Raw genomic sequence first — 72,089 nt, 5'->3', positions numbered from 1 at the left:
CCCGCACTGTGTTTCCCCCACTCTCTCTCTCCCCTCCCGCACTGTGTTTCCCCGCACTCTCTCTCCCCTCCCCCACTGTTTCCCCACAATCTCTCTCCCCTCCCTGTGTTTCCCCCGCACTCTCTCTCCCCTCTGTGTTTCCCCCACACTCTCTCTCCCCTCTGTGTTTCCCCCACTCTCTCTCTCCCCTCCTGCACTGTGTTTCCCCCACACTCTCTCTCCCCTCTGTGTTTCCCCCACACTCTCTCTCCCCTCCCGCACTGTGTTTCCCCCACTCTCTCTCTCCCCTCCCGCACTGTGTTTCCCCCACTCTCTCTCTCCCCTCCCCCACTGTTTCCCCACAATCTCTCTCCCCTCCCTGTGATTCCCCCACTCTCTCTCTCCCCTCCCGCACTGTGTTTCCCCCACACTCTCTCTCCCCTCCCGCACTGTGTTTCCCCACACTCTCTCTCCCCTCCCTGTGTTTCCCCCACACTCTCTCTCCCCTCCCGCACTGTGTTTCCCCCACACTCTCTCCCCTCCCTGTGTTTCCCCACACTCTCTCTCCCCTCTGTGATTCCCCCACACTCTCTCTCCCCTCCCTGTGATTCCCCCACACTCTCCCTCCCCTCCCTGTGATTCCCCCACACTCTCCCTCCCCTCCCGCACTGTGTTTCCCCACACTCTCTCTCCACTCCCGCACTGTGTTTCCCCCCACACTCTCTCCCCTCCCTGTGTTTCCCCACACTCTCTCTCCCCTCTGTGATTCCCCCACACTCTCTCTCCCCTCCCTGTGATTCCCCCACACTCTCCCTCCCCTCTGTGTTTCCCCACACTCTCTCTCCCCTCTGTGTTTCCCCACACTCTCTCTCCCCTCTGTGTTTCCCCACACTCTCTCTCCCCTCTGTGTTTCCCCACACTCTCTCTCCCCTCTGTGTTTCCCCACACTCTCTCTCCCCTCTGTGTTTCCCCACACTCTCTCTCCCCTCTGTGTTTCCCCACACTCTCTCTCCCCTCTGTGTTTCCCCACACTCTCTCTCCCCTCTGTGTTTCCCCACACTCTCTCTCCCCTCTGTGTTTCCCCACACTCTCTCTCCCCTCTGTGATTCCCCCACACTCTCTCTCCCCTCTGTGTTTCCCCCACACTCTCTCCCCTCCCGCACTGTGTTTCCCCCACACTCTCTCCCCTCCCTGTGTTTCCCCACACTCTCGCTCCCCTCTGTGATTCCCCACACACTCTCTCTCCCCTCCCGCACTGTGTTTCCCCCACACTCTCTCTCCCCTCCCTGTGTTTCCCCACACTCTCTCTTCCCTCTGTGTTTCCCCACACTCTCGCTCCCCTCTGTGTTTCCCCCACACTCTCTCTCCCCTCCCGCACTGTGTTTCCCCCACACTCTCTCTCCCCTCCCTGTGTTTCCCCACACTCTCGCTCCCCTCTGTGTTTCCCCCACACTCTCTCTCCCCTCTGTGTTTCCCCACACTCTCGCTCCCCTCTGTGTTTCCCCCACACTCTCTCTCCCCTCCCGCACTGTGTTTCCCCCACACTCTCTCTCCCCTCCCTGTGTTTCCCCACACTCTCGTTCCCCTCTGTGTTTCCCCCACACTCTCTCTCCCCTCCCGCACTGTGTTTCCCCCACACTCTCTCTCCCCTCCCTGTGTTTCCCCACACTCTCGCTCCCCTCTGTGTTTCCCCCACACTCTCTCTCCCCTCCCGCGTTGTATTTCCCCGCACTCTCTCTCCCCTCCCGCACTCTCCCCTCCCGCACTGTTTCCCCGCACTCTCTCTCCCCTCTGTGATTCCCCCACACTCTCTCTCCCCTCCCCCACTGTGTTTCCCCACACTCTCTCTCCCCTCCCGCACTGTTTCCCCCACACTCTCTCTCCCCTCCCGCACTGTTTCCCCCACACTCTCTCTCCCTCCCGCACTGTTTCCCCACACTCTCTCTCCCCTCCCGCTCTCTCCCCTCCCGCTCTCTCCCCTCCCGCACTGTTTCCCCGCACTCTCTCTCCCCTCTGTGATTCCCCCACACTCTCTCTCCCCTCTGTGTTCCCCCACACTCTCTCTCCCCTCCCGCACTGTTTCCCCACACTCTCTCTCCCCCACTGTGTTTCCCCACACTCTCTCTCCCTCCCGCACTGTTTCCCCCACACTCTCTCTCCCCTCTGTGATTCCCCCACACTCTCTCTCCCTCCCGCACTTTTTCTCCCACACTCTCTCTCCCCTCTGTGTTTCCCCCACACTCTCTCTCCCCTCCCGCACTGTTTCCCCCAGACTCTCTCTCCCCTCCCGCACTGTGTTTCCCCCACACTCTCTCTCCCCTCCCGCACTGTTTCCCCCACACTCTCTCTCCCCTCCCGCACTGTTTCCCCCACACTCTCTCTCCCCTCCCGCACTGTGTTTCCCCCACACTCTCTCTCCCCTCCTTGTGATTCCCCCAGACTCTCTCTCCCCTCCCGCACTGTTTCCCCCAGACTCTCTCTCCCCTCCCTGTGTTTCCCCCCCAGTCTCTCTCCGCTCCCGCACTGTGTTTCCCCCACACTCTCTCTCCCCTCCCGCGCTGTGTTTCCCCCACACTCTCTCTCCCCTCTATATTTCCCCCACACTCTCTCTCCCCTCTGTGTTTCTCCCACACTCTCTCTCCCCTCTGTGTTTCCCCCACACTCTCTCTCCCCTCTGTGTTTCCCCCACACTCTCTCTCCCCTCTGTGTTTCCCCCACACTCTCTCTCCCCTCCCGCACTGTTTCCCCCACACTCTCTCTCCCCTCTGTGTTTCCCCCACACTCTCTCTCCCCTCTGTGTTTCCCCCACACTCTCTCTCCCCTCCCGCACTGTTTCCCCCACACTCTCTCTCCCCTCCCGCACTGTTTCCCCCACACTCTCTCTCCCCTCCCGCACTGTGTTTCCCCCACACTCTCTCTCCCCTCCTTGTGATTCCCCCAGACTCTCTCTCCCCTCCCGCACTGTTTCCCCCAGACTCTCTCTCCCCTCCCTGTGTTTCCCCCCCAGTCTCTCTCCGCTCCCGCACTGTGTTTCCCCCACACTCTCTCTCCGCTCCCGCACTGTGTTTCCCCCACACTCTCTCTCCCCTCCCGCGCTGTGTTTCCCCCACACTCTCTCTCCCCTCTATATTTCCCCCACACTCTCTCTCCCCTCTGTGTTTCCCCCACACTCTCTCTCCCCTCTGTGTTTCCCCCACACTCTCTCTCCCTCTGTGTTTCCCCCACACTCTCTCTCCCCTCTGTGTTTCCCCCACACTCTCTCTCCCCTCTGTGTTTCCCCCACACTCTCTCTCCCCTCTGTGTTTCCCCCACACTCTCTCTCCCCTCTGTGTTTCCCCCACACTCTCTCTCCCCTCTGTGTTTCCCCCACACTCTCTCTCCCCTCTGTGTTTCCCCCACACTCTCTCTCCCCTCTGTGTTTCCCCCACACTCTCTCTCCCCTCTGTGTTTCCCCCACACTCTCTCTCCCCTCTGTGTTTCCCCCACACTCTCTCTCCCCTCTGTGTTTCCCCCACACTCTCTCTCCCCTCTGTGTTTCCCCCACACTCTCTCTCCCCTCTGTGTTTCCCCCACACTCTCTCTCCCCTCTGTGTTTCCCCCACACTCTCTCTCCCCTCTGTGTTTCCCCCACACTCTCTCTCCCCTCTGTGTTTCCCCCACACTCTCTCTCCCCTCTGTGTTTCCCCCACACTCTCTCTCCCCTCTGTGTTTCCCCCACACTCTCTCTCCCCTCTGTGTTTCCCCCACACTCTCTCTCCCCTCCCTGTGTTTCCCCACACTCTCTCTCCCCTCTGTGATTCCCCCACCCTCTCTCTCCCCTCCCGCACTGTGTTTCCCCCACACTCTCTCTCCCCTCCCGCACTGTGATTCCCCGACACTCTCTCTCCCCTCCCGCACTGTGTTTCCCCCACACTCTCTCTCCCCTCCCTGTGTTTCCCCACACTCTCTCTCCCCTCTGTGATTCCCCCACCCTCTCTCTCCCCTCCCGCACTGTGTTTCCCCCACTCTCTCTCTCCCCTCCCGCACTGTGTTTCCCCCACACTCTCTCCCCTCCCTGTGTTTCCCCACACTCTCTCTCCTCTCTGTGATTCCCCCACACTCTCTCTCCCCTCTGTGTTTCCCCCACACTCTCTCTCCCCTCTGTGTTTCCCCCACACTCTCTCTCCCCTCTGTGTTTCCCCCACACTCTCTCTCCTCTCTGTGATTCCCCCACACTCTCTCTCCCCTCTGTGTTTCCCCCACACTCTTTCTCCCCTCTGTGATTCCCCCACACTCTCTCTCCCCTCCCGCACTGTGTTTCCCCACACTCTCGCTCCCCTCTGTGTTTCCCCACACTCTCTCTCCCTCCCGCACTGTTTCCCCACACTCTCTCTCCCCTCCCGCACTGTGTTTCCCCACACTCTCGCTCCCCTCTGTGATTCCCCCACACTCTCTCTCCCTTCCCGCACTGTTTCCCCCAGACTCTCTCTCCCCTCCCGCACTGTGTTTCCCCCACACTCTCTCTCCCCTCCCGCACTGTGTTTCCCCCACACTCTCTCTCCCCTCCCTGTGTTTCCCCACACTCTCGCTCCCCTCTGTGATTCCCCCACACTCTCTCTCCCCTCCCGCACTGTGTTTCCCCACACTCTCTCTCCCCTCCCGCGTTGTGTTTCCCCACACTCTCTCTCCCCTCCCGCACTGTTTCCCCGCACTCTCTCTCCCCTCCCGCTCTCTCCCCTCCCGCACTGTTTCCCCGCACTCTCTCTCCCCTCTGTGATTCCCCCACACTCTCTCTCCCCTCCCCCACTGTGTTTCCCCACACTCTCTCTCCCCTCCCGCACTGTTTCCCCACACTCTCTCTCCCCTCTGTGTTCCCCCACACTCTCTCTCCCCTCCCGCACTGTGTTTCCCCCACACTCTCTCTCCCCTCCCGCACTGTGTTTCCCCCCACTCTCTCTCCCCTCCCTGTGTTTCCCCCCAAGTCTCTCTCCCCTCCCGCACTGTGTTTCCCCCACACTCTCTCTCCCCTCCCGCGCTGTGTTTCCCCCACACTCTCTCTCCCCTCTGTGTTTCCCCCACACTCTCTCTCCCCTCTGTGTTTCCCCCACACTCTCTCTCCCCTCTGTGTTTCCCCCACACTCTCTCTCCCCTCTGTGTTTACCCCACACTCTCTCTCCCCTCCCGCACTGTTTCCCCCACACTCTCTCTCCCCTCTGTGTTTCCCCCACACTCTCTCTCCCATCTGTGTTTCCCCCACACTCTCTCTCCCATCTGTGTTTCCCCCACACTCTCTCTCCCCTCCCGCACTGTTTCCCCCACACTCTCTCTCCCCTCCCGCACTGTTTCCCCCACACTCTCTCTCCCCTCCCGCACTGTTTCCCCCACACTCTCTCTCCCCTCCCGCACTGTTTCCCCCACACTCTCTCTCCCCTCCTTGTGTTTCCCCACACTCTCTCTCCACTCCCGCACTGTGTTTCCCCCACACTCTCTCTCCCCTCCCGCACTGTTTCCCCCACACTCTCTCTCCCCTCCCGCACTGTTTCCCCCACACTCTCTCTCCCCTCCCGCACTGTTTCCCCCACACTCTCTCTCCCCTCCCGCACTGTTTCCCCCACACTCTCTCTCCCCTCCTTGTGTTTCCCCACACTCTCTCTCCCCTCCCTGTATTTCCCCCACACTCTCTCTCCCCTCCTTGTGTTTCCTCACACTCTCACTCCCCTCCCACACTGTTTCCCCGCACTCTCTCTCCCCTCTGTGTTTCCCCACACTCTCTCTCCCTCCCGCACTGTTTCCCCACACTCTCTCTCCCCTCCCGCACTGTGTTTCCCCCACACTCTCTCTCCCCTCCCGCACTGTTTCCCCCACACTCTCTCTCCCCTCTGTGATTCCCCCACACTCTCTCTCCCCTCCCCCACTGTTTCCCCACAATCTCTCTCCCCTCTGTGATTCCCCCACACTCTCTCCCCTCCCTGTGTTTCCCCCACACTCTCTCTCCCCTCTGTGTTTCCCCCACACTCTCTCTCCCCTCTGTGATTCCCCCACACTCTCTCCCCTCCCTGTGTTTCCCCCCACTCTCTCTCTCCCCTCCCGCACTGTGTTTCCCCCACTCTCTCTCTCCCCTCCCGCACTGTGTTTCCCCGCACTCTCTCTCCCCTCCCGCACTGTTTCCCCCACACTCTCTCTCCCCTCCCCCACTGTTTCCCCACACTCTCTCTCCCCTCTGTGTTTCCCCCACACTCTCTCTCCCCTCCCGCACTGTGTTTCCCCCACACTCTCTCTCCACTCCCGCACTGTGTTTCCCCCACACTCTCTCCCCTCCCTGTGTTTCCCCCCACTCTCTCTCTCCCCTCCCGCACTGTGTTTCCCCCACTCTCTCTCTCCCCTCCCGCACTGTGTTTCCCCGCACTCTCTCTCCCCTCCCGCACTGTTTCCCCCACACTCTCTCTCCCCTCTGTGTTTCCCCCACACTCTCTCTCCCCTCCCGCACTGTGATTCCCCCACACTCTCTCTCCCCTCCCGCACTGTTTCCCCCACACTCTCTCTCCCCTCTGTGTTTCCCCCACACTCTCTCTCCCCTCCCGCACCGTGTTTCCCCCACACTCTCTCTCCCCTCCCGCACCGTGTTTCCCCCACACTCTCTCTCCCCTCCCGCACTGTGTTTCCCCCACACTCTCTCTCCCCTCCCTGTGTTTCCCCACACTCTCGCTCCCCTCTGTGATTCCCCCACACTCTCTCTCCCCTCCCGCACTGTGTTTCCCCACACTCTCTCTCCCCTCCCGCACTGTTTCCCCACACTCGCTCTCCCCTCTGTGATTCCCCCACACTCTCTCTCCCCTCCCTGTGTTTCCCCCACACTCTCTATCCCCTCTGTGATTCCCCCACACTCTCTCTCCCCTCCCGCACTGTTTCCCCCACACTCTCTCTCCCCTCCCGCTCTCTCCCCTCCCGCTCTCTCCCCTCCCGCACTGTTTCCCCGCACTCTCTCTCCCCTCTGTGATTCCCCCACACTCTCTCTCCCCTCCCCCACTGTGTTTCCCCACACTCTCTCTCCCCTCCCCCACTGTGTTTCCCCACACTCTCTCTCCCTCCCGCACTGTTTCCCCACACTCTCTCTCCCCTCCCGCTCTCTCCCCTCCCGCTCTCTCCCCTCCCGCACTGTTTCCCCGCACTCTCTCTTCCCTCTGTGATTCCCCCACACTCTCTCTCCCCTCTGTGTTCCCCCACACTCTCTCTCCCCTCCCGCACTGTTTCCCCCACACTCTCTCTCCCCTCCCGCACTGTTTCCCCCACACTCTCTCTCCCCTCCCGCACTGTGTTTCCCCACACTCTCTCTCCCCTCCCGCGCTGTGTTTCCCCCCACACTCCCTCTCCCCTCTGTGTTTCCCCCACTCTCTCTCTCCCCTCCCGCGCTGTGTTTCCCCCACTCTCTCTCTCTCCCCTCCCGCACTGTGTTTCCCCCACACTCTCTCTCCCCTCCCTGTGATTCCCCCACTCTCTCTCTCCCCTCCCGCACTGTTTCCCCCACACTCTCTCTCCCCTCCCGCACTGTGTTTCCCCCAAACTCTCTCTCCCCTCCCTGTGATTCCCCCACACTCTCTCTCCCCTCCCGCACTGTGTTTCCCCACACTCTCTCTCCCCTCCCGCACTGTTTCCCCCACACTCTCTCTCCCCTCCCGCACTGTTTCCCCCACACTCTCTCTCCCCTCCCGCACTGTTTCCCCCACACTCTCTCTCCCCTCCCGCACTGTTTCCCCCACACTCTCTCTCCCCTCCCGCACTGTTTCCCCCACACTCTCTCTCCCCTCCTTGTGTTTCCCCACACTCTCTCTCCCCTCCCGCACTGTGTTTCCCCCACACTCTCTCTCCCCTCCCGCGCTGTGTTTCCCCCACACTCTCTCTCCCCTCTGTGTTTCCCCCACACTCTCTCTCCCCTCTGTGTTTCCCCCACACTCTCTCTCCCCTCTGTGTTTCCCCCACACTCTCTCTCCCCTCTGTGTTTCCCCCACACTCTCTCTCCCCTCTGTGTTTCCCCCACACTCTCTCTCCCCTCTGTGTTTCCCCCACACTCTCTCTCCCCTCTGTGTTTCCCCCACACTCTCTCTCCCCTCTGTGTTTCCCCCACACTCTCTCTCCCCTCTGTGTTTCCCCCACACTCTCTCTCCCCTCTGTGTTCCCCCACACTCTCTCTCCCCTCTGTGTTTCCCCCACACTCTCTCTCCCCTCTGTGTTTCCCCCACACTCTCTCTCCCCTCTGTGTTTCCCCCACACTCTCTCTCCCCTCTGTGTTTCCCCACACTCTCTCTCCCCTCCCTGTGTTTCCCCACACTCTCTCTCCCCTCTGTGATTCCCCCACCCTCTCTCTCCCCTCCCGCACTGTGTTTCCCCCACACTCTCTCTCTCCCCTCCCGCACTGTGTTTCCCCCACTCTCTCTCTCCCCTCCCGCACTGTGTTTCCCCCACACTCTCTCTCCCCTCCCGCACTGTGTTTCCCCCACACTCTCTCTCCCCTCCCTGTGTTTCCCCCCCACTCTCTCTCCCCTCCCGCACTGTGTTTCCCCCCACTCTCTCTCCCCTCCCGCACTGTGTTTCCCCCACACTCTCTCTCCCCTCCCGCGCTGTGTTTCCCCCACACTCTCTCTCCCCTCTGTGTTTCCCCCACACTCTCTCTCCCCTCTGTGTTTCCCCCACACTCTCTCTCCCCTCCCGCACTGTGTTTCCCCCACACTCTCTCTCCCCTCCCGCACTGTGTTTCCCCCCACTCTCTCTCCCCTCCCTGTGTTTCCCCCCCAGTCTCTCTCCCCTCCCGCACTGTGTTTCCCCCACACTCTCTCTCCCCTCTGTGTTTCCCCCACACTCTCTCTCCCCTCTGTGTTTCCCCCACACTCTCTCTCCCCTCCCGCACTTTTTCCCCCACACTCTCTCTCCCCTCTGTGTTTCCCCCACACTCTCTCTCCCATCTGTGATTCCCCCACACTCTCTCTCCCCTCCCGCACTGTTTCCCCCACACTCTCTCTCCCGTCCCGCACTGTTTCCCCCACACTCTCTCTCCCCTCCCGCACTGTTTCCCCCACACTCTCTCTCCCCTCTGTGTTTCCCCCACACTCTCTCTCCACTCCCGCGCTGTGTTTCCCCCACACTCTCTCTCCCCTCCCTGTGTTTCCCCCACACTCTCTCTCCCCTCTGTGATTCCCCCACACTCTCTCTCCCCTCCCGCACTGTGTTTCCCCCACACTCTCTCTCCCCTCCCGCACTGTGTTTCCCCCACACTCTCTCTCCCCTCCCGCACTGTGTTTCCCCCACACTCTCTCTCCCCTCCCGCACTGTGTTTCCCCCAGACTCTCTCTCCCCTCCCGCACTGTGTTTCCCCCACACTCTCTCTCCCCTCCCGCACTGTGTTTCCCCCACACTCTCTCTCCCCTCTGTGTTTCCCCCACACTCTCTCTCCCCTCCCGCACTGTGTTTCCCCCACACTCTCTCTCCCCTCTGTGATTCCCCCACACTCTCTCTCCCCTCCCGCACTGTGTTTCCCCCGCACTCTCTCTCCCCTCCCTGTGTTTCCCCCACACTCTCTCTCCCCTCCCGCACTGTGTTTCCCCCACACTCTCTCTCCCCTCTGTGTTTCCCCCACACTCTCTCTCCCCTCCCTGTGTTTCCCCCACACTCTCTCTCCCCTCTGTGTTTCCCCCACACTCTCTCTCCCCTCTGTGTTTCCCCCACACTCTCTCTCCCCTCTGTGTTTCCCCCACACTCTCTCTCCCCTCTGTGTTTCCCCCACACTCTCTCTCCCCTCTGTGTTTCCCCCACACTCTCTCTCCCCTCTGTGTTTCCCCCACACTCTCTCTCCCCTCTGTGATTCCCCCACACTCTCTCTCCCCTCTGTGATTCCCCCACACTCTCTCTCCCCTCTGTGTTTCCCCCACACTCTCTCTCCCCTCTGTGTTTCCCCCACACTCTCTCTCCCCTCTGTGTTTCCCCCACACTCTCTCTCCCCTCTGTGTTTCCCCCACACTCTCTCTCCCCTCTGTGTTTCCCCCACACTCTCTCTCCCCTCTGTGTTTCCCCCACACTCTCTCTCCCCTCCCGCACTGTGTTTCCCCACACTCTCTCTCCCCTCTGTGATTCCCCCACACTCTCTCTCCCCTCCCGCACTGTGTTTCCCCACACTCTCTCTCCCCTCTGTGTTTCCCCACACTCTCTCTCCCCTCTGTGTTTCCCCACACTCTCTCTCCCCTCTGTGATTCCCCCACACTCTCTCTCCCCTCTGTGATTCCCCCACACTCTCTCTCCCCTCCCGCACTGTGGTTCCCCCACTCTCTCTCTCCCCTCCCGCACTGTGTTTCCCCCACTCTCTCTCTCCCCTCCCGCACTGTGTTTCCCCCACTCTCTCTCTCCCCTCCCGCACTGTGTTTCCCCCACTCTCTCTCTCCCCTCCCGCACTGTGTTTCCCCCACTCTCTCTCTCCCCTCCCGCACTGTGTATCCTCACACTCTCTCTCCCCTCCCGCACTGTGTTTCCCCCACACTCTCTCTCCCCTCCCTCACTGTGTTTCCCCACACTCTCTCTCCCCTCCCGCACTGTGTTTCCCCCACACTCTCTCCCCTCCCTGTGTTTACCCACACTCTCTCTCCCCTCTGTGTTTCCCCACACTCTCTCTCCCCTCCCGCACTGTGTTTCCCCACACTCTCTCTCCCCTCTGTGATTCCCCCACACTCTCTCTCCCCTCCCTGTGTTTCCCCACACTCTCTCTCCCCTCTGTGTTTCCCCACACTCTCTCTCCCCTCCCGCACTGTGTTTCCCCGCACTCTCTCTCCCCTCTGTGATTCCCCCACACTCTCTCTCCCCTCTGTGTTCCCCCACACTCTCTCTCCCCTGTGTGATTCCCCCGCACTCTCTCTCCCCTCCCTGTGTTTCCCCGCACTCTCTCTCCCCTCTGTGATTCCCCCACACTCTCTCTCCCCTCCCTGTGTTTCCCCACACTCTCTCTCCCCTCTGTGTTTCCCCACACTCTCTCTCCCCTCCCGCACTGTGTTTCCCCGCACTCTCTCTCCCCTCTGTGATTCCCCACACTCTCTCTCCCCTCTGTGTTTCCCCACACTCTCTCTCCCCTCCCGCACTGTGTTTCCCCACACTCTCTCTCCCCTCTGTGATTCCCCCACACTCTCTCTCCCCTCTGTGATTCCCCCACACTCTCTCTCCCCTCTGTGATTCCCCCACACTCTCTCTCCCCTCTGTGTTTCCCCACACTCTCTCTCCCCTCTGTGTTTCCCCACACTCTCTCTCCCCTCCCGCACTGTGTTTCCCCTCACTCTCTCTCCCCTCCCGCACTGTGTTTCCCCGCACTCTCTCTCCCCTCTGTGATTCCCCCACACTCTCTCTCCCCTCTGTGTTTCCCCACACTCTCTCTCCCCTCCCGCACTGTGTTTCCCCACACTCTCTCTCCCCTCCCGCACTGTGTTTCTCCGCACTCTCTCTCCCCTCCCGCACTGTGTTTCCCCCACACTCTCTCTCCCCTCCGTGTGTTTCCCCACACTCTCTCTCCCCTCTGTGTTTCCCCACACTCTCTCTCCCCTCCCGCACTGTTTCCCCGCACTCGCTCTCCCCTCTGTGATTCCCCCACACTCTCTCTCCCCTCTGTGATTCCCCCACACTCTCTCTCCCCTCCCTGTGTTTCCCCACACTCTCGCTCCCCTCTGTGATTCCCCCACACTCTCTCTCCCCTCCCGCTCTCTCCCCTCCCGCACTGTTTCCCCGCACTCTCTCTCCCCTCTGTGATTCCCCCACACTCTCTCTCCCCTCCCCCACTGTGTTTCCCCACACTCTCTCTCCCTCCCCCACTGTGTTTCCCCACACTCTCTCTCCCTCCCGCACTGTTTCCCCTCCCGCTCTCTCCCCTCCCGCTCTCTCCCCTCCCGCTCTCTCCCCTCCCGCACTGTTTCCCCGCACTCTCTCTCCCCTCTGTGATTCCCCCACACTCTCTCTCCCCTCTGTGTTCCCCCACACTCTCTCTCCCCTCCCGCACTGTTTCCCCACACTCTCTCTCCCCCACTGTGTTTCCCCACACTCTCTCTCCCTCCCGCAGTGTTTCCCCACACTCTCTCTCCCCCACTGTGTTTCCCCACACTCTCTCTCCCTCCCGCACTGTGTTTCCCCCACACTCTCTCTCCCCTCCCGCACTGTGTATCCTCACACTCTCTCTCCCCTCCCGCACTGTGTTTCCCCCCCAGTCTCTCTCCCCTCCCGCACTGTGTTTCCCCCACACTCTCTCTCCCCTCCCGCGCTGTGTTTCCCCCACATTCTCTCTCCCCTCTGTGTTTCCCCCACACTCTCTCTCCCCTCTGTGTTTCCCCCACACTCTCTCTCCCCTCTGTGTTTCCCCCACACTCTCTCTCCCCTCCCGCACTGTTTCCCCCACACTCTCTCTCCCCTCCCGCACTGTTTCCCCCACACTCTCTCTCCCCTCCCGCACTGTTTCCCCCACACTCTCTCTCCCCTCCCGCACTGTTTCCCCCACACTCTCTCTCCCCTCCCGCACTGTTTCCCCCACACTCTCTCTCCCCTCCCGCACTGTTTCCCCCACACTCTCTCTCCCCTCCCGCACTGTGTTTCCCCGCACTCGCTCTCCCCTCCCGCACTTTGTTTCCCCCACACTCTCTCTCTCCCCTCCCGCACTGTGTTTCCCCCACACTCTCTCTCCCCTCCCGCACTGTGTTTCCCCCACACTCTCTCTCCCCTCTGTGTTTCCCCCACACTCTCTCTCCCCTCCCTGTATTTCCCCCACACTCTCTCTCCCCTCTGTGTTTCCCCCACACTCTCTCTCCCCTCCCACACTGTTTCCCCCACACTCTCTCTCCCCTCTGTGTTTCCCCCACACTCTCTCTCCCCTCCCTGTATTTCCCCCACACTCTCTCTCCCCTCTGTGTTTCCCCCACACTCTCTCTCCCCTCCCCCACTGTGTTTCCCCACACTCGCTCTCCCCTCCCGCACTGTGTTTCCCCCACACTCTCTCTCCCCTCCCGCACTGTTTCCCCCACACTCTCTCTCCCCTCTGTGATTCCCCCACACTCTCTCTCCCCTCCCGCACTGTGTTGCCCCACACTCTCTCTCCCCTCTGTGTTTCCCCACACTCTCTCTCCCCTCCCGCACTGTGTTGCCCCACACTCTCTCTCCCCTCCCGCACTGTGTTGCCCCACACTCTCTCTCCCCTCTGTGTTTCCCCCACACTCTCTCTCCCCTCTGTGTTTCCCCACACTCTCTCCCCTCCCTGTGTTTCCCCACACTCACTCTCCCCTCTGTGATTCCCCCACACTCTCTCTCCCCTCCCTGTGTTTCCCCACACTCTCGCTCCCCTCTGTGATTCCCCCACACTCTCTCTCCCCTCCCGCACTGTGTTTCCCCACACTCTCTCTCCCCTCTGTGTTTCCCCACACTCTCTCTCCCCTCCCGCACTGTGTTTCCCCACACTCTCTCTCCCCTCTGTGTTTCCCCACACTCTCTCTCCCCTCTGTGATTCCCCCACACTCTCTCTCCCCTCCCGCACTGTGTTTCCCCACACTCTCTCTCCCCTCTGTGTTTCCCCACACTCTCTCTCCCCTCCCGCACTGTGTTTCCCCCACACTCTCTCTCCCCTCTGTGTTTCCCCACACTCTCTCTCCCCTCTGTGATTCCCCCACACTCTCTCTCCCCTCCCGCACTGTTTCCCCGCACTCTCTCTCCCCTCTGTGTTTCCCCCACACACTCTCTCCCCTCCCTGTGATTCCCCCACACTCTCTCTCCCCTCCCGCACTGTGTTTCCCCACACTCTCTCTCCCCTCCCGCACTGTGTTTCCCCCACACTCTCTCTCCCCTCCCGCACTGTGTTTCCCCCACACTCTCTCTCCCCTCCCGCACTGTTTCCCCACACTCTCTCTCCCCTCCCGCACTGTGTTTCCCCCACACTCTCTCTCCCCTCCCTGTGATTCCCCCACACTCTCTCTCCCCTCCCTGTGTTTCCCCACAATCTCTCTCCCCTCTGTGTTTCCCCCACACTCTCTCTCCCTCCCGCACTGTTTCCCCACAATCTCTCTCCCCTCTGTGTTTCCCCCACACTCTCTCTCCCCTCCCGCACTGTTTCCCCCACACTCTCTCTCCCCTCCCGCACTATTTCCCCACACTCTCTCTCCCCTCTGTGTTTCCCCCACACTCTCTCTCCCCTCTGTGTTTCCCCCACACTCTCTCTCCCCTCTGTGTTTCCCCCACCCTCTCTCTCCCCTCTGTGATTCCCCACACTCTCTCTCCCCTCTGTGATTCCCCCACCCTCTCTCTCCCCTCCCGCACTGTTTCCCCCACACTCTCTCTCCCCTCTGTGTTTCCCCCACACTCTCTCTCCCCTCTGTGATTCCCCCACCCTCTCTCTCCCCTCCCGCACTGTGTTTCCCCCACACTCTCTCTCCCCTCCCTGTGATTCCCCCACACTCTCTCTCCCCTCCCGCACTGTGTTTCCCCACAATCTCCCTCCCCTCTGTGATTCCCCTACACTCTCTCTCCCCTCCCGCACTGTTTCCCCGCACTCTCTCTCCCCTCTGTGTTTCCCCCGCACTCTCTCTCCCCTCCCGCACTGTTTCCCCCACACTCTCTCTCCCCCCTCTGTGATTCCCCACACTCTCTCTCCCCTCTGTGATTCCCCCACCCTCTCTCTCCCCTCCCGCACTGTTTCCCCCACACTCTCTCTCCCCTCTGTGTTTCCCCCACACTCTCTCTCCCCTCTGTGTTTCCCCCACACTCTCTCTCCCCTCTGTGAATCCCCCACCCTCTCTCTCCCCTCCCGCACTGTGTTTCCCCCACACTCTCTCTCCCCTCCCTGTGATTCCCCCACACTCTCTCTCCCCTCCCGCACTGTGTTTCCCCGCACTCTCTCTCCCCTCTGTGATTCCCCCACACTCTCTCTCCCCTCCCTGTGTTTCCCCACAATCTCCCTCCCCTCTGTGATTCCCCTACACTCTCTCTCCCCTCCCGCACTGTTTCCCCGCACCCTCTCTCCCCTCCCGCACTGTTTCCCCGCACTCTCTCTCCCCTCTGTGATTCCCCCACACTCTCTCTCCCCTCCCGCACTGTTTCCCCCACACTCTCTCTCCCCTCCCTGTGATTCCCCCACACTCTCTCTCCCCTCCCGCACTGTTTCCCCACACTCTCTCTCCCCTCTGTGATTCCCCCACACTCTCTCTCCCCTCTGTGTTTCCCCCACACTCTCTCTCCCCTCTGTGATTCCCCCACACTCTCTCTCCCCTCCCTGTGTTTCCCCACACTCTCTCTCCCCTCTGTGTTTCCCCCACACTCTCTCCCCTCCCGCACTGTGTTTCCCCCACACTCTCTCTCCCCTCCCGCACTGTGTTTCCCCCACACTCACTCTCCCCTCTGTGTTTCCCCACAATCTCTCTCCCCTCTGTGTTTCCCCACACTCTCTCTCCCCTCTGTGTTTCCCCCACACTCTCTCTCCCCTCCCGCACTGTGTTTCCCCACACTCTCTCTCCCCTCTGTGTTTCCCCCACACTCTCTCTCCCCTCTGTGATTCCCCCACACTCTCTCTCCCCTCTGTGTTTCCCCACACTCTCTCTCCCCTCTGTGTTTCCCCCACACTCTCTCTCCCCTCCCGCACTGTTTCCCCACACTCTCTCTCCTCTCTGTGTTTCCCCCACACTCTCTCTCCCCTCTGTGATTCCCCCACACTCTCTCTCCCCTCCCGCACTGTGTTTCCCCCACACTCTCTCTCCCCTCCCGCACTGTTTCCCCCACACTCTCTCTCCCCTCCCGCACTGTGTTTCCCCACACTCTCTCTCCCCTCTGTGATTCCCCCACACTCTCTCTCCCCTCCCTGTGTTTCCCCCCCACTCTCTCTCCCCTCCCGCACTGTGTTTCCCCACACTCTCTCTCCCCTCCCTGTGTTTCCCCCCCAGTCTCTCTCCCCTCCCGCACTGTGTTTCCCCCCACTCTCTCTCCCCTCCCGCACTGTGTTTCCCCCACACTCTCTCTCCCCTCCCGCACTGTGTTTCCCCCACACTCTCTCTCCCCTCCCGCACTGTTTCCCCCACACTCTCTCTCCCCTCCCTGTGTTTCCCCCCCAGTCTCTCTCCCCTCCCGCACTGTGTTTCCCCCACACTCTCTCTCCCCTCTGTGTTTCCCCCACACTCTCTCTCCCCTCTGTGTTTCCCCCACACTCTCTCTCCCCTCTGTGTTTCCCCCACACTCTCTCTCCCCTCTGTGTTTCCCCCACACTCTCTCTCCCATCTGTGATTCCCCCACACTCTCTCTCCCCTCCCGCACTGTTTCCCCCACACTCTCTCTCCCCTCCCGCACTGTTTCCCCCACACTCTCTCTCCCCTCTGTGTTTCCCCCACACTCTCTCTCCCATCTGTGATTCCCCCACACTCTCTCTCCCCTCCCGCACTGTTTCCCCCACACTCTCTCTCCCCTCCCGCACTGTTTCCCCCACACTCTCTCTCCCCTCCCTCACTGTTTCCCCCACACTCTCTCTCCCCTCCTTGTGTTTCCCCACACTCTCTCTCCACTCCCGCGCTGTGTTTCCCCCACACTCTCTCTCCCCTCCCGCACTGTGTTTCCCCCACACTCTCTCTCCCCTCTGTGATTCCCCCACACTCTCTCTCCCCTCCCCCACTGTTTTCCCACAATCTCTCTCCCCTCTGTGATTCCCCCACACTCTCTCTCCCCTCCCGCACTGTGTTTCCCCCACACTCTCTCTCCCCTCCCGCACTGTGTTTCCCCACACTCTCTCCCCTCCCTGTGTTTCCCCCACACTCTCTCTCCCCTCTGTGTTTCCCCCACACTCTCTCTCCCCTCTGTGTTTCCCCCACACTCTCTCTCCCCTCTGTGTTTCCCCCACACTCTCTCTCCCCTCTGTGTTTCCCCCACACTCTCTCTCCCCTCTGTGTTTCCCCCACACTCTCTCTCCCCTCTGTGTTTCCCCCACACTCTCTCTCCCCTCTGTGTTTCCCCCACACTCTCTCTCCCCTCTGTGTTTCCCCCACACTCTCTCTCCCCTCTGTGTTTCCCCCACACTCTCTCTCCCCTCTGTGTTTCCCCCACACTCTCTCTCCCCTCTGTGTTTCCCCCACACTCTCTCTCCCCTCCCGCACTGTGTTTCCCCACACTCTCTCTCCCCTCTGTGATTCCCCACAATCTCTCTCCCCTCTGTGTTTCCCCCACACTCTCTCTCCCCTCCCGCACTGTGTTTCCCCACACTCTCTCTCCCCTCCCGCACTGTTTCCCCCACACTCTCTCTCCCCTCTGTGTTTCCCCCACACTCTCTCTCCCCTCTGTGTTTCCCCCACCCTCTCTCTCCCCTCTGTGATTCCCCCACCCTCTCTCTCCCCTCCCGCACTGTTTCCCCCACACTCTCTCTCCCCTCTGTGTTTCCCCCACACTCTCTCTCCCCTCTGTGTTTCCCCCACACTCTCTCTCCCCTCTGTGTTTCCCCCACACTCTCTCTCCCCTCTGTGTTTCCCCCACACTCTCTCTCCCCTCTGTGATTCCCCCACCCTCTCTCTCCCCTCCCGCACTGTGTTTCCCCCACACTCTCTCTCCCCTCCCTGTGTTTCCCCCACACTCTCTCTCCCCTCTGTGATTCCCCCACCCTCTCTCTCCCCTCCCGCACTGTTTCCCCCACACTCTCTCTCCCCTCCCTGTGATTCCCCCACACTCTCTCTCCCCTCCCGCACTGTGTTTCCCCGCACTCTCTCTCCCCTCTGTGATTCCCCCACACTCTCTCTCCCCTCCCTGTGTTTCCCCACAATCTCCCTCCCCTCTGTGATTCCCCTACACTCTCTCTCCCCTCCCGCACTGTTTCCCCGCACCCTCTCTCCCCTCCCGCACTGTTTCCCCGCACTCTCTCTCCCCTCTGTGTTTCCCCCGCACTCTCTCTCCCCTCTGTGTTTCCCCCGCACTCTCTCTCCCCTCTGTGATTCCCCCACACTCTCTCTCCCCTCCCGCACTGTTTCCCCCACACTCTCTCTCCCCTCCCTGTGATTCCCCCACACTCTCTCTCCCCTCCCGCACTGTTTCCCCACACTCTCTCTCCCCTCTGTGATTCCCCCACACTCTCTCTCCCCTCTGTGTTTCCCCCACACTCTCTCTCCCCTCTGTGATTCCCCCACACTCTCTCTCCCCTCCCTGTGTTTCCCCACACTCTCTCTCCCCTCTGTGTTTCCCCCACACTCTCTCCCCTCCCGCACTGTGTTTCCCCCACACTCTCTCTCCCCTCCCGCACTGTGTTTCCCCCACACTCTCTCTCCCCTCTGTGTTTCCCCCACACTCTCTCTCCCCTCCCGCACTGTTTCCCCACACTCTCTCTCCTCTCTGTGTTTCCCCCACACTCACTCTCCCCTCTGTGTTTCCCCCACACTCTCTCTCCCCTCCCGCACTGTGTTTCCCCACACTCTCTCTCCCCTCCCGCACTGTGTTTCCCCGCACTCTCTCTCCCCTCTGTGTTTCCCCCACACTCTCTCTCCCCTCTGTGTTTCCCCGCACTCTCTCTCCCCTCCCTGTGATTCCCCCACACTCTGTCTCCCCTCCCGCACTGTTTCCCCACACTCTCTCTCCCCTCTGTGTTTCCCCACACTCTCTCTCCCCTCCCGCACTGTGTTTCCCCCGCACCCTCTCTCCCCTCCCGCACTGTTTCCCCGCACTCTCTCTCCCCTCTGTGTTTCCCCCACACTCTCTCTCCCCTCTGTGTTTCCCCCACACTCTCTCTCCCCTCCCGCACTGTGTTTCCCCCACACTCTCTCTCCCCTCCCGCACTGTTTCCCCACACTCTCTCTCCCCTGTGTGATTCCCCCACACTCTCTCTCCCCTCCCTGTGTTTCCCCACAATCTCTCTCCCCTCTGTGTTTCCCCCACACTCTCTCTCCCCTCCCGCACTGTTTCCCCACACTCTCTCTCCCCTCTGTGATTCCCCCACACTCTCTCTCCCCTCCCTGTGTTTCCCCACAATCTCTCTCCCCTCTGTGTTTCCCCCAGACTCTCTCTCCCCTCCCGCACTGTGTTTCCCCCAGACTCTCTCTCCCCTCCCGCACTGTTTCCCCGCACTCTCTCTCCCCTCCCGCACTGTTTCCCCGCACTCTCTCTCCCCTCCCGCACTGTTTCCCCGCACTCTGTCTCCCCTCTGTGATTCCCCCACACTCTCTCTCCCCTCTGTGTTTCCCCCACACTCTCTCTCCCCTCCCGCACTGTTTCCCCGCACTCTCTCTCCCCTCCCGCTCTCTCCCCTCCCGCACTGTTTCCCCGCACTCTGTCTCCCCTCTGTGATTCCCCCACACTCTCTCTCCCCTCTGTGTTTCCCCCACACTCTCTCTCCCCTCCCGCACTGTTTCCCCGCACTCTCTCTCCCCTCCCGCACTGTTTCCCCGCACTCTGTCTCCCCTCTGTGATTCCCCCACACTCTCTCTCCCCTCTGTGTTTCCCCCACACTCTCTCTCCCCTCCCGCACTGTTTCCCCGCACTCTCTCTCCCCTCCCGCACTGTTTCCCCGCACTCTGTCTCCCCTCTGTGATTCCCCCACACTCTCTCTCCCCTCTGTGTTTCCCCACACTCTCTCTCCCCTCCCGCACTGTGTTTCCCCACACTCTCTGTCCCCTCTGTGATTCCCCCACACTCTCTCTCCCCTCCCGCACTGTTTCCCCGCACTCTGTCTCCCCTCTGTGATTCCCCCACACTCTCTCTCCCCTCTGTGTTTCCCCCACACTCTCTCTCCCCTCCCGCGCTGTGTTTCCCCCACACTCTCTCTCCCCTCCCGCACTGTGTTTCCCCACACTCGCTCTCCCCTCTGTGATTCCCCCACACTCTCTCTCCCCTCTGTGTTTCCCCACACTCTCTCTCCCCTCCCGCACTGTTTCCCCCACACTCTCTCTCCCCTCTGTGTTTTCCCCACACTCTCTCTCCCCTCTGTGTTTTCCCCACACTCTCTCTCCCCTCTGTGATTCCCCCACACTCTCTCTCCCCTCTGTGTTTCCCCACACTCTCTCTCCCCTCTGTGATTCCCCCACACTCTCTCTCCCCTCTGTGTTTCCCCACACTCTCTCTCCCCTCTGTGATTCCCCCACACTCTCTCTCCCCTCTGTGTTTCCCCACACTCTCTCTCCCCTCTGTGTTTCCCCCACACTCTCTCTCCCCTCTGTGTTTTCCCCACACTCTCTCTCCCCTCTGTGTTTCCCCACACTCTCTCTCCCCTCCCGCACTGTGTTTCCCCCACACTCTCTCTCCCCTCCCGCACTGTGTTTCCCCCACACTCTCTCTCCCCTCCCGCACTGTGTTTCCCCCACACTCTCTCTCCCCTCCCGCACTGTGTTTCCCCCACTCTCTCTCTCCCCTCCCGCACTGTGTTTTCTCGTGTTCTTTCTGTGCTTTTTCTGTTTTCTCTCTCTCTCTCTCTCTCTCTCTCTCTCTCTCTCTCTCTCTCCATCTCTGTCTGTGTTCTCCCTCACTTTTTTTCTGTGTTTTCTCAGTGTTTTCCCACGCACTGTTTTCTCACACTCTGTGTGCTGTCTCATGCTCTCTGTTTTCTTGAATTTTCTTTCTTGTTTCCTCACATTTTAACTGTTTTCTCATGCTATTGTCTCGCACTCTCTCTTGTGTGCTCTATTTTCTCACGCATTCTGTTTTTTTTTCACATTGTTTTATTCTGCAGTCTCTCTGTTCTCTCACACTTGTGCTGTATTTTCTCTTGTTCTGGATTCTTGTGCTCTCTGCTTTCCCATGGAATATTTTCCGGTGTTTTTCTTTGTTCCATTGCTTCCCCTCTATTTCTCTCACTGTTTCCTCTCTCTCACTTGCTGTTTTCTCATTGTTTCTCTGTTTTCTCAAGCTTTCGTTCTTTTCTCACATTGTTTTCTCTTGGCAATCTTTTCTCTTTTTCTCATTCTCTTTGTTGTTTGTCACATTTCCTCTGTTTTTTTACACAGTGTTTTATCTCTGTCTCTCTCACTGTTTTCTCGTATTCTCTTTTTTTTGCACTCCCTGTCTTTTTCCTACATTTTATTTTCGAATTTTCTCTGTTTTATCATGCTCTCTTTGTGTTTCCTTGTGCAATATTATGGACCATACCTGACCCCAAAATATAGTAAGGACATATCCCAGACTCTAACTTTTATATTAATTTACAAGTAAGTGTAAGGTATCGTGTTCCAAAAGTGATTCAACTGGTCAGCAGCCAGCTAACAGAAACTAGCTCACCAACTCCAAATCAAACTGAAAACAAAATCCAAAGTCCCTTGGCTCTGTGAGTCTAACCCCACCCACTCTTACTTCTTCTGTCTCATTTACTATAAAACCAGCCAGGTATAACTCCGAGCTGTTTACCAACTGGGTCTTCTGTAACAGGCAACCCAGCGTGACTGTGACAATCCATCTGTGTGTGTGTGTGTGGATTTTGAAGGATTCTGGTTTTGATTCTCTGTGACAGAGCTAACCCGCGGGTAATGTGCTGCTCTGTTCCCTCTGTCTCTCTTTAATCTTTCTCTGAGTACTTTATTTTCTCTCTCTCTGACTGGCTGATTCTCTCTGTAATTTCTCTTTCTCTGTAACAGAGCTACCCCGTGGTATAATGTGCTGCTCTCGGTAATCTCTGTTACACACAGTATTTTGTTCGCTCTGTAACACACAGTATTTGTAATCTGTTACACACAGTATTTTATTCTCTGTATCTCTGTTACACACAGTTTTTTATTCTCTGTTACACACAGTACTTTATTCTGTAATCTCTGTTACACACAGGATTTTATTCTCTGTTACACACAGTACTTTATTCTGTAATCTCTGTTACACACAGGATTTTATTCCCTGTTACACACAGGATTTTATTCCCTGTTACACACAGGATTTTATTCCCTGTTACACACAGGATTTTATTCTCTGTTACACACGTATTTTATTCTCTGTAATCTCTGTTACACACAGTATTTTATTTTTCTCTGTAATCTCTGCTACACACAGTATTTTATTCTCTGTTACACACCGTATTTTATTCTCTGTTACACACTGTATTTTATTCTCTCTGTAATCTCTGTTACACACAGTATTTTATTCTCTCTGTAACACACACGTATTTTATTCTCTGTAATCTCTGTTACACACAGTATTTTATTCTCTCTGTAATATCTGCTACACACAGTATTTTATTCTCTGTTACACACAGTATTTTATTCTCTCTGTAATCTCTGTTACACACAGTATTTTATTCTCTGTAATCTGTTACACACAGTATTTTATTCTCTCTGTAACACACACTTATTTTATTCTCTGTAATCTGTGTTACACACAGTATTTTATTCTCTCTGTAACACACACGTATTTTATTCCCTGTTACACACAGTGTTTTATTCTGTAAACTCTGCTACACACAGTATTTTATTCTCTCTGTAATCTCTGCTACACACAGTATTTTATTCTCTGTATCTCTGTTACACACAGTATTTTATTCTCTCTGTAATCTCTGCTTCACACAGTATTTTATTCTCTGTTACACACAGTATTTTATTCTCTCTGTAATCTGTTACACACAGTATTTTATTCTCTCTGTAACACACGTATTTTATTCTCTGTAATCTGTGTTACACACAGTATTTTATTCTCTCTGTAACACACACGTATTTTATTCTCTGTAATCTGTGTTACACACAGTATTTTATTCTCTCTGTAATCTCTGATACACACCGTATTTTATTCTCTCTGTAATCTCTGTTGCACATAGTATTTTATTCCCTGTTGCACATAGTATTTTATTCCCTGTTACACATAGTATTTTATTCCCTGTTACACACAGTATTTTATTCTCTCTGTAATCTCTGTTACACACAGTATTTTATTCTCTGTTACAGACAGTATTTTATTCTCTCTGTAATCTCTGCTACACACAGTATTTTCTTCTCTGTTACACACAGTATTTTATTCTCTCTGTAATCTGTTACACACAGTATTTTATTCTCTCTGTAACACACAAGTATTTTATTTCCTGTTACACACAGTGTTTTATTCTGTAATCTCTGTTACACACAGTATTTTATTCTCTCTGTAATCTCTGCTACACACAGTATTTTATTCTCTGTTACACACAGTATTTTATTCTCTCTGTAATCTGTTACACACAGTATTTTGTTCTCTGTTACACACAGTATTTTGTTCTCTGTTACACACAGTATTTTATTCTCTGTTACACACAGTATTTTATTCTCTGTTACACACAGTATTTTATTCTCTGTTACACACAGTATTTTATTTCCTGTTACACACAGTATTTTATTCTGTAAACTCTGTTACACACAGTATTTTATTCTCTCTGTAACACACACGTATTTTATTCCCTGTTACACACAGTATTTTATTCTCTCTGTAACACACACGTATTTTATTCCCTGTTACACACAGTATTTTATTCTCTGTTACACATAGTATTTTATTCTCTCTGTAATCTCTGTTACACACAGTATTTTATTCTCTCTGTAACACACACGTATTTTATTCCCTGTTACACACTGTGTTTTATTCTGTAATCTCAGTTACACACAGTATTTTATTCTCTGTATCTCTGTTACACACAGTATTTTATTCTCTCTGTAATCTCTGCTACACACAGTATTTTATTCTCTGTTACACACAGTATTTTATTCTCTGTTACACACAGTATTTTATTTCCTGTTACACACAGTATTTTATTCTGTAAACTCTGTTACACACAGTATTTTATTCTCTGTATCTCTGTTACACATAGTATTTTATTCTCTGTTACACACAGTATTTTATTCTCTCTGTAATCTCTGATACACACAGTATTTTATTCTCTGTAATCTGTTACACACAGTATTTTATTCTCTGTTACACACAGTATTTTATTCTCTGTTACACACAGTGTTTTATTCTCTGTTACACACAGTATTTTATTTCCTGTTACACACAGTATTTTATTCTGTAAACTCTGTTACACACAGTATTTTATTCTCTGTATCTCTGTTACATACAGTATTTTATTCTCTGTTACACACAGTATTTTATTCTCTCTGTAATCTCTGATACACACAGTATTTTATTCTCTCTGTAATCTCTGTTGCACATAGTATTTTATTCTCTGTTACACATAGTATTTTATTCTCTCTGTAATCTCTGCTACACACAGTATTTTATTCTCTGTAATCTGTTACACACAGTATTTTATTCTCTGTTACACACAGTATTTTATTCTCTGTTACACACAGTATTTTATTCTGTAAACTCTGTTACACACAGTATTTTATTCTCTGTATCTCTGTTACATACAGTATTTTATTCTCTGTTACACACAGTATTTTATTCTGTAATCTCTGATACACACGGTATTTTATTCTCTCTGTAATCTCTGTTGCACACAGTATTTTATTCCCAGTTACACACAGTGTTTTATTCTGTAATCTCAGTTACACACAGTATTTTATTCTCTGTATCTCTGTTACATACAGTATTTTATTCTCTGTTACACACAGTATTTTATTCTGTAAACTCTGTTACACACAGTATTTTATTCTGTAATCTCTGATACACACAGTATTTTATTCTCTCTGTAATCTCTGCTACACACAGTATTTTATTCTCTGTTACACACAGTATTTTATTCTCTCTGTAATCTTTTACACACAGTATTTTATTCTCTGTTACACATAGTATTTTATTCTCTCTGTAATCTCTGTTACACACAGTATTTTATTCTCTCTGTAACACACACGTATTTTATTCCCTGTTACACACAGTGTTTTATTCTGTAATCTCAGTTACACACAGTATTTTATTCTCTGTATCTCTGTTCCACATAGTATTTTATTCTCTGTTACACACAGTATTTTATTCTCTCTGTAATCTCTGCTACACACAGTATTTTATTCTCTGTAATCTGTCACACACAGTATTTTATTCTCTGTCACACACAGTATTTTATTCTCTGTCACACACAGTATTTTATTCTCTGTCACACACAGTATTTTATTCTCTGTCACACACAGTATGTTATTCTCTGTTACACACAGTATGTTATTCTGTAAACTCTGTTACACACAGTATTTTATTCTCTGTATCTCTGTTACATACAGTATTTTATTCTCTGTTACACACAGTATTTTATTCTCTCTGTAATCTCTGTTACACACAGTATTTTATTCTCTGTTACACACAGTATTTTATTCTCTCTGTAATCTCTGCTACACACAGTATTTTATTCTCTGTATCTCTGTTACATACAGTATTTTATTCTCTGTTACACACAGTATTTTATTCTCTCTGTAATCTCTGTTACACACAGTGTTTTATTCTCTCTGTTACACACAGTATTTTATTCTGTAATCTCTGTTACAGTGTTTTATTCTGTTATACACAGTATTTTATTCTCTAATCTCTGTTACACCCAGTGTTTTGTTTTCTCTGTTACACCCAGTGTTTTGTTTTCTCTGTTACACCCAGTGTTTTGTTTTCTCTGTTACACCCAGTGTTTTGTTTTCTCTGTTACACCCAGTGTTTTGTTTTCTCTGTTACACACAGTGTTTTGTTTTCTCTGTTACACACAGTGTTTTGTTTTCTCTGTTACACACAGTGTTTTGTTTTCTCTGTTACACAGTGTTTTGTTTTCTCTGTTACACACAGTGTTTTATTCTCTCTGTAACACACAGTGCTTTATTCTCTCTGTAACACCCAGTGTTTTATTCTCTGTTACACCCAGTGTTTTATTCTCTGTTACACACAGTGTTTTATTCTGTAATCTCTGTTACAGTGTTTTATTCTGTTATACACAGTGTTTTATTCTCTAATCTCTGTTACCCCCAGTGTTTTAATCTCTGTTACACACAGTGTTTTGTTTTCTCTGTAATCTCTGACTTGGTCTCTCTCTGTGTGATAGAGTTACCCAGGCGGTAATGTGTTGCTGTGTTTCCCCCCGTGTTGGGACACGTCTCTGTTCCATGGATCTCGGTGTTGTTTCCCGGAGTTGAGCCCAGGAGGGTTCCGCACTTTCCCCCATCTCTATAAGACCGAGCTGTGCCGCCGCTTCACTGACTCTGGCCTCTGTAAATACGGTGAACGCTGTCAGTTTGCTCACGGTCTTCATGAACTGAGACTGTTACCCCGTCACCCCAAGTACAAGACGGAGTACTGCCGCACCTTCCACTCCCTCGGCTTCTGTCCCTATGAGAACCGCTGTCATTTCATTCACGATGAAGGAGAGCGCCGGATCCCAGGGGCCCGGTTCGATCCCAGCTCCGGGCAGCTTCCCTGGGACAGCCGAGCCTATTCCCCGGCATCGGATGGAGTCTGCTCCTCACCGGCCTCCGACAGCCCCGAGCACATCCCCGGGAGCCCAGGCCGCGCCAGCTCCGAGCCCGAGGCCTCCGCCAACAACAACAACAACACCCCTCCTGCTGGCGCCGATTCCGACAACAACAACAACCCTCCCGCTGCTGGCGCCGCCTCCGACAACAACAACAACAACAATAACCCTCCCGCTGCTGGCGCCGCCTCCTGCTGTCTCTACAACAACAACACCCCTCCCGCTGCTGACGCCGCCTCCACCAACAACAACACCCGTCCCGCTGCTGGCGCCACCTCCTGCTGTCTCTACAACAACAACACCTCTCCTGCAGGTAGCACCGCCACATCCTGCTGTGTCTACAACAACAACACCTCTCCTGCAGGTAGCACCGCCACATCCTGCTGTGTCTACAACAACAACACCTCTCCTGCAGGTAGTGCCGCCACGTCCTGCTGTGTCTACAACAACAACACCTCTCCTGCAGGTAGCGCCGCCACGTCCTGCTGTGTCTACAACAACAACACCTCTCCTGCAGGTAGCGTCGCCACGTCCTGCTGTGTCTACAACAACAACACCTCTCCTGCAGGTAGCACCGCCACGTCCTGCTGTGTCTACAACAACAACACCTCTCCTGCAGGTAGCACCGCTGAGTGTCATCACCACAACAACAACACCTCTCCTGCCGGTGGCACCAGTATTGCCAAGCTCCTGGTACCGCTCACACAGAAGCTGCGGGCTCTGGAGGGCTCTGGCCCAACCTTGCCTCCCAGATCTTCCAGCCTCCGGTCCCCCAGGGAAGTGGACTGTCCCCCCGGACACCGGAGTCCCAGCCTGGATGCTCGGGCCCATCCTGCTGGCGCCTCTGAGGCCCCCGCTGCCCTGGACTTGGCAAAGCGTCTCCCCGTCTTCAGCAGGATCTCGACCAGGAGCATTTGAGGCAACTCTCGGGAGATATCCCCTTCCCCCTTCACTGGGGGCCCGGACTCTGAACAGACTGTGGCTATAGTGCTAGATATTAATTATTTTAATTGGGTCTTTAGTTTCTTAACTTAAAAATGTAGTTAATTATTTGTAGCAAGGCTCCCTGTGTAATTAAAGTTGAGCACAATTGAGTTTGTTCACATTGGTGTCTCTTTGAAATCTCCCTGTGTATACTCCACGTCAGTAACCTGTACCTGAGGGAAGGAGGGAGGGATGGATTGACAGAGGGAGGGAGCAAGAGATGGAGGGACAGAGGGAAAGAAAGAGGGATGGATTGACAGAGGCAGAGGCAGAGGCAGAGGGAGAGGAGGAGGATTGGATTATAGAGTCATGGAGATGTACAGCATGGAAACAGACCCTTCGGTCCAATCTGTCCACACTGACCCAGATATCCCAACCCAATCTAGTCCCACCTGCCAGCACCCGGCCCATATCCCTCCAAACCCTTCCTATTCATATATCCATCCAAATACCTCTTAAATGTTGTAAATGTACCAGCCTCTGCCACATCCTCTGGCAGCTCATTCCATACACGTACCACCCTCTGTGTGAAAAAGTTGCCCCTTAGGTCTCTTTTATATCTTTCCCCTCTTACCTTGAACGTATACCCTCTAGTTCTGGACTCCCCGGCCCCAGGGAAAAGACTTTGTTTATTTACCCTATCCATGTCCCTCATGATTTTGTAAACCTCTGTAAGGTCACCCCTCAGCCTCCGACGCTCCAGGGAAAACAGCGCCAGCCTGTTCAGCCTCTCCCTGTAGCTCAGATCCTCCAACCCTGGCAACATCCTTGTAAATGAAGCAGGGAGGGAGAAAAGGGGAGGGAAGTGAGGGTTAGTGAGTGAGAGGAGTAGGGAGGGAAGGAGTGAGTGGGGAAGGGAGGAAACAATAAAGAACATGAGAAGGGGGGCATCCTTACAGTGCCTGTCCCAATCGCCTCTTCCCTCAAATTGAGCGATATCGTTAATGAGTTTGATTGAAGAAGATGATTCAACTGCTTCCCCCAGGGTTACAGGAAATTAGAATGGGGGCTGGGTAAAGGGAGACCAATGGTGGAGTGGGAGGGGGTTGGGTAGGGAAGAGGGCCGAGTCCCCCCAGCTCTGATTCGGGGGCTGGATCCCTGACGGAGATGAAATGTCTGGTCAGGTCCCACAGAGTGATTCAGGGAGACTAAAGGAAGGGTTTTTACTCCTTACAAAGGAGTAAAAGCCTGTGTTTTAAAACTGATACAGAGCTTTCATCTGAATGTAGATATGTTTGTATCTGTATATTTTTAAAATGAACCATGTCACAGAGCCTGTCCCCTTTGTTAATTATTTGCAGGGAGCCTGGTGGGTGGGGTGGAGGGGTGATGAGTTGGTTGTGGACCGGCGGGAGGGTGGGGGTGGTGTTTTTGGTGAATGTGTCTGGGGGAGGGGGTGAATGAGTGGGAGGATTGTCCCTGACAGTGACGCTGATCTATGCTGACAGTGAGCTGCGTTTGCCTGCGCTCACCCCCATCCCCCCACGGCCTTTCTCCCCTAGAGATTCACAGGCTTGGCCAAGACCGAATCTCCCACTGCGACACAATCTGCTGCAGATGTTTGGTGACCCACTGGGGATTGGGAAGCAAGAGATGGAGGGAGGGAAGTGAGTGTGGGGGGGGGGTGGAGGGAAACGAGGTGAGGTCAGACTGAGTGAGAAGGATGTGGAGAGAGAGAGAGAGAGGTACCTCATGTGTCCTGGGAATTGGGGGCAGTTCAACTGTCTCCGCCCAGCCTCCATCCCCCTGCCCCCCCCCAATCCTCCCCAACATGGAGTGGGGGCTGAGCTGTGCAGAGAGAAACGTCCTGAGCAGTTACAGGACCCTGGGGTATTTACCTTTCATCATTGTCAATGGAATTGTCTGAGTTCCAATCGTGCAGAGTCAGTTTACCCCCTCCCACCCCACCCTCTGCCACAATGATGGATTTTCATCTTCCAAAACCCCCACTCCCTCTCAGATGAATCCCCCCACTGTTACTGGAAGGCTCACTTGTGCCTCCTTCTGGTGAGTCAGTGGCTGTGTTGGGTGGTTCAGGTCATGATGTGATTAACTTGGGGATTGTGATTTTGGAGATTTGTGGATCAGGTTGTAAGTTTGCTCGCTGAGCTGGTAGGTTTGTTCTCAGATGTTTCATCACCGTGCTGGGTAACATCATCAGTGAGTCTCTGGTGAAGTGCTGGTGTTCTGTCCCACTTGCTATTTACCCTGCCTCGGTTGTTGTGGTGGTGATATAATTTCCGGTTCTGTTTCTGAGAGGTTGGTAAATAGGGTCCAAATCGATATGTTTATTGAGCGAGTTCTGGTCTGAATGTCAGGCCTCTAGGAATTCTATGAATGTGTGTTGTGTTGTTTAGCGTATCCCAGGATGGATGTATTGTCCCAGTCGAACTGGTGTCCCTCTTCGTCTGTTTGTATGGATACCAGTGATAGCTGCCCATCCGTCCAATGTAATGTTCATTGCAGTCCCTGCAAGATATTTGACATTCGTTCTGCTGGTTGTTGGTAACATATGAATAAATGTCATAAAAAAAATACCCTGCAAGGATTGTAGCAAACACTATATCAGACAGACAGGCAGGAAACTAGCCACCAGGATACACGAACACCAACTAGCCACCTAAAGACATGACCAACTATCACTGGTATCCATACAAACAGATGAAGAGGGATACCAGTTCGACTGGGATAGTACATCCATCCTGGGACAGGCTAAATAGAGACACACAGGGGAATTCCAAGCGGCCTGGCGTTCAAACCGGAACTCCATCAACAAATATATCAATTTGGACCCCATTTACCAACCTCTCAGAAACCGAACCGGAAATGATATTACCACCACAACAACCGAGGCAGGGTAAATAGCAAGTGGGACAGAACACCAGCACTTCACCAGAGACTCACTGATGATGTTACCCAGCACGGTGACGAAACATCTGAGAACAAATCTACCAGCTCAGCGAGCAAACTTACAACTTGAACTTGGGGATGTTTTTCAAGGTGACATGCTTCCCCTTGGTGTGTGAGGGGCTCCTCTCACTGTACATTGACCCCTCCTGCTATAACCCTGCCCTCTGGCTTTAACCAACACCCCCGTCCACACCCTCTTCAGTTCCCCCTCCCCACCCCCTTCAGCCTTCCCTCCCCACCCCCTTCAGCTCCCCGCTCCCACCCCCCCCACTCAGTCAGCTGGATTCAAATTCTCCCAGAGCCCTTGATAAAACCCTTGGGTGTGGGGCGAGGAGAGAGAGTGAAATGAGGACAATCCTATATTTGTGGCCTTGCTGTTGTTGAGTATGGGATCTTCCCTGTCCAAACCAGCTGCAGTTCTCTATCTTGCCTTTGGGCAGTGCTAAACCAGCAACCATGAACAAACTTTACAGTGTATGTGTGTGTGCTAAACTTTTAAATATTGAGACTAGTTGTTCAGCACAAAGTTTACTCCATATCTTTAATTATATATTATTTTAAAGAAAAAACTGCATTCATTCGTGCTCTGTCCTTTCCTGAGAGGTTGGAGGTTATTTCAAATGTTTTAGAATGTGTAATAAAAAGTAGGAAGAATAGACTTTTCTGATGCTTTGTCCTCTGCTGCAAGAGGATTGCAGAGAACACCTTGTGTCTGAGGGAAAGGGAGTGTGTGACTGAGGTGAGAACGTGTGTCTGTGTCTATGGGAAAGGGAGTGTGTGACTGAGGTGAGAACGTGTGTCTGTGTCTGAGGGAAAGGGAGTGTGTGACTGAGTGAGAACGTGTGTGTGTGTGACTGTGAGGGAGAAAGTGTGTGTGTCTCTGAGACAGTGAGTGTTTCTGTGTCCGTTTGTCTGTGTGCACGTGTGTGTCTATGAGACTGTGTCAATGTGACAGTATGTGTGAGTCTATTTGTGTGTGCGCGCCTCTGTGTGGAACCACCCAGTTTGTCCTCACTCCATGTTCTCCCTCAGACTGATTGATTATTGAACCAGTTCTGATTCAGTAATATTGATGTTGAAATAGCAGGTGGTTTAGTCCCATTCCTCACTGAAGCTGATGGAGCAGATTGTAGGAGCAGGAGGGGCGTTCACTCAGCTCTCTAGCTGCCATTCTGATATAAATCTGTACTTTAACTTCAGCTTCCCACCTCAGGTGATAAACATCCCTGAACCTTTCAGTCTTAATATGTGCATTTGACCCCCCCATCCCATGAGGAAGTGTTCCACCTCGGTCTCCTGTGTACAATTTAATAGCGAGTGTTATCTAATAGGGACATTTGACCTTCATTTGTGTCTGTGGGACCATCCTATAACCCAGAGAGTGTGGCAGGGGGAGGACGGCTATTGTGCTGTAGAAATTCAGAGGGCCAGATGCTGAACTATTCAATGCCCCCTATTCTTGACGACCACAACTCTAGCAAAGGCGGTATGTCTCCTGATTGCCTCCAGTGTAGCTGCACACAGCAATGACTTTGTTAACATATAACCTGAAGAGAGATTGGAAATGGGCGCTGCTTAAAGTTCTGTCAATGATGTGATTGTTTGTTTCAGTCTCCAGGTTAATCCACTTGCCTTCCTTTGGGTAGGAGTTCAAACCAAGATTAGAGTGGTGCTGGAAAAGCACAACAGCACAAAAGCATCCGAGGAGCAGGAAATTGACGCTCCAGGCAAAAGCCCTTCATCAGGCCTCATTCCTGATGAAGGGCTTTTTCCCAAAACGTTGATTCTCCTGCTCCTCGGATGCTGCCTGACCTGCTATGCTTTTCCAGCACCACTCTAATCTTGACAATACAGGAAGTGCAAGAGGGAACTTAAAAAGCCAAAAAAAAAGGCAACATGAGAAAGGATTCACCTGTTCGCAAATCCTAAGATATCTTGTAAATACTTTTAAAGGGAAGAGGTAAAACCAGGGAAAGAGTTGGGTCCATTAGGGAATAAGGGGACAACCTGTGTGTGAACCTGCAGAATATCGGAAGGGTTTTCTGGAAAGGAGGATGTGGGTTCAGAATTCAGGAAAAAGGGACAGTGAGGAACTTGCACATGGATTTTAGCAAATCGTTTGACAAGGTTTGACATGGGAGACGGATTGAGATTAAAGAACATAGAATTGAGGGAAACTTGGTGAGATGGATCAGAAACTGGCTTATAATGGGACACAAAGGGTGGTGGGAGAAGGATGTTTGAGTGACTGGAAGCCTATGTCCAGCAGTGTACCATAGGGATCAGTACTCGGACCCTTGATGAAGGAGCAGCGCTCCGACAGCTAGTGCTTCTAATTAAACCTATTGGACTATAACCTGGTGTTGTGTAATTTTTAACTGGGACCCTTATTGTTTGTTATATAAGTGAAAATGTTGGAGGAGGGGGGAGCATTCAGCAAAGTTAGAGATGACACCAAGATTGGTTGGATGGTTAATAGGGAAGAAGAGAGTTGTAAGTTACAGGAAGATATGGGTTGATCAGATAGGCAGAGCAGTGGCAGATGGTAGTTACCCCTGAGAAGTGCGAGATGATGCACTTTGGAAGAAGATACAAGGTGAGGGAAGACTTAATGAATGGCAGGACATTGGGTAGCTCGGAGGAACAGAGGGAATCTCTGGGTAATTATTCCCAGATCCCTGAGGTCAGCAGAGCATAGGAGTAGGATAGTTAAGAAGGCACATGGGAAACTTGTTTTTATCAGTCATGGCATAGAGTATAAGAGCTAGGAGGTAATATTGGCGTTGTATTGACTGTTAGGCTGCAATTTAAAGTACTGTATACAATTCTGGTCACCTCACTGCAGGAAGGATATGATAGCACTAGAGGGGGTTTACCAGGATGTTGCCTGGGATGGAGAAATTGAGCTAAAAATTGAGACTTAGATTGGGATGTGGGGGTGCGATTGGGATGAGAGGGAATGGGGATGTGGGGAGGAGGTGATGGGCTTGTGAGAGAAGGTGACAATTGGGATGGAGAAGATGATGGGGAGGCAGGGGGATGATGGGGGAGGGAGGGATCAATTGGGATGGGGGGGGGGGAGATGATGGTGGGCGTGGGCATTTGGGTTGAGGAGGGAGGGTGATGATTGAACCAGTTCTGCTGGTTGGTGGCTGGGACCCAATATATGTTAACTCTGCTTTCTCTCCACAGGTGCTGCCAGACCTGCTGAGTTTTTCCAGCAATTTCTGCTTTGTGTCTGATTTTCAGCATCCACAGTTCGTTCAGTTTTTTTTTTGTTTAACAAGCAAACTGAGGGAGCTGTGGTCCCCCAGGTCCTGATGGGATTTCACCCCCAGGATGTGAAAATAGCTGGTTTAATGACACAGTAAAGGTGTTGGTGGACATTTTCCAAAGTTTCCTGTATTCTGGGTAGGGAGAGGGAGGCAGACTATGAGCTTGACTGTGAGGGTGGTATTAGAATCGAATGTGGAACTCTGGTGTCTCAGACTTTGCTGGAGCCAGGGTCAGGGAGTATTTGCAAAGCCAGAGTGGAGAGACATTTTTTTTGTTGTTGAAGGGGAATGGAAAGCTACTGGCGACAGACGGGAATCTGAAACAAAGAACAGCCAGGATTTTATTGAATGGCGGAACAGGGGAACCTCCGACACAAGACCATCCAGATCCCTGTATCTTTTAAAGCTGGAGGTGGGGCCCACCTACCAGTGCGGGGGCCGCCGCCCCTTTTAAATCTTCGGTCACGTGGTGGCGACGGCGGCGCCCCGCCCACTCCGCGGAAAGATTCTGATTGGTCAGTGATGTGACCCCGGAAGTAGTTCTGTTGCTCTCACTGGAGATGCAGAGCTGGTTAATGAAGTGATGCCTAGTTAGTACCAGTTAGTGAGGTGTTATCACTGGTTAGGGAAGAGATAATTAGTTAGTGAGGTATCACTAGTTAGGGAAGTTAGTATTAGTTAGTGAGGTGTTATCATTGGTTATGGAAGTTAGTATTAGTTAATGAGGTGTTATCACTGGTTAAGGAAGTTAGCGTTAGTTAGTGAGGTGTTAACACTGGTTAATGAGAGATAATTAGTCAATGAGGTGTTATCACTGGTTAAGGAAGAGATAATTAGTGAGGTGTTATCATTGGTTATGGAAGTTAGTATTAGTTAATGAGGTGTTATCACTGGTTAAGGAAGAGATAATTAGTTAATGAGGTGTTATCACTGGTTAGGGAAGTTAGCATTAGTTATCACAAAGGGGATATCCAGCTAATGAGAGAATATGCAGTTAGTGATGGAGTAGGGGGACTGGTGACTAGTTAGAGCAATGTTGGTTATTACTAGTAGGCAACTAGCCAGTGAAGGATTATGTAGGTAGTTAGTGAGGAATCTACAACTTGTTATTGAAGGGTTGGTTGGTTGTTGATAATCACGTTATGAGGGATCCTGATTAGTCAGGGCCTGGTTACTGGGAAGTGAGAGACATTACCACAGGTTGTGCTGCTAGTTAGTGGAGGGAGAGAGTGTGGGCCGAGACCAAGCCGCTATGTCTGAGCGTGATGAGAGGCGGTACGTGGAGCTGAGTAAGGAGTCAGTTAAACTGATGGGTGAGAGTGTGGGGCTGGAGCTGGGTGATGAGGTCAGTGCTCTGCTGGCTGAGGACGTGTGTTACCGACTACGAGAGACTGCCCAGGTAAGAGAGAGAGTCACTGACTGAGAGGGGGGTTGGACCGAGAGACCACAAGGTCCTCAGGATACAGCTGGTGTTGTGAGGCGTCTGAACCAGCATCTTGTCAGCAGAACACTCTGTCATTGGCTCTTTCAGAACAGCACCCAGTTCATGAGGCATGCCAAGCGAAGGCGCCTGACCGTGGAGGACTTCAACCGGGCGCTGCGATGGGCCAATGTGGAGGTAGGTGTGGGGGGACCAGGGTGTTTCAGGGAACATGGGGAAGTTGGGGGTGCACAATGCAGAACTCCCTCAGCACTGACCCTCCGACAGTGCCCTCTCCCTCAGCGCTGACCCTCCGACAGTGTGGCACTCCCTCAGCGCTGACCCTCCGACAGTGCGGCACTCCCTCAGCGCTGACCCTCCGACAGTGCGGCGCTCCCTCAGCGCTGACCCTCCGACAGTGCGGCGCTCCCCTCAGCGCTGACACTCCGACAGTGCAGAACTCCCCTCAGCGCTGACCCTCCGACAGTGCAGAACTCCCCTCAGCGCTGACCCTCCGACAGTGCAGAACTCCCCTCAGCGCTGACCCTCCGACAGTGCAGAACTCCCCTCAGCGCTGATCCTCCGACAGTGCGGCGCTCCCTCAGCGCTGATCCTCCGACAGTGCGGCGCTCCCTCAGCGCTGATCCTCCGACAGTGCGGCGCTCCCTCAGCGCTGATCCTCCGACAGTGCGGCGCTCCCTCAGCGCTGACCCCCCGACAGTGCGGCGCTCCCTCAGCGCTGACCCCCCGACAGTGCGGCGCTCCCTCAGCGCTGACCCCCCGACAGTGCGGCGCTCCCTCAGCGCTGACCCCCCGACAGTGCGGCGCTCCCTCAGCGCTGACCCCCCGACAGTGCGGCGCTCCCTCAGCGCTGACCCCCCGACAGTGCGGCGCTCCCTCAGCGCTGACCCCCCGACAGTGCGGCGCTCCCTCAGCGCTGACCCCCCGACAGTGCGGCGCTCCCTCAGCGCTGACCCCCCGACAGTGCGGCGCTCCCTCAGCGCTGACCCCCCGACAGTGCGGCGCTCCCTCAGCGCTGACCCCCCGACAGTGCGGCGCTCCCTCAGCGCTGACCCCCCGACAGTGCGGCGCTCCCTCAGCGCTGACCCCCCGACAGTGCGGCGCTCCCTCAGCGCTGACCCCCCGACAGTGCGGCGCTCCCTCAGCGCTGACCCCCCGACAGTGCGGCGCTCCCTCAGCGCTGACCCTCCGACAGTGCGGCGCTCCCTCAGCGCCGACCCTGGTCGTGTCAGTCTGGGTTATGAATTCCAGTCCCTGGTGTGCGGATCAAATCCGAGTCTTTGTTCCCTTGTCAGTGAGATTGGGTGGAACTGCAATGATCGTGCTTAGGGATTGCAGTGATGCCTAAGGTGGTAGTTGTGACACTGTATGGTGGTGGATGGACTGTGAGCTGAGCCTTCTGGCTGTAAATTGGGAGACCTGCTGCAGCCTGGATCTCTGCTTGTGTGTTACAGCCTGTGTGTGGCTACGGAGCCCCAGACGTACTCCCGTTTCGCTCGGTGAAGGACGGAGAACTCTTTGTTATGGAGGATCGTGAGGTCAACCTGGTGGAGCTAGCCCTGGCAACCAACATCCCCAAGGGCTGTGGTCAAACTGTGGTGCGAGGTAGGAGGACCGAGGGAGAAGGATTGAGTTTGTGAGCAGTCGGTCTGTACTGGTTACTCCCTAACGCCTCTTCCTTTCTCTTTGCTTCTCTAGTTCAGGTCTCCTATTTAGAGAATAAAGCAAATGAAGAGTCTCAGGGAGCGGGTGAGTATTCCTCCCAATCACATCCCCACGGCTACAAACAGGTACCATTCAGCCCATCGACTGGCAGCATGGCTGGTCACCAGAGGGCTGCTCACAATAAGGAGGAGCACCTGAGGCTGGTGGGGAGAGGGGAGCGGGGAGCGGGGGTGTAGACGAGGGGAAAGTTTTATTGAAGGCAGTGAGTTGTTGTGGGGGCACAGCAACTAACTGGTGGGACCTTCACTGTTTGCAGATGGCACAAAGATAGATTGTATGGCAGGTCGTGTTGAGGAACCAGGGAGGCTGCTTGGACATGCAAGAAAAGTGGGCAAAGAAGTGGCAGATGGAATACAGTGGGGGAAAGTGTGAGGTTATGCACTTTGGTAGGAAGAATAGAGGTGTAGACTATATTCTAAATGGGGAAAGGCTTTGGAAATCCAAACCACAAATGGACTTGGGAGTCCTAGTTCAGGATTGTCTAAAGTTAACATACAGGTTCAGCTGGGGGGTTAGGAAGTCAAATGTGACATTAACATTCTTTTCAAGAGGGCTAGAATACAGAGCAAGGATGTACTGCTGATGGCTGTGTAAAGCTGTGGTCAGACTGTATTTGGAAATATTGAGAGCAGTTTCGGGCCACGTATCTGAGGAAGATGTGCTGGCATTGAAGGGTATAGCGAGAGGAGGCTTACAGGAGTGATCCTGGGTTGAAGAGTTTGTTCTGTGAGAAATAGTTAAGGACTCTGGGGCTGTACTTGGGGTAGAAGAAGGGGAGGGAATCCTGATTAAAACGTCCAGAATACTGAGAGAGTTGAGAAGATGTTTCCATCAGTAGGAGAGACTAGGACCTAGGGCACAGCCTCAGGGTGAAAGGACAACCCTTTCGAACTGAGCTGAAGGAGGGATTTCTTCAGCCAGAGGCTGGGGACTCTGTGCAGCTCATTATCACAGAGGGCTATGGAGGTCAAGTCATTGAGTGTACTTAAGACAGAGATAGATAGGGTCTTGATTGGTAAAGGGAGGGGGCGGTCAAAGGCGGGAGAATGGAGTTGAGAAACAGGACAGCCACCATCAAATGGTAGAGTAGACTGAATGGGCCGAATGGTCTAGCTCTGCTGCTATAGCTGCTGGGGTGGCTTTCAAAGAGCAGACAGGAATGAAGCTGTCTGCCTGGTGATACTGAAGCCTGTCTTTTCTTGGCCCCCAGTTCCTGTGGCCGTCTCCAGTCTCTCTGATGATCTCTTGAAATATTACCAACAGATTACCCGAGCAGTGCTGGGGGATGATCAGCAACTCATAAAGGTCAGAGGTTACAGTCACCATTTATACAATAGGCTTCGCTCCATACCTAACCCCGTGCTGTCCCTGTCCCTGGGAGTGTTGGATGGAGGGGGGGGAGTGTAGAGGGAGCTTTACTCTGTATCTAACCCCGTACTGTCCCTGTCCTGGGAGTGTTTGATGGGGGGGGAGTGTAGAGGGAGCTTTACTCTGTATCTAACCCCGTGCTGTCCCTGTCCCTGGGAGTGTTTGATGGGGGGGACAGTGTAGAGGGAGCTTTACTCTGTATCTACCCTCGTGCTGTCCCTGTCCTGGGAGTGTTTGATGGGGGGACAGTGTAGAGGGAGCTTTACTCTGTATCTAACCCCGTGCTGTCCCTGTTCTGGGAGTGTTTGATGGGGGGGGGGACAGTGTAGGGGGAGCTTTACTCTAATCCTGTACCCCTGCCTTGCTGCTGACTGGATTGGGATGGTGTTGATCAGTTTTTCTCACTGTCTCGTTCTGTCACAGGTCGCTCTCCAGGACCTTCAGTCCAATTCGAAGATTGCTGCTCTGCTTCCTTACTTTGTCCATGTGGTCAGTGGGGTAGGTACAGCTCTGGCCCACAATCCCTGCACTCCAGACAGGTACCTCATCTCTATCATACTGCATTACCCCACACCTTCCATTCAGTACAACACTGCTATCCGCCATGTTCCCTTAGCTCTGGCTGCCTGACAGCACCCACCCCCACTGACCCTCCGACAGTGCCCACTCCCCCAGCGCTGACCCTCCGTCAGTGCCCACTCCCTCAGCGCTGACCCTCCGTCAGTGCCCACTCCCTCAGTGCTGACCCTCCGACAGTGCCCACTCCCTCAGCACTGACCCTCCGACAGTGCCCACTCCCACAGCGCTGACCCTCCGACAGTGCGGCCCTCCTTCAGCGCTGACCCTCCGACAGTGCCCGCTTTCTCAGCACTGACCCTCAGACAGTGCCCGCTCCCTCAGCGCTGACCCTCATGTAGTGCCCGCTTTCTCAGCACTGACCCTCAGACAGTGCCCACTCCCTCGGCACTGACCCTCTGACGGTGCCCACTCCCTCAGGACTGACCCTCCGACAGTGCGGCCCTCCTTCAGCGCTGACCCCCATACAGTGCCTCCTCCCTCAGCACTGACCCTCCGACAGCGTCCCCTCCCTCTGCACTGACCCTCCCGCGACATCGCTGCGAATGAGGAAGGAGAGAAACTCATAGGCACTCGACTCCTTGGAAAACATGGAGAATTGAACTCCGCGCAAAACCAGGCCAATCCCCCAGTTGAGTCTTTCCTCCCTCTCTCTAAGATGATGATCTGTTTACAGCACCCTCCCAGCTTGACTCAGGTTTGTCGAGAAACACTCTCTCGACTATAATACCATAACCCATTGACCCCACCTTCTCTGCTTCTGCAGGACTGAGTTGCACACGTTCTCCTCTCCCAGAGAAACACGTTCTCTTTGGTGCTGCAAAAGCACAGCAGGTCAGGCAGCATCTGCGGAACAGGCAAATCAACTGTGCTTTTCCAGCCCCACTCTAACCTGGACTCTGATCTCCAGCATCTGCAGTCTTTACTTTTGCCAAGTTCTCTTTAGTATCCATCTAAAATGACAACTGCTCAGATACTGAAGCAGTTCACGTCCAAATGCAGCAAGACCTGGACGTGATCTGACAACTGGTGATTAATATTCACACCACACAAATGCCAGGTAATGACCATCCCCAATAAGAGACAATCTAACCATTGCCCCTTGACATACAATGGTGTTCCCATCCCCAAACCCCCCCCCCCCCCCCCCCAACAACTACATCCTGGGGGTTACCATTGGCCAGAAACTGAGCTGGGACTCACCACATAAATCCAGTGGCTACAAGAGCAGGTCAGAGGCTGGGAATCCTGCAGCGAGTAACTCCCCTCCTGACTCCCCCCAAAGCCCTGTCCCACCATATACAAGGCACAAGGCAGGAAGGTGAGGGAACACTCCCCACTTGCCCCTGGATGGGGGCAGCTCCAACAACACTCAAGAAGCTCGACACCATCCAGGGACAAAGCAGCCCCCGCTGGATTGGCCCCACACCCACACACACCCCCTCCCTCCCTCCCCCCCCTCCCTCCACCGACGCTCAGTAACAGCAGTGTGTACCAGCTACAAGATACACTGCAGAAACTCCCCAAAGATCCTCAGGCAGCACCTTCCAAACCCACGGCCACTTCCATCCAGAAGGACAAGGGGCAGCAGATACATGGGAACACCACCCTCTGCAAGTTCCCCTCCGAGCCCCTCACCATCCCGACTTGGAAATATCTCACCGTTCCCTCAGTCTGGCTGGGTCAGAATCCTGGGATTCCCTCCCTTAGGGACACTGTGGGTCTACCCACAGCACATGGACTGCAGGGGGTCAAGAAGGCAGCTCACCCCCACCTTCCCAAGGGGGGCAACTAGGGACGGGGGAGTAAATATTAGTCCAGCCAGTGACATCCACTCTTCTTGAACCAGTTACAATAAAGATTACATCTAAATTTTTCTAAAGCCTGGTGGACACAGTACAAAGTGTCCAACCGTTCCTCATAATTGTAACCCCCTGTCCCTCCCAGCAATCAGTCAAGTGGACCATCTCTGAACTATTTTCCAGTGCAATTACATCCTTAAACAGGGAGACAAATCTGTACACAGTGCTCCAGATGTGGTCTCACCAATGCTGTGTCCACCCTATTTTCATATTCCTATTCCCCTTGTTCCATTTACCTTCAGAATCACTTGCTGCATCTGTGTACTAACCTTCTGATTCACCAGATCCATCTGCAGCCCTTGGCCTGCAGTTTGTCTCCATTGACATCATCTGCTGCTTACAGTCAGACAGCACGGAAACACACCCTTCGGCCCAACCAGTCCATGCTGACCCTAACCCCAAACTAAACTAGTCCCAGCTGCCTGCTCCTGGCCCATATCCCTCCAATCCTTTCCTATCCAGGTCCTTATCCAAATGTACCCACACCCACCACTCCCTCAGGAAGTTCATTCCACACACGAACCACCCTCTGTGTTTAAAAAAAAAGTCCCTCATATCCTTTTTAAATCTCTCCCCTCTCACCTTAAAAATGTGCCCCCTAGCCTTGAAATCCCCCATCCAAGGGAACAGACTCCTACCATTCACCTTATCTATACCCCTCATGATTTTATAATCCTTTTTCTAAAGCCTGGTGGACACAGTACAAAGTGTCCAACCGTTTCTCATAATTGTAACCCCCTCAACCTCCTACGCTTTAGGGAAAAAAAATCCCAGTCTATCCACCCTCTCCATGTAGCCGGATATGGAGGGTTTCAGCTATATCCTGGGAAATCTCTTGTGAACCCTCTCCAGTTTAATAATATCCTTCCGATAACAGGGAGACCAGAACTGGGCACAGTATTCCATAAGAGGTCTTCCTAATGTCCTGTACAACCTCAACATGACTTCCCAACTCCTATACTCAAAGGTCTGAGCAATGAAGACAAGCTCATTAAACAGCTTCTTAACCCCCCTGTTCTATATGTGATTTAAACTTCAAAGAATTATGTCCCAGTGCCCCTAGGTCTCTCTGTTCTACAACACTACTCAAGGCCTTACCATTAATACCTCCCATTTATCCAAATTAAACTCCATCTGCCACTGCTCAGTCCATTGACTCAATTGATCAAAATCTCTTCGTAATTGTAGATAACCTTCTTCACTGTTCACTATACCACCAAAGTTGGTGTCATCTGCACAATTACTAACCATGCTTCTATGTTCTCATCTCAATCATTTACATAACTGACAAACAGTAGTGGACCCAGCACCAATCCCTGTGGAACATCGCTGGTCACAGGCCTCCAGTCTGAAGAACAACCCTCCACCATTACTCTCTGTCTCCTGCTGTCAGGCCAATTTTGTATCCAATTGGAAAGTTTGCCCTGAATCCCATGGGATCTAACTTTATTTATTGGTCTACCACACAGAACCTTGTCAAAGGTTTTACTAAAGTCCAAATAAACAACGTCTATTATTATGTCCTCATCTATCTTCTTGGTTCCTTCATTAAAAAAACCTCAGTCAGGTTTGTGAGACACCATTTCCCTTGCACAAAACCAGGATGATTATCCCTCATCACCCCTCGCTTCTCCATATGCATGTAAATCCTATTTTACAGAAACCCTTCCAACAATTTCAGGAGCTGCTATGGGATCCACGCTTCTCTCCATCCACCATTTCAGAATCGCCAGCATTTACTCTCTTCTTTCTGCTGAAAATGGACAAGTTCACTTTTCCACACATTTTCCACTTAGCCTCTCAACATCCTTTTGCAATGACTTTAATCTCCTTCGGGTGCCTCACTTACGTTGCTATCTCTGTGCCAGCAGCAGATGTACCATCCAAACCACTGAGCTCCTAACATTGCCCTCAGAGCGGGTTCCATCCAGAACCTGCCCACTTTATGCCCACTGTCTGCTTCCTATGATCCAGACAATCCTCTCTGCCTGTGATTTGCTTACCCCCCGGCAGCATGGGCTGCTATATTTAGTGGGGTAACCTTTGTAGCACCTTGTCAAATGGGAGTCTCCACACAGCACATCCACTAGATCCTTACACAGCACATGTTGCTCAGTCCAAAAAGATCTTACCTTTTACAAACACCAATGCTGACCCTGCCCTCGTGACAGACACCTGCTTAATTTCCGTCTCTCTCTCTGGACAGGTTAAGTCGGTCAGTCATGACCTGGACCAGCTGAACCGCCTTCTCCACATAGTGAAGAGTTTAATCGGTAATCCCTACCTCTACCTGGGGAACTACATCAGGAGCCTGGTCTCCAGTGTCATGTACTGTATTCTGGAGCCTCTTGCAGCCTCGATCAACCCACTGAACGATCACTGGACCCTAAGGGATTATGCAGCATTGCTCCTGACACACATCTTCAGGTCAGAAGCTGCTTTCCAATCTAATGTTTCTCTGACTTTCAGGCTGCGTATTAAAGACCCAGATCACAGTTTTATAAAATCACAAGACAGGAAGAGGCCACTGACTTGGTACTGTGCTTGGTAACTCCGAGTGTGGGACACGGGGACCGGGGACTGTGTGTACGGTAACTCCGAGTGTGGGACACGGGGACTGTGTGTACGGTAACTCCGAGTGTGGGACACGGGGACTGTGTGTACGGTAACTCCGAGTGTGGGACACGGAGACCGGGGACTGTGTGTACGGTAACTCCGAGTGTGGGACACAGGGACTGTGTGTACGGTGACTCCGAGTGTGGGACACGGGGACTGTGTGTACGGTAACTCCGAGTGTGGGACACGGGGACTGTGTGTACGGTAACTCCGAGTGTGGGACACGGGGACACGGGGACTGTGTGTACGGTAACTCCGAGTGTGGGACACGGGGACTGTGTGTACGGTAACTCCGAGTGTGGGACACGGGAACTGTGTGTACGGTAACTCCGAGTGTGGGACACGGAGACTGTGTGTACGGTAACTCCGAGTGTGGGACACGGGGACTGTGTGTACGGTAACTCCGAGTGTGGGACACGGGGACACGGGGACTGTGTGTACGGTAACTCCGAGTGTGGGACACGGGGACTGTGTGTACGGTAACTCCGACTGTGGGACACGGGGACCGGGGACTGTGTGTACGGTAACTCCGAGTGTGGGACACGGGGACTGTGTGTACGGTAACTCCGAGTGTGGGACACGGGGACAGTGTGTACGGTAACTCCGAGTGTGGGACACGGGGACCGGGGACTGTGTGTACGGTAACTCCGAGTGTGGGACACGGGGACACGGGGACTGTGTGTACGGTAACTCCGAGTGTGGGACACGGGGACTGTGTGTACGGTAACTCCGAGTGGGGGACACGGGGACTGTGTGTACGGTAACTCCGAGTGTGGGACACGGGGACCGGGGACTGTGTGTACGGTAACTCCGAGTGTGGGACACGGGGACTGTGTGTACGGTAACTCCGAGTGTGGGACACGGAGACTGTGTGTACGGTAACTCCGAGTGTGGGACACGGAGACTGTGTGTACGGTAACTCCGAGTGTGGGACACGGGGACTGTGTGTACGGTAACTCCGAGTGTGGGACACGGGGACTGTGTGTACGGTAACTCCGAGTGTGGGACCGGGGACAGTGTGTACGGTAACTCCGAGTGAGGGACACGGGGACTGTGTGTACGGTAACTCCGAGTGAGGGACACGGGGACTGTGTGTACGGTAACTCCGAGTGTGGGACACGGGGACTGTGTGTACGGTAACTCCGAGTGTGGGACACGGGGACACGGGGACTGTGTGTACGGTAACTCCGAGTGTGGGACACGGGGACCGGGGACTGTGTGTACGGTAACTCCGAGTGTGGGACACGGGGACAGTGTGTACGGTAACTCCGAGTGTGGGACACGGGGACTGTGTGTACGGTAACTCCGAGTGTGGGACACGGGGACACGGGGACTGTGTGTACGGTAACTCCGTGTGTGGGACATGGGGACTGTGTGTACGGTAACTCCGAGTGTGGGACACGGGGACACGGGGACTGTGTGTACGGTAACTCCGAGTGTGGGACACGGGGACTGTGTGTACGGTAACTCCGAGTGTGGGACACGGGGACAGTGTGTACGGTAACTCCGACTGTGGGACACGGGGACTGTGTGTACGGTAACTCCGAGTGTGGGACACGGGGACACGGGGACTGTGTGTACGGTAACACCGAGTGTGGGACACGGGGACCGGGGACTATGTGCACGGTAACACCGAGTGTGGGACACGGGGACCGGGGACTGTGTGTACAGTAACTCCGAGTGTGGGACACGGGGACAGTGTGTACGGTGACTCCGAGTGTGGGACACGGGGACAGTGTGTACGGTGACTCCGAGTGTGGGACACGGGGACAGTGTGTACGGTAACTCCGAGTGTGGGACACGGGGACTGTGTGTACGGTAACTCCGAGTGTGGGACACGGGGACTGTGTGTACGGTAACTCCGAGTGTGGGACACGGGGACTGTGTGTACGGTAACTCCGAGTGTGGGACACGGGGCCCGGGGACTATGTGCACGGTAACACCGAGTGTGGGACACGGGGACCGGGGACTGTGTGTACGGTAACTCCGAGTGTGGGACACGGGGACCGGGGACTGTGTGTACGGTAATTCCGAGTGTGGGACACGGGGACTGTGTGTACGGTAACTCCGAGTGGGGGACACGGGGACTGTGTGTACGGTAACTCCGAGTGTGGGACGCGGGGACTGTGTGTACGGTAACTCCGAGTGTGGGACACGGGGACCGGGGACTGTGTGTACGGTAACTCCGAGTGTGGGACACGGGGACCGGGGACTGTGTGTACGGTAACTCCGAGTGTGGGACACAGGGACTGTGTGTACGGTAACTCCGAGTGTGGGACACGGGGACTGTGTGTACGGTAACTCCGAGTGTGGGACATTTACACTGGCCTAGTGAATGCTGTCTGAGTTGCCGGGATTCTGTCGGTTTGATGTTGAGCTGTTGTTTTACCAATAGGTGTCATGGTGAGTAACCTGTACCACCAGATCCTGCTGACCCTGCAGAAGGTGCTGATTGATCCTGTCCGACCGCTCTGCTCCCACTATGGAGCCTTGGTGGGTTTACACGCTCTGGGCTGGAAGGTGAGGGGCTGCTAGTGAGGGTCCCACCCAACACCCAGTAAAACTCCCTCGACACTGTCCCCCACCCAACACCCAGTAAAACTCCCTCTACACTGTCCCCCACCCAACACCCAGTAAAACTCCCTGTACACTGCCCCCACCCAACACCCAGTAAAACTCACTGTACACTGTCCCCCACCCAACACCCAGTAAAACTCACTGTACACTGTCCCCCATCCAACACCCAGTAAAACTCACTGTACACTGTCCCCCATCCAACACCCAGTAAAACTCACTGTACACTGTCCCCCATCCAACACCCAGTAAAACTCACTGTACACTGTCCCCCACCCAACACCCAGTAAAACTCCCTCGACACTGTCCCCCACCCAACACCCAGTAAAACTCCCTCTACACTGTCCCCCACCCAACACCCAGTAAAACACACTGTACACTGTCCCCCACCCAACACCCAGTAAAACTCCCTCGACACTGTCCCCCACCCAACACCCAGTAAAACTCCCTCTACACTGTCCCCCACCCAACACCCAGTAAAACACACTGTACACTGTCCCCCACCCAACACCCAGTAAAACACACTGTACACTGTCCCCCACCCAACACCCAGTAAAACTCACTGTACACTGTCCCCCATCCAACACCCAGTAAAACTCACTGTACACTGTCCCCCATCCAACACCCAGTAAAACTCCCTCTACACTGTCCCCCACCCAACACCCAGTAAAGCTCACTGTACACTGTCCCCCATCCAACACCCAGTAAAACTCCCTCTACACTGTCCCCCACCCAACACCCAGTAAAACTCCCTCTACACTGTCCCCCACCCAACACCCAGTAAAACACACTGTACACTGTCCCCCACCCAACACCCAGTAAAACACACTGTACACTGTCCCCTATCCAACACCCAGTAAAACTCCCTCGACACTGTCCCCCACCCAACACCCAGTAAAACTCACTGTACACTGTCCCCCACCCAACACCCAGTAAAACTCCCTCGACACTGTCCCCCACCCAACACCCAGTAAAACACACTGTACACTGTCCCCCACCCAACACCCAGTAAAACTCCCTGTACACTGTCCCCCACCCAACACCCAGTAAAACTCCCTCTACACTGTCCCCCACCCAACACCCAGTAAAACACACTGTACACTGTCCCCCACCCAACACCCAGTAAAACTCACTGTACACTGTCCCCCACCCAACACCCAGTAAAACTCACTGTACACTGTCCCCCATCCATCACCCAGTAAAACTCACTGTACACTGTCCCCCACCCAACACCCAGTAAAACTCACTGTACACTGTCCCCCATCCAACACCCAGTAAAACTCACTGTACACTGTCCATCATCCAACACCCAGTAAAACTCACTGTACACTGTCCCCCATCCAACACCCAGTAAAACTCACTGTACACTGTCCCCCACCCAACACCCAGTAAAACTCACTGTACACTGTCCCCCATCCAACACCCAGTAAAACTCACTGTACACTGTCCCCCATCCAACACCCAGTAAAACTCACTGTACACTGTCCATCACCCAACACCCAGTAAAACTCACTGTACACTGTCCCCCATCCAACACCCAGTAAAACTCCCTGTACACTGTCCCCCATCCAACACCCAGTAAAACTCACTGTACACTGTCCCCCACCCAACACCCAGTAAAACTCACTGTACACTGTCCATCATCCAACACCCAGTAAAACTCACTGTACACTGTCCCCCACCCAACACCCAGTAAAACTCCCTGTACACTGTCCCCCACCCAACACCCAGTAAAACTCCCTGTACACTGTCCCCCACCCAACACCCAGTAAAACTCACTGTACACTGTCCCCCACCCAACACCCAGTAAAACTCACTGTACACTGTCCCCCATCCAACACCCAGTAAAACTCACTGTACACTGTCCCCCATCCCACACCCAGTAAAACTCCCTGTACACTGTCCCCCACCCAACACCCAGTAAAACTCCCTGTACACTGTGTCCCACCCAACACCCAGTAAAACTCCCTGTACACTGTCCCCCACCCAACACCCAGTAAAACTCCCTGTACACTGTCCCCATCCAATACCCAGTAAAACTCACTGTACACTGTCCCCCACCCAACACCCAGTAAAACTCACTGTACACTGTCCATCACCCAACACCCAGTAAAACTCCCTGTACACTGTCCCCCACCCAACAGCCAGTAAAACTCACTGTACACTGTCCCCCATCCAACACCCAGTAAAACTCCCTGTACACTGTCCATCACCCAACACCCAGTAAAACTCACTGTACACTGTCCCCCATCCAACACCCAGTAAAACTCACTGTACACTGTCCCCCATCCAACACCCAGTAAAACTCACTGTACACTGTCCATCACCCAACACCCAGTAAAACTCACTGTACACTGTCCCCCATCCAACACCCAGTAAAACTCCCTGTACACTGTCCCCCATCCAACACCCAGTAAAACTCACTGTACACTGTCCCCCACCCAACACCCAGTAAAACTCACTGTACACTGTCCATCATCCAACACCCAGTAAAACTCACTGTACACTGTCCCCCACCCAACACCCAGTAAAACTCCCTGTACACTGTCCCCCACCCAACACCCAGTAAAACTCCCTGTACACTGTCCCCCACCCAACACCCAGTAAAACTCACTGTACACTGTCCCCCATCCATCACCCAGTAAAACTCACTGTACACTGTCCCCCACCCAACACCCAGTAAAACTCACTGTACACTGTCCCCCATCCAACACCCAGTAAAACTCACTGTACACTGTCCCCCATCCCACACCCAGTAAAACTCACTGTACACTGTCCCCCACCCAACACCCAGTAAAACTCCCTGTACACTGTGTCCCACCCAACACCCAGTAAAACTCCCTGTACACTGTCCCCCACCCAACACCCAGTAAAACTCCCTGTACACTGTCCCCATCCAATACCCAGTAAAACTCACTGTACACTGTCCCCCACCCAACACCCAGTAAAACTCACTGTACACTGTCCATCACCCAACACCCAGTAAAACTCCCTGTACACTGTCCCCCACCCAACAGCCAGTAAAACTCACTGTACACTGTCCCCCATCCAACACCCAGTAAAACTCCCTGTACACTGTCCATCACCCAACACCCAGTAAAACTCACTGTACACTGTCCCCCATCCAACACCCAGTAAAACTCACTGTACACTGTCCCCCATCCAACACCCAGTAAAACTCACTGTACACTGTCCCCCATCCAACACCCAGTAAAACTCCCTGTACACTGTCCCCCATCCAACACCCAGTAAAACTCACTGTACACTGTCCCCCATCCAACACCCAGTAAAACTCACTGTACACTGTCCCCCACCCAACACCCAGTAAAACTCACTGTACAATGTCCATCATCCAACACCCAGTAAAACTCACTGTACACTGTCCCCCACCCAACACCCAGTAAAACTCACTGTACACTGTCCCCACCCAACACCCAGTAAAACTCACGGTACACTGTCCCCCACCCAACACCCAGTAAAACTCACTGTACACTGTCCATCATCCAACACCCAGTAAAACTCGCTGTACACTGTCCCCCACCCAACACCCAGTAAAACTCACTGTACACTGTCCCCCATCCAACACCCAGTAAAACTCACTGTACACTGTCCATCACCCAACACCCAGTAAAACTCACTGTACACTGTCCCCCACCCAACACCCAGTAAAACTCACTGGACACTGTCCCCCACCCAACACCCAGTAAAACTCACTGGACACTGTCCCCCACCCAACACCCAGTAAAACTCACTGTACACTGTCCCCCACCCAACACCCAGTAAAACTCACTGTACACTGTCCCCCACCCAACACCCAGTAAAACTCACTGTACACTGTCCCCCACCCAACACCCAGTAAAACTTCCTGTACACTGTCCCCCATCCAACACCCAGTAAAACTCACTGTACACTGTCCCCCACCCAACACCCAGTAAAACTCACTGTACACTGTCCCCCATCCAACACCCAGTAAAACTCACTGGACACTGTCCCCCAACCAACACCCCGTAAAACTCACTGTACACTGTCCCCCACCCAACACCCAGTAAAACTCACTGGACACTGTCCCCCATCCAACACCCAGTAAAACTCACTGGACACTGTCCCCCATCCAACACCCAGTAAAACTCACTGTACGCTGTCCCCCATCCAACACCCAGTAAAACTCCCTGTACGCTGTCCCCCATCCAACACCCAGTAAAACTCACTGGACACTGTCCCCCATCCATCACCCAGTACAACTCCCTGTACACTGTCCCCCATCCAACACCCAGTAAAACTCACTGTACACTGTCCCCCATCCAACACCCAGTAAAACTCACTGTACACTGTCCATGACCCAACACCCAGTAAAACTCACTGTACACTGTCCATGACCCAACACCCAGTAAAACTCACTGTACACTGTCCCCCATCCAACACCCAGTAAAACTCACTGTACACTGTCCCCCATCCAACACCCAGTAAAACTCACTGTACACTGTCCCCCACCCAACACCCAGTAAAACTCACTGTACACTGTCCCCCACCCAACACCCAGTAAAACTCACTGTACACTGTCCATCACCCAACACCCAGTAAAACTCACTGTACACTGTCCCCCATCCAACACCCAGTAAAACTCACTGTACACTGTCCCCCACCCAACACCCAGTAAAACTCACTGTACACTGTCCCCCATCCAACACCCAGTAAAACACACTGTACACTGTCCCCCATCCAACACCCAGTAAAACTCACTGTACACTGTCCCCCATCCAACACCCAGTAAAACTCACTGTACACTGTCCATCACCCAACACCCAGTAAAACTCACTGTACACTGTCCCCCATCCAACACCCAGTAAAACTCCCTGTACACTGTCCCCCATCCAACACCCAGTAAAACTCACTGTACACTGTCCATGACCCAACACCCAGTAAAACTCCCTGTACACTGTCCCCCATCCAACACCCAGTAAAACTCCCTGTACACTGTCCCCCATCCAACACCCAGTAAAACTCACTGTACACTGTCCCCCATCCAACACCCAGTAAAACTCACTGTACACTGTCCCCCATCCATCACCCAGTAAAACTCACTGTACACTGTCCACCACCCAACACCCAGTAAAACTCACTGTACACTGTCCCCCACCCAACACCCAGTAAAACTCACTGTACACTGTCCCCCATCCATCACCCAGTAAAACTCACTGTACACTGTCCCCCACCCAACACCCAGTAAAACTCCCTGTACACTGTCCCCCATCCAACACCCAGTAAAACTCACTGTACACTGTCCCCCATCCAACACCCAGTAAAACTCACTGTACACTGTCCATGACCCAACACCCAGTAAAACTCACTGTACACTGTCCATGACCCAACACCCAGTAAAACTCACTGTACACTGTCCCCCATCCAACACCCAGTAAAACTCACTGTACACTGTCCCCCATCCAACACCCAGTAAAACTCACTGTACACTGTCCCCCACCCAACACCCGGTAAAACACACTGTACACTGTCCCCCATCCAACACCCTGTAAAACTCCCTGTACACTGTCCCCCACCCAACACCCAGTAAAACTCACTGTACACTGTCCCCCATCCAACACCCAGTAAAACTCCCTGTACACTGTCCATGACCCAACACCCAGTAAAACTCACTGTACACTGTCCCCCATCCAACACCCAGTAAAACTCCCTGTACACTGTCCATGACCCAACACCCAGTAAAACTCACTGTACACTGTCCCCCATCCATCACCCAGTAAAACTCACTGTACACTGTCCCCCACCCAACAGCCAGTAAAACTCCCTCGACACTGTCCCCCACCCAACACCCAGTAAAACTCACTGTACACTGTCCCCCACCCAACACCCAGTAAAACTCCCTGTACACTGTCCCCCATCCAACACCCAGTAAAACTCACTGTACACTGTCCCCCATCCAACACCCAGTAAAACTCACTGTACACTGTCCCCCATCCAACACCCAGTAAAACTCACTGTACACTGTCCATGACCCAACACCCTGTAAAACTCACTGTACACTGTCCCCCATCCAACACCCAGTAAAACTCACTGTACACTGTCCCCCATCCAACACCCAGTAAAACTCACTGTACACTGTCCATGACCCAACACCCAGTAAAACTCACTGTACACTGTCCCCCACCCAAAACCCAGTAAAACTCACTGTACACTGTCCACCACCCAACACCCGGTAAAACTCACTGTACACTGTCCTCCATCCAACACCCGGTAAAACTCCCTGTACACTGTCCCCCATCCAACACCGGTAAAACTCACTGTACACTGTCCCCCACCCAACACCCAGTAAAACTCACTGTACACTGTCCCCCACCCAACACCCAGTAAAACTCACTGTACACTGTCCCCCACCCAACACCCGGTAAAACTCACTGTACACTGTCCCCCATCCAACACCCAGTAAAACTCACTGTACACTGTCCCCCATCCAACACCCAGTAAAACTCACTGTACACTGTCCCCCATCCAACACCCAGTAAAACTCACTGTACACTGTCCCCCACCCAACACCCAGTAAAACTCACTGTACACTGTCCCTCACCCAACACCCAGTAAAACTCACTGTAAGCTGTCCCCCATCCAACACCCAGTAAAACTCACTGTACACTGTCCCCCACCCAACACCCAGTAAAACTCCCTGTACACTGTCCCCCACCCAACACCCAGTAAAACTCACTGTACACTGTCCCCCACCCAACACCCAGTAAAACTCACTGTACACTGTCCCCCATCCAACACCCAGTAAATCTCACTGTACACTGTCCCCCACCCAACACCCAGTAAAACTCCCTGTACACTGTCCCCCATCCAACACCCAGTAAAACTCACTGTACACTGTCCCCCACCCAACACCCAGTAAAACTCCCTGTACACTGTCCATGACCCAACACCCAGTAAAACTCACTGTACACTGTCCATCACCCAACACCCAGTAAAACTCACTGTACACTGTCCATCATCCAACACCCAGTAAAACTCACTGTACACTGTCCCCCATCCAACACCCAGTAAAACTCACTGTACACTGTCCCCCATTCAACACCCAGTAAAACTCCCTGTACACTGTCCATGACCCAACACCCAGTAAAACTCCCTGTACACTGTCCCCATCAAACACCCAGTAAAACTCCCTGTACACTGTCCATGACCCAACACCCAGTAAAACTCTCTGTACTCTGTCCCCATCCAACACCCAGTAAATCTCACTGTACACTGTCCCCCATCCGACACCCAGTAAAACTCACTGTACACTGTCCCCCATCCAACACCCAGTAAAACTCACTGTACACTGTCCATCACCCAACACCCAGTAAAACTCCCTGTACACTGTCCCCCATCCAACACCCAGTAAAACTCACTGTACACTGTCCCCCACCCAACACCCTGTAAAACTCACTGTACACTGTCCCCCACCCAACACCCAGTAAAACTCACTGTACACTGTCCCCCATCCAACACCCAGTAAAACTCACTGTACAGTGTCCCCCATCCAACACCCAGTAAAACTCACTGTACACTGTCCCCCATCCAACACCCAGTAAAACTCACTGTACACTGTCCCCCACCCAACACCCAGTAAAACTCACTGTACACTGTCCCCCATCCAACACCCAGTAAAACTCCCTGTACACTGTCCTTGACCCAACACCCAGTAAAACTCCCTGTACTCTGTCCCCATCCAACACCCAGTAAATCTCACTGTACACTGTCCCCCATCCGACACCCAGTAAAACTCACTGTACACTGTCCCCCATCCAACACCCAGTAAAACTCACTGTACATTGTCCCCCATCCAACACCCAGTAAAACTCACTGTACGCTGTCCCCCACCCAACACCCAGTAAAAACCCACTGTACGCTGTCCCCCACCCAACACCCAGTAAAAACCCACTGTACGCTGTCCCCCACCCAACACCCAGTAAAACTCACTGTACACTGTCCCCCATCCAATACCCAGTAAAACTCACTGTACACTGTCCCCCATCCATCACCCAGTAAAACTCACTGTACACTGTCCCCCACCCAACACCCAGTAAAACTCCCTGTACACTGTCCCCCACCCAACACCCAGTAAAACTCACTGTACACTGTCCATCACCCAACACCCAGTAAAACTCCCTGTACACTGTCCCCCATCCAACACCCAGTAAAACTCCCTGTACACTGTCCCCCATCCAACACCCAGTAAAACTCACTGTACACTGTCCCCCATCCAACACCCAGTAAAACTCACTGTACACTGTCCCCCAACCAACACCCAGTAAAACGCACTGTACACTGTCCCCCATCCAACACCCAGTATAACTCACTGTACACTGTTCCCCATCCAACACCCAGTAAAACTCACTGTACACTGTCCATCACCCAACACCCAGTAAAACAACTCTACACTGTCCCCCATCCAACACCCAGTAAAACTCACTGTACACTGTCCCCCATCCAACACCCAGTAAAACTCACTGTACACTGTCCCCCATCCAACACCCAGTAAAACTCACTGTACACTGTCCCCCATCCAACACCCAGTAAAACTCACTGTACACTGTCCCCCATCCAACACCCAGTAAAACTCACTGTACACTGTCCCCCACCCAACACCCAGTAAAACTCACTGTACACTGTCCCCCACCCAACACCCAGTAAAACTCACTGTACACTGTCCCCCACCCAACACCCACTCTCCTGCCGAAACGATGCTCTTTGTGAGCTGCCCGCTTTCCTGCACAGAGCACTGTGTGCTGTTTCTCGCTCTCTCACTCACACCCGTTGTGGTATTTCCAGGCAGTGGAACGAGTTCTGTACCCCCATCTTCACATGTACTGGCCGAACCTGCAGGCTGTCCTGGATGATAACTCGGTGTCTAATGCTCAGGTCAAAGCTGATGGCCATAAGGTCTATGGAGCCATTCTGGTAGGTTTATCAACAACTACTGTCCACTCTCTCACTCTTTCTCTCTCTCTCTCTCTCACTCTCTCTCACTCTCTCCCTCTCCCTCTCTCTCTCTCACTCTCTCCCTCTCCCCCTCTCTCTCTCACTCTCTCTCACTCTCTCTCTCTCTCTCTCTCTCACTCTCTCCCTCTCCCTCTCTCTCTCTCTGTCTCTCTCTCTCTCTCTCTCTCTCTCTCTCTCTGACCTTCCTTTCTCTATCATTATCCTGTTCACTCTCTCTCTGGAAATCTCTCTCTCTCCCTCTCTTCATTTCTCTCCCTCACAGTTTTTCTCTTTACATCTCTCTGTCTTCCTCTCTCTCTCCCTCCCTCCTTCACTTACTCTCTCCCACTTTCTCCCTCCCATTCTTTCTCTGCCTCCTGCCCTCTCCCTCCCTCCCTGTGTCTCCCCGTCCCTCCCCCTCCCTCTCCCTCCCTCCCTGTGTCTCCCCGTCCCTCTCCCTCCCTCCCTCCCTGTGTCTCTCCTCCCTCTCCCTCCCTCTCCCTCCCTCTCCCTCCCTCTCCCTCCCTCTCCCTCCCTCCCTCTCCCTCCCTCTCCCTCCCTCTCCCTCCCTCTCCCTCCCTCTCCCTCCCTCTCCCTCCCTCTCCCTCCCTCTCCCTCCCTCTCCCTCCCTCTCCCTCCCTCTCCCTCCCTCTCCCTCCCTCTCCCTCCCTCTCCCTCCCTCTCCCTCCCTCTCCCTCCCTCCCTGTGTCTCCCCGTCCCTCTCCCTCCCCCTCCCTCCCTCCCTGTGTCTCCCCGTCCCTCTCCCTCCCCCTCCCTCCCTCCCTGTGTCTCCCCGTCCCTCCTCCCTCTCCCTCTCCCCCTCCCTCTCCCCCCGTCCCTCTGTCTCCCCCCGTCCCTCTGTCTCCCCCCGTCCCTCTGTCTCCCCCCGTCCCTCTGTCTCCCCCCGTCCCTCTGTCTCCCCCCGTCCCTCTGTCTCCCCCCGTCCCTCTGTCTCCCCCCGTCCCTCTGTCTCCCCCCGTCCCTCTGTCTCCCCCCGTCCCTCTGTCTCCCCCCGTCCCCCTCCCTCCCTGTGTCTCCCCGCAACCTTCCCCCGGTAACAGATTGTAATCTGTGTCCCCAGGTAGCGGTGGAGAATCTGTTGAAGACCAAGTTACTGATGGTAGTGTCCCTGGATGGAGGCAGCATTCCAGGTTCTCCAGCCGGGAGTCCTGTTCGGGAGCCCCACACTGAGTTTGGTTTTGGCATTACCAGCCACCTGCTGCAGACTGGCACGGGCCTGAGTTACGAGTTGGTGCAGCCAGCCCCTGGCCTGGCCCAGATGTACCGGGAGCTGTACTCCTTCTTTGGGGACAGCCTGGCCACTCGCTTCGGGACAGGCTCCATGATCCCAGCTGCTGCTCTCGGCTCGGCGGGGAAGGAGCCTGTCAGTCAGCCTGCCTCAGGGGGCACTGACCTGAAGGCCCATCGGCCAGGCCTCAACGGCACTGACCAGGGCCGTAAGATGCCGCAGTTGACCATGAGTTTGGTGGACAGCCCGGTGCAGGGGGGTAGCCCAGGACCCGATCAGTCCTCGCTGCAGAGAGCTGGCCTGACACCCCGAACCAAATCCACAGGCCGCACTACCACGGAGCAAGGCCTAGTCCACCAGCGAGGGAGCCTGGGCCTCCATGATGTCTTCCAGAGGGCACCGGTGTGCCCACAGGCCGGGCCATCCACCTTCCTGATTGCTGGCAGGCAGATGGGACGGAGAGGGAAAGGCCGCGTTTTCCAAACCAGCTTCCCGGTCTATCACCGAGCCAGTCTGGCCTCAAAATACAGTCAGAGGTTACCCATGATTGGCCGCGTTAATAAACCAATCAGGAGGTGGCTGAGGGCTGACTACCCCCTGTACCTGCCCCTTTAACTGGGGGCTGACTACCCCCTGTACCTGCCCCTTTAATGGGGGGGCTGACTACCCCCCCCACCCGTATCTGCCCCTTTAATGGGGGGCTGACTACCCCCCGTACCTGCCCCTTTAATGGAGGGCTGACTACCCCCTGTACCTGCCCCTTTAACTGGGGGCTGTGTACCCCCCTGTACCTGCCCCTTTAACTGGGGGCTGACTACCCCCCCGTACCTGCCCCTTTAACTGGGGGCTGACTACCCCCTGTACCTGCCCCTTTAATTGGGGGCTGACTACCCCCTGTACCTGCTCCTTTAACTGGGGGCTGACTACCCCCTGTACCTGCCCCTTTAATTGGGGGCTGACTCCGCCCTGTACCTGCCCCTTTAATTGGGGGCTGACTCCCCCCCTGTACCTGCCCCTTTAACTGGGGGCTGTGTACCCCCATGTACCTGCCCCTTTAACTGGGGGCTGTGTACCCCCATGTACCTGCCCCTTTAACTGGGGGCTGTGTACCCCCATGTACCTGCCCCTTTAACTGGGGGCTGTGTACCCCCATGTACCTGCCCCTTTAACTGGGGGCTGTGTACCCCCATGTACCTGCCCCTTTAACTGGGGGCTGTGTACCCCCATGTACCTGTCCCTTTAACCTGAATTCTCACTCTGGCTGAAGTGACAGCTCACCTGAGGTACAGAGACGCTGAGCTGAAACCAGCACCAGTCCCCTCCCCTCCCCGGTCCCCGGTCCCCACTCCCCGGTCCCCCTCCCCGGTCCCCGGTCCCGTAAGGAGAGAGCAGCCTGAGGAGAAGCCAGCACGATGGAGATTGTACTGTTCACCTCATTGTTCAGAATCTGAGTGGAAGTGTCTGAAACCAGGATCATTTCACAAACGATGCATATTCCTCACCCTCTCTCTCCTGTAGATAATTCCTGTTCTCACCATTCACACAATAGTTTTGTTGTGTATCTGAGATGTTTGATTTTTATAAACTTTGAACAGAATGACACGTGAACTACGATGAGTTTTCTTGGATAATTAAATCTCACTTTTGTCAATGTTCCTGTGGTGTTTATGGAAACAGAACTGTACACACGCACATTAAAACATCACTCTGTTTATAGTCAAGCTGCCTTTTGGGAATATCCGCTGTGTCCCAATCCACAGGCACGGTCAGAAATGTGTTCACTCCGACAGGATGAGATTGAGCCTGGTTCAGCCATCTTATCACACAGCACTCTCACTGGGACACTGACTGGCATCTTCAGTCAGTCAAACATTACCTTGTGGTCAGGCAACACCTTGATTTTAAACTTCACATCCTCCTGATCAAATCCATGCTCACCCCCTCCCTATCTCTAACCCCCTCCCTATCTCTGTAACCCCCTCCAGCCCCTACACCCCCTCCCTATCTCTGGAACCCCCTCCAGCCCCTACACCCCCTCCCTATCTCTGTAACCCCCTCCAGCCCCTACACCCCCTCCCTATCTCTGTCTGCCCCTACACCCCCTCCCTATCACTGTAACCCCCTCCAGCCCCTACACCCCCTCCACCCCCACCCTATCTCTAACCCCCTACACCCCCTACACCCCCTTCCTATCTCTGTAACCCCCCTCCAGCTCCTACACCCCCTCCCTATCTCTGCAACCCCCTCCACCCCCTCCCTATCACTGTAACCCCCTCCAGCCCCTACACCCCCTCCCTATCTCTGCAACCCCCTCCAGCCCCTACACCCCCTCCCTATCTCTGTAACCCCCCTCCAGCCCCTACACCCCCTCCCTATCTCTGTAACCCCCTCCAGCCCCTACACCCCCTCCCTATCTCTGTAACCGCCTCCAGCCCCTACTCCCCCTCCCTATCTCTGTAACCCCCTCCAGCCCCTACACCCCCTCCCTATCTCTCTAACCCCCTCCAGCCCCTACACCCCCTCCCTATCTCTGCAACCCCCTCCAGCCCCTACACTCCCTCCCTATCTCTGCAACCCCCTCCAGCCCCTACACCCCCTCCCTATCTCTGTAACCCCCTCCAGCCCCTACACCCCCTCCAGCCCCTACACCCCCTCCAGCCCCTACACCCCCTCCCTATCTCTGTAACCCCCTCCAGCCCCTACACCCCCTCCCTATCTCTGTAACCCCCCGCACCCCCTCCCTATCTCTGTAACCCCCTCCAGCCCCTACACTCCATCCAGCCCCTACACCCCCCTCCAGCCCCTACACCCCTCCAGCCCCTACACCCCCCTCCCTATCTCTGTCACCCCCTCCAGCCCCTACACCCCCTCCCTATCTCTGTAACCCCCTACACCCCCTCCCTATTTCTGTCACCACATCCAGCCCCTACACCCCCTCCCTGTCTCTGTAACCTCCTCCAGCCCCCTACACCCCCTCCCTATCTCTGTAAGCCCCTACATCCCCTCCCTATCTCTGTAAGCCCCTACACCCCCTCCCGCCCCTACACCCCTCCCCGCCCCTACACCCCCTCCCTATCTTTGTAACCCCCTCCCTATCTCTGTAACCCCCTCCCGCCCCTACACCCCCTCCCTATCTCTGTAACCCCCCTCCGCCCCTACACCCCCTCCCTATCTCTGTAACCCCCTCCAGCCCCTACACCCCCTCCCTATCTCCTGTAACCCCCTACACCCCCCCTCCCTATCTCTGTTACCCCCTCCCGCCCCTACACCCCCCTCCCTATCTCTGTAACCCCCTCCAGCCCCTACACCCCCTCCCTATCTCTGTAACCCCCTACACCCCCTTCCTATCTCTGTAACCCCCTACACCCCCCTCCCTATCACTGTCACCCCCCTCCAGCCCCTACACCCCCTCCCTATCTCTGTCACCCCCTCCCTATCTCTGTAACCCCCTCCAGCCCCTACACCCCCTCCCTATCTCTGTCACCCCCTCCAGCCCCCCTACACCCCCCTCCCTATCTCTGTCACCCCCCTCCAACCCCTACACCCCCTCCTTATCTCTGTCACCACCGCCAACCCCTATACCCCCTCCCTATCTCTGTAACCCCCTCCAGCCCATACACTCCCTCCCTATCTCTGTAAGCCCCTACATCCCCTCCCTATCTCTGTAAGCCCCTACAACCCCCTCCCTATCTCTGTAACCCCCTCCAGCCCCTACACCCCCCCTCCCTATCTCTGTAACCCCCTCCAGCCCCTACACCCCCTCCCTATCTCTGTAACCCCCTACACCCCCCTCCCTATCTCTGTAACCCCCTACACCCCCCCTTCCTATCTCTCTAACCCCCTACACCCCCCTCCCTATCTCTGTAACCCCCTCCAGCCCCTACACTCCCTCCCTATCTCTGTAACCCCCTCCACCCCCTCCCTATCTCTGTAACCCCCTCCAGCCCCTACACCCCCTCCCTATCTCTGTAACCCCCTCCACCCCCTCCCTATCTCTGTAACCCCCTCCAGCCCCTCCCTAATTCTGTAATTCCCACCAATCCCGGCCTGTTGAGCATCTGCTGACTCGTATCACTTTTTGGGGGCCGTGCCTTCAGCTGCCTGGGCTGCTGAGCTCAGGAACTCCTTTCCTGACCCCTTCTCTCTGTCTCTGTCCCTCCTGTTTAAAAACACAGCTTTATGAGCTTTCAGTTGCCTGTCCCTAATATCTCCTGATGGAGCTCAGGGTCAGACTCTGATTGATACTGCTCGGCAGGGTTTTGGGGAGGTTTTGCTGCAATTTACTTGGAGCTGAAGTAAAAAATGCAATCTGTTCACTGTATACGAGTGAGATCCGTCTCTCTCTCTGGTCTCTGGACCCTCTACACAGTGAGCTGGGCTCTGTCATTGTACAGTGAGCTGACAGTACAGTTTGATTCTAAAGTTGTCAGATTACCAGCAGAGAACCATTCCCTCCATAACACACAGCCATTGTAAAGGTAAGCTTGTTTTTCTGATCAAGTCAATTTTCCACAGTTTTAGGCATTATGTTTCCAGCTGAAACTTCAAACACTTGGAAAAATGTATAACTGTGGCTGAACACATTTTGGGAAATATTTGGAATGAAGACGATTGCCTGAGTGGTTAAAAGCAGCAAGTGCTGGAGGAACTCAGCAGGTTTGGCATTGTCTTGTGGAGAGAGGGAAGAAGAAAACAGAAGTTGAATTTTTCAAACCCAGTGAGCCTCCTTCAGAAAGAAGAGTCTGCACAGATCAGCTGGGGTTCTCCTGCACTTTCTGAGTTTGTTTCAGATCTCCAAAATCCACAGGCTTTTGAGTTAACCCTGAGGCCTAGTCCCACTCTGGGGGAAGGTGGGGGGGGGGGGGGGGGTCCCTGGGGGGCCTCGTCCCTCGTCCCTCGTCCCTCGTCCCTCTCTGGGGGAGGGGAGGGTCCTGAGGCCTGGTCCCTCTCTGGGGGAGGGGAGGTCCTGAGGCCCTGGTCCCCTCTCTGGGGGAGGGGGGGGGGGATCCTGGGGCCTGGTCCCTCTCTGGGGGAAGGGGAGGGTCCTGAGGCCTAGTCCCTCTTTGGGGGAGGGAGGGATCCTGAGGTCTCGTCCCTCTCTGGGGGGAGGGGAAGGACACCGACAGGGTTGACGGTGGGTGAGCATTCCCTTCCAAACTCCTTGGGAAGGGGGATAGTCCAGGGGTAAGAGAGGATTGAGAATGAAGAGACGTTTCTTCACTCAGAGGGTCAAGGGGTTTTCACTGTTGAATATTCTTAACACTCCAATGGACAAGGGTTTCGTCTAGGGATATGGGGAGCGGGCGGGAAGGTGGAGCTGAAGCCTAACATGAGCTGAATGGGCTGAATGGCCTCATTTCCAGAGGGGTGGAGGTATCTGCACTACCGGCTCCTCGCCACTGGAGGGCGCTGACTGCCCGCACCTGCGGCCACTCCGCTGGTCACCACTGTGTCCTACACTTCCGGGATCGGCCTAAACCTGAGACTGAGCCTGAGGAGGCGCCCAGAGGGACTAGGCCTCAGGACCCTCCCCTCCCCCAGAGAGGGACTAGGCCTCAGGACCCTCCCCTCCCCCCCCCCCCCCCCCCCCCAGAGAGGGACTAGGCCTCAGGACCCTCCCCTCCCCCAGAGAGGGACTAGGGCTCAGGACCCTCCCCTCCCCCAGAGAGGGACTAGGCCTCAGGACCCTCCCCTCCCCCCAGAGAGGGACTAGGCCTCAGGACCCTCCCCCCCCCCCCCCCCAGAGAGGGACTAGGGCTCAGGACCCTCCCCTCCTCCAGAGAGGGACTAGGCCTCAGGACCCTCCCCTCCCCCAGGAGAGGGACTAGGGCTCAGGGGGGGGGGGGGGGGGGGGGGGGGGGACCCTCCCCTCCCCCAGAGAGGGACTAGGCCTCAGGACCCCTCCCCTCCCCCAGAGAGGGACTAGGGGCTCAGGACCCTCCCCTCCCCCAGAGAGGGGACTAGGCCTCAGGACCCTCCCCCTCCCCCAGAGAGGGACTAGGGCTCAGGACCCTCCCCCTCCCCCAGAGAGGGGACTAGGCCTCAGGAACCCCCTCCGCACCCCCCCCCCCACCCCCCCATAGGGTCTAGGCCCAGAACCCCCCTCCCCAGACAAGGACAAGGCCTCAGTGCACGAGGTCCTCTGAGCCGAAGCAAGGCTTGGTGCTGGTTGGTTTGTGAAGTTGGAGGGTGCCTCAGTTACAAACAGGATTTTTTCTTTCTCCTTGGTACTTGGTGCTGTGGGCAGCTGATGGAGCGAGCTGAGAACCAGGAGCAGACTGGACGGGCAGTGGCCAGGCGCCGACCCCAAGGTCGGGCCAGCAAGGTGGGTCATGTCCGGGTTCACTAAGAACTGGCGATTGGCCAAAGGGCCTGTTCTGTACTATCAGAGGCTCCTTCCCTGTTAACATTCCCATTAAAACATTCACAGGATCCTGATATCCGATTGTCCAAAACCCTCTCCTACATCCTGCGGCACGGAGCGGCTGAACTGGGATGTGTGATGGGGAAAAGGTAACGAGTGGCCTCCAGATTGTGGCAGATAATGGGGAGGGGGGGGGGAGCAGGGAGAGGAGGGAGAACTCTTTGGGATGGAGAGGCTGGAGACAATGGGATTCCGAGTGTTGGGAATATGTCACATATAAACGTGAGTAATATAAGATATGGGGTATTGGGAATATGATGGGGGTTGGGGGGATATGAGGGTTGGAGATGGGGATGGGGGTTGGGGGGATATGAGGGTTGGAGATGGGGATGGGCGGGTTTGGGGGGATATGAGGGTTGGAGATGGGGATGGGCGGGTTGGGGGGATATGAGGGTTGGAGATGGGGATGGGGGTTGGGGGGGATATGAGGGTTGGAGTTGGGGATGGGGGGTTTGGGGGGATATGAGGGTTGGAGATGGGGATGGGGGGTGGAGATGGGGATGGGGGTTTGGGGGGGATATGAGGGATGGGGATGGGGATGGGGGTTTGGGGGGATATGAGGGATGGAGATGGGGATGGGGGGGTTGGAGATGGGGATGGGGGGTTTGGGGGGATATGAGGGATGGAGATGGGGGATGGGGGGTTTGGGGGGATATGAGGGTTGGAGATGGGGGATGGGGGGTGGAGATGGGGATGGGGGTTTGGGGGGATATGAGGGATGGGGATGGGGATGGGGGGTTTGGGGGGATATGAGGGATGGAGATGGGGATGGGGGGGTTGGAGATGGGGATGGGGGGTATGGGGGGTTTGGGGGATATGAGGGATGGAGATGGGGATGGGGGGTTTGGGGGGATATGAGGGTTGGAGATGGGGATGGGGGGGTGGAGATGGGATGGGGGTTTGGGGGGATATGAGGGATGGGGATGGGGGTTTGGGGGGGGGGGGGGGGGGGATATGAGGGATGGGGATGGGGATGGGGGGTTTGGGGGATATGAGGGATGGAGATGGGGATGGGGGGGTTGGAGATGGGGATGGGGGGTATGGGGGGATATGAGGGATGGGGATGGGGGGTTGGAGATGGGGATGGGGGTTTGGGGGGATATGAGGGATGGGGATGGGGGTTTGGGGGGATATGAGGGTTGGAGATGGGGATGGGGGTTGGGGGGATATGAGGGTTGGAGATGGGGATGGGCGGGTTGGGGGGTATGAGGGTTGGAGATGGGGATGGGGGTTGGGGGGATATGAGGGTTGGAGATGGGGATGGGGGGGTTGGGGGGATATGAGGGACGGAGATGGGGATGGGATTGGGGGGATATGAGGGTTGGAGATGGGGATGGGCGGGTTGGGGGGATATGAGGGTTGGAGATGGGGATGGGGGGTTTGGGGGGATATGAGGGTTGGAAATGGGGATGGGCGGGTTGGGGGGATATGAGGGTTGGAGATGGGGATGGGGGGGTTGGGGGGATATGAGGGTTGGAGATGGGGATGGGGGGTTTGGGGGGATATGGCTTGGTCTGTGGAGCTGGTGTTTGAGGTGGGGAATGAGGGAGAGAGACCGAGACAGTGACCGAGAGTGAGTTACCGAGGCCCGGTCCTTTGAACTGGTTGTTCCTGTTGTGGTTTTGTTGTGAAGATGGTTTTGTGGACGTGGAGGAGATTCTGCGAAGCCCCAGTGTCAATGTTACACACAGCAGGACGTTCAGAGAGTGGTCGAAAACAACTCCAAACAACGTTTCACAGTTCGACACAACCCCCACACAGGAACACTACAGATCCGTGCCAACCAGGGACACAGTGTGCAGGTACGTACCCCAATAACACCCCCACCCCCAAACCAGGGGCACAGTGTGCAGGTACGTACCCCAATAACACCCCAAACCAGGGACACAGTGTACAGGTACGTACCCCAATAACACCCCCAAACCAGGGGCACAGTGTACAGGTACGTACCCCAATAACACCCCCACCCCAAACCAGGGGCACAGTGTGCAGGTACGTACCCCAATAATACCCCCAAACCAGGGACACAGTGTGCAGGTACATTACCCCAATAATACCCCCAAACCAGGGACACAGTGTACAGGTACGTACCCCAATAATACCCCCAAACCAGGGTCACAGTGTGCAGGTACGTACCCCAATAATACCCCCACCCCCAAACCAGGGACACAGTGTGCAGGTACGTACCCCAATAATAACCCCCACCCCAAACCAGGGACACAGTGTACAGGTACGTACCCAATAACACCCCCACCCCCAAACCAGGGGCACAGTGTGCAGGTACGTACCCCAATAACACCCCCACCCCCAAACCAGGGGACACAGTGTGCAGGTACGTACCCCAATAACACCCCCAAACCAGGGACACAGTGTACAGGTACGTACCCCAATAATACCCCCACCCCCAAACCAGGGACACAGTGTACAGGTACGTACCCCAATAATACCCCCAAACCAGGGACACAGTGTGCAGGTACGTACCCCAATAATACCCCCACCCCCAAACCAGGGACACAGTGTACAGGTACGTACCCCAATAATACCCCCAAACCAGGGACACAGTGTGCAGGTACGTACCCCAATAATACCCCCAAACCAGGGACACAGTGTACAGGTACGTACCCCAATAACACCCCCACCCCAAACCAGGGACACAGTGTGCAGGTACGTACCCCAATAATACCCCCAAACCAGGGACACAGTGTGCAGGTACGTACCCCAATAATACCCCCAAACCAGGGTCACAGTGTGCAGGTACGTACCCCAATAATACCCCCAAACCAGGGACACAGTGTGCAGGTACGTACCCCAATAATACCCCCAAACCAGGGTCACAGTGTGCAGGTACGTACCCCAATAATACCCCCAAACCAGGGGCACAGTGTGCAGGTACGTACCCCAATAACACCCCCACCCCCACAAACCAGGGACACAGTGTGCAGGTACGTACCCCAATAATACCCCCACCCCCCAAACCAGGGTCACAGTGTACAGGTACGTACCCCAATAATACCCCCACCCCCAAACCAGGGACACAGTGTACAGGTACGTACCCCAATAATACCCCCAAACCAGGGACACAGTGTACAGGTACGTACCCCAATAACACCCCCACGCCCCAAACCAGGGACACAGTGTACAGGTACGTACCCAATAATACCCCCCACCTCCAAACCAGGGTCACAGTGTGCAGGTACGTACCCCAATAACACCCCCAAACCAGGGACACAGTGTGCAGGTACGTACCCAAATAATACCCCCAAACCAGGGACACAGTGTGCAGGTACGTACCCCAATAATACCCCCACCCCCAAACCAGGGACACAGTGTGCAGGTACGTACCCCAATAATACCCCCAAACCAGGGACACAGTGTGCAGGTACGTACCCCAATAATACCCCCACCCCCAAACCAGGGGCACAGTGTGCAGGTACGTACCCCAATAATACCCCCAAACCAGGGACACAGTGTGCAGGTACATACCCCAATAATACCCCCTCCCCAAACCAGGGTCACAGTGTGCAGGTACGTACCCAATAATACCCCCAAACCAGGGACACAGTGTACAGGTACGTACCCCAATAACACCCCCAAACCAGGGACACAGTGTGCAGGTACGTACCCCAATAATACCCCCTCCCCCAAACCAGGGGACACAGTGTGCAGGTACGTACCCCAATAATACCCCAAACCAGGGACACAGTGTACAGGTACGTACCCCAATAATACCCCCCAACCCCCAAACCAGGGTCACAGTGTGCAGGTACGTACCCCAATAATACCCCCAAACCAGGGACACAGTGTACAGGTACGTACCCCAATAATACCGCCAAACCAGGGTCACAGTGTGCAGGTACGTACCCCAATAATACCCCCAAACCAGGGACACAGTGTGCAGGTACGTACCCAATAATACCCCCACCCCCAAACCAGGGACACAGTGTGCAGGTACGTGCCCCAATAATACCCCCAAACCAGGGACACAGTGTACAGGTACGTACCCCCAATAACACCCCCCACCCCCAAACCAGGGACACAGTGTGCAGGTACGTACCCCAATAATACCCCCAAACCAGGACACAGTGTACAGGTTACGTACCCCAATAATACCCCCAAACCAGGGACACAGTGTGCAGGTACGTACCCCAATAACACCCCCACCCCCAAACCATGGTCACAGTGTGCAGGTACGTACCCCAATAATACCCCCCACCCCCAAACCAGGGACACAGTGTACAGGTACGTACCCCAATAATACCCCCAAACCAGGGACACAGTGTACAGGTACGTACCCCAATAATACCCCCAAACCAGGGACACAGTGTGCAGGTACGTACCCCAATAATACCCCCACCCCCAAACCAGGGACACAGTGTACAGGTTACGTACCCCAATAATACCTCCCCAAACCAGGGACACAGTGTGCAGGTACGTACCCCAATAATACCCCCCACCCCCCAAACCAGGGACACAGTGTACAGGTACGTACCCCAATAATACCCCCCACCCCCAAAACCGGGGACACAGTGTACAGGTACGTACCCCAATAATACCCCCAAACCAGGGACACAGTGTATTGGTACGTACCCCAATAACACCCCCAAACCAGGGTCACAGTGTACAGGTACGTACCCCAATAATACCCCCACCCCCAAACCAGGGACACAGTGTACAGGTACGTACCCCAATAATACCCCAAACCAGGGACACAGTGTACAGTACGTGCCCCAATAATACCCCCACCCCAAACCAGGGACACAGTGTGCAGGTACGTACCCCAATAACACCCCCCACCCCCCAAACCAGGGACACAGTGTGCAGGTACGTACCCCAATAACACCCCCACCCCCAAACCAGGGACACAGTGTGCAGGTACGTGCCCCAATAACACCCCCAAACCAGGGTCACAGTGTACAGGTACGTACCCCAATAATACCCCCAAACCAGGGGCACAGTGTGCAGGTACGTACCCCAATAATACCCCCACCCCCCAAACCAGGGACACAGTGTACAGGTAGCTACCCCAATAATACCCCCACCCCCAAACCAGGACACAGTGTGCAGGTACGTACCCCAATAATACCCCCAAACCAGGGTCACAGTGTACAGGTACGTACCCCAATAATACCCCCCACCCCCAAACCAGGGACACAGTGTGCAGGTACGTACCCCAATAATACCCCCAAACCAGGGACACAGTGTACAGGTACGTGCCCCAATAATACCCCCAAACCAGGGACACAGTGTACAGGTACGTGCCCCAATAATACCCCCACCCCCAAACCAGGGGACACAGTGTGCAGGTACGTACCCCAATAATACCCCCAAACCAGGGACACAGTGTGCAGGTACGTACCCCAATAATACCCCCAAACCAGGGACACAGTGTGCAGGTACGTACCCCAATAATACCCCCAAACCAGGGACACAGTGTACAGGTACGTGCCCCAATAATACCCCCAAACCAGGGACACAGTGTACAGGTACGTACCCCAATAATACCCCCAAACCAGGGACACAGTGTGCAGGTACGTACCCCAATAATACCCCCACCCCCAAACCAGGGACACAGTGTACAGGTACGTACCCCAATAATACCCCCAAACCAGGGACACAGTGTGCAGGTACGTACCCCAATAACACCCCCACCCCCAAACCAGGGACACAGTGTACAGGTACGTACCCCAATAATACCCCCAAACCAGGGACACAGTGTACAGGTACGTACCCCAATAATACCCCCAAACCAGGGACACAGTGTGCAGGTACGTACCCCAATAACACCCCCAAACCAGGGACACAGTGTACAGGTACGTACCCCAATAATACCCCCAAACCAGGGACACAGTGTGGCAGGTACGTACCCCAATAACACCCCCAAACCAGGGACACAGTGTATTGGTACGTACCCCAATAACACCCCCAAACCAGGGTCACAGTGTACAGGTACGTACCCCAATAATACCCCACCCCCAAACAGGGACACAGTGTACAGGAACGTACCCCAATAATACCCCAAACCAGGGACACAGTGTACAGGTACGTGCCCCAATAATACCCCCACCCCCAAACCAGGGACACAGTGTGCAGGTACGTACCCCAATAACACCCCCCCACCCCAAACCAGGGACACAGTGTGCAGGTACGTACCCCAATAACACCCCCACCCCCAAACCAGGGACACAGTGTGCAGGTACGTGCCCCAATAACACCCCCAAACCAGGGTCACAGTGTACAGGTACGTACCCCAATAATACCCCCAAACCAGGGGGCACAGTGTGCAGGTACGTACCCCAATAATACCCCCACCCCCAAACCAGGGGACACAGTGTACAGGTACGTACCCCAATAATACCCCCACCCCCAAACCAGGGACACAGTGTGCAGGTACGTACCCCAATAATACCCCCAAACCAGGGTCACAGTGTACAGGTACGTACCCAATAATACCCCCCACCCCCAAACCAGGGACACAGTGTGCAGGTACGTACCCCAATAATACCCCCAAACCAGGGACACAGTGTACAGGTACGTGCCCCAATAATACCCCCAAACCAGGGACACAGTGTACAGGTACGTGCCCCAATAATACCCCCAAACCAGGGACACAGTGTGCAGGTACGTACCCCAATAATACCCCCACCCCCAAACCAGGGACACAGTGTGCAGGTACGTACCCCAATAATACCCCCAAACCAGGGACACAGTGTACAGGTACGTGCCCCCAATAATACCCCCCAAACCAGGGACACAGTGTACAGGTACGTGCCCCAATAATACCCCAAACCAGGGACACAGTGTGCAGGTACGTTACCCCAATAATACCCCCAAACCAGGGACACAGTGTACAGGTACGTGCCCCAATAATACCCCCAAACCAGGGTCACAGTGTACAGGTACGTGCCCCAATAACACCCCCACCCCCAAACCAGGGTCACAGTGTGCAGGTACGTACCCCAAATAATACCCCCAAACCAGGGTCACAGTGTACAGGTACGTACCCCAATAATACCCCCCACCCCAAACCAGGGACACAGTGTGCAGGTACGTACCCCAATAATACCCCCAAACCAGGGACACAGTGTGCAGGTACGTACCCCAATAATACCCCCAAACCAGGGTCACAGTGTACAGGTACGTACCCCAATAATACCCCCCTCCCCCAAACCAGGGACACAGTGTGCAGGTACGTACCCCAATAACACCCCCAAACCAGGGTCACAGTGTACAGGTACGTAACCCCAATAATACCCCCCACCCCCAAACCAGGGACCACAGTGTGCAGGTACGTACCCCAATAATACCCCCAAACCAGGGGCACAGTGTGCAGGTACGTACCCCAATAATACCCCCACCCCCAAACCAGGGACACAGTGTACAGGTACGTACCCCAATAATACCCCCACCCCCAAACCAGGGTCACAGTGTGCAGGTACGTACCCCAATAACACCCCCAAACCAGGGTCACAGTGTACAGGTACGTACCCCAATAATACCCCCAAACCAGGGTCACAGTGTACAGGTACGTACCCCAATAACACCCCCAAACCAGGGTCACAGTGTGCAGGTACGTACCCCAATAATACCCCCAAACCAGGGACACAGTGTGCAGGTACGTACCCCAATAATACCCCCTCCCCCAAACCAGGGACACAGTGTGCAGGTACGTACCCCAATAATACCCCCAAACCAGGGACACAGTGTGCAGGTACGTACCCCAATAATACCCCCCTCCCCCAAACCAGGGACACAGTGTGCAGGTACGTACCCCAATAACACCCCCAAACCAGGGTCACAGTGTGCAGGTACGTACCCCAATAATACCCCCAAACCAGGACACAGTGTGCAGGTACGTACCCCAATAACACCCCCAAACCAGGGACACAGTGTACAGGTACGTACCCCAATAACACCCCCAAACCAGGGACACAGTGTGCAGGTACGTACCCCAATAATACCCCCACCCCCAAACCAGGGTCACAGTGTGCAGGTACGTACCCCAATAATACCCCCACCCCCAAACCAGGGACACAGTGTGCAGGTACGTACCCCAATAATACCCCCAAACCAGGGACACAGTGTACAGGTACGTACCCCAATAATACCCCCAAACCAGGGACACAGTGTACAGGTACGTACCCCAATAATACCCCCAAACCAGGGACACAGTGTACAGGTACGTACCCCAATAATACCCCCACCCCCAAACCAGGGTCACAGTGTGCAGGTACGTACCCCAATAATACCCCCAAACCAGGGTCACAGTGTGCAGGTACGTACCCCAATAATACCCCCACCCCCAAACCAGGGACACAGTGTGCAGGTACGTACCCCAATAACACCCCCAAACCAGGGTCACAGTGTACAGGTACGTACCCCAATAATACCCCCACCCCCAAACCAGGGTCACAGTGTACAGGTACGTACCCCAATAATACCCCCACCCCCAAACCAGGGACACAGTGTGCAGGTACGTACCCCAATAATACCCCACCCCCCAAACCAGGGTCACAGTGTGCAGGTACGTACCCCAATAATACCCCCACCCCCAAACCAGGGGACACAGTGTGCAGGTACGTACCCCAATAACACCCCCAAACCAGGGGCACAGTGTACAGGTACGTACCCCAATAATACCCCCAAACCAGGGACACAGTGTACAGGTACGTACCCCAATAATACCCCCACCCCCAAACAGGGTCACAGTGTGCAGGTACGTACCCCAATAACACCCCCCACCCCCAAACCAGGGTCACAGTGTACAGGTACGTACCCCAATAACACCCCCACCCCCAAACCAGGGACACAGTGTACAGGTACGTACCCCAATAATACCCCCACCCCCCAAACCAGGGACACAGTGTACAGGTACATACCCCAATAACACCCCCAAACCAGGGTCACAGTGTGCAGGTACGTACCCCAATAATACCCCCACCCCCAAACCAGGGACACAGTGTACAGGTACATACCCCAATAACACCCCCAAACCAGGGTCACAGTGTGCAGGTACGTACCCCAATAATACCCCCACCCCCAAACCAGGGACACAGTGTACAGGTACGTACCCCAATAATACCCCCACCCCCAAACCAGGGACACAGTGTACAGGTACGTACCCCAATAATACCCCCCACCCCCAAACCAGGGACACAGTGTGCAGGTACGTACCCCAATAATACCCCCAAACCAGGGACACAGTGTACAGGTACATACCCCAATAACACCCCCAAACCAGGGACACAGTGTGCAGGTACGTACCCCAATAATACCCCCAAACCAGGGACACAGTGTGCATGTACGTACCCCAATAATACCCCCAAACCAGGGACACAGTGTGCAGGTACGTACCCCAATAATACCCCCACCCCCAAACCAGGGACACAGTGTGCAGGTACGTACCCCAATAACACCCCCAAACCAGGGACACAGTGTACAGGTACGTACCCCAATAAACCCCCACCCCCAAACCAGGGTCACAGTGTACAGGTACGTACCCCAATAACACCCCCAAACCAGGGGACACAGTGTACAGGTACGTACCCCAATAATACCCCCACCCCCAAACCAGGGACACAGTGTACAGGTACGTACCCCAATAATACCCCCAAACCAGGGACACAGTGTACAGGTACGTACCCCAATAATACCCCCACCCCCAAACCAGGGACACAGTGTACAGGTACGTACCCCAATAACACCCCCAAACCAGGGTCACAGTGTGCAGGTACGTACCCCAATAATACCCCCAAACCAGGGACACAGTGTGCAGGTACGTACCCCCAATAATACCCCCAAACCAGGGACACAGTGTACAGGTACGTACCCCAATAATA

The 72,089-nt window shown here is 54.5% G+C and overlaps 3 protein-coding genes and 1 long non-coding RNA gene across 5 annotated transcripts; all 4 read left to right on the top strand.

Moving 5' to 3' along the window:
• Window positions 1–25,852: 25,852 nt before the first annotated feature.
• LOC140473691 (uncharacterized) lies at window positions 25,853–27,474 on the top strand (the record flags this gene model as incomplete). The annotated part of the gene is made up of 1 exon (XM_072567627.1): window positions 25,853–27,474. A coding segment is annotated over one exon (1,344 nt), but the record flags the coding sequence as incomplete, so codon positions are not given.
• A 6,124-nt stretch (window positions 27,475–33,598) lies between these two features.
• Window positions 33,599–57,480, top strand: taf6l (TAF6-like RNA polymerase II, p300/CBP-associated factor (PCAF)-associated factor). Its single transcript, XM_072567625.1, is given in 11 exon segments — window positions 33,599–34,847; window positions 34,980–35,066; window positions 36,344–36,494; window positions 36,588–36,638; window positions 37,825–37,919; window positions 38,406–38,480; window positions 42,627–42,847; window positions 45,432–45,440; window positions 45,442–45,556; window positions 54,431–54,563; window positions 55,666–57,480. Coding segments are annotated over 11 exon segments (1,863 nt in total). The 5' UTR covers window positions 33,599–34,700; the 3' UTR covers window positions 56,445–57,480.
• A 2,444-nt stretch (window positions 57,481–59,924) lies between these two features.
• Window positions 59,925–64,055, top strand: LOC140473690 (tRNA 2'-phosphotransferase 1-like; the record flags this gene model as incomplete). Its single annotated transcript, XM_072567626.1, is given in 5 exon segments — window positions 59,925–60,307; window positions 62,077–62,154; window positions 62,260–62,338; window positions 63,884–63,916; window positions 63,919–64,055. Coding segments are annotated over 4 exon segments (324 nt in total), but the record flags the coding sequence as incomplete, so codon positions are not given.
• Window positions 64,056–67,546: 3,491 nt separating this feature from the next.
• LOC140473687 (uncharacterized) lies at window positions 67,547–68,776 on the top strand. Of its 2 annotated transcripts, none has more exons than XR_011958538.1 (3): window positions 67,547–67,691; window positions 67,737–68,018; window positions 68,737–68,776. It is a non-coding gene; the product is annotated as an uncharacterized lncRNA (long non-coding RNA). The 2 variants fall into 2 exon arrangements; XR_011958539.1 differs by lacking the exon at window positions 68,737–68,776 and adding an exon at window positions 68,590–68,656 and having other exon boundaries at window positions 67,737–67,973.
• The last annotated feature ends 3,313 nt before the right edge of the window (window positions 68,777–72,089 follow it).

Source organism: Chiloscyllium punctatum, unplaced genomic scaffold, assembly GCF_047496795.1.
Source record: "Chiloscyllium punctatum isolate Juve2018m unplaced genomic scaffold, sChiPun1.3 scaffold_683, whole genome shotgun sequence".
NCBI lineage: Eukaryota > Metazoa > Chordata > Chondrichthyes > Orectolobiformes > Hemiscylliidae > Chiloscyllium > Chiloscyllium punctatum.
This window is presented reverse-complemented; position numbering and strand designations above follow the sequence as displayed.